At 38.8% G+C, this 72,089-nt stretch overlaps 2 protein-coding genes across 2 annotated transcripts; both read right to left on the reverse strand.

Moving 5' to 3' along the window:
• Nucleotides 1–13,766: 13,766 nt before the first annotated feature.
• LOC144284152 (uncharacterized) lies at nt 13,767–15,296 on the reverse strand. Its single transcript, XM_077848491.1, has 2 exons — nt 14,342–15,296; nt 13,767–14,101 (listed from the first exon to the last, which is right to left on the reverse strand). Exons 1-2 carry the CDS (start codon nt 14,877–14,879, stop codon nt 13,767–13,769), a joined length of 873 nt encoding a protein of 290 aa, XP_077704617.1. The 5' UTR covers nt 14,880–15,296.
• Nucleotides 15,297–15,354: 58 nt separating this feature from the next.
• On the reverse strand, nt 15,355–17,737 carry LOC144284413 (uncharacterized). The gene is made up of 3 exons (XM_077848943.1): nt 17,532–17,737; nt 16,080–16,273; nt 15,355–15,499 (listed from the first exon to the last, which is right to left on the reverse strand). Exons 1-3 carry the CDS (start codon nt 17,667–17,669, stop codon nt 15,436–15,438), a joined length of 396 nt encoding a protein of 131 aa, XP_077705069.1. The 5' UTR covers nt 17,670–17,737; the 3' UTR covers nt 15,355–15,435.
• Nucleotides 17,738–72,089: the final 54,352 nt, after the last annotated feature.

The raw sequence follows: 72,089 nt of genomic DNA on the forward strand, positions 1-72,089 counted from the left end.
ATGTATGTTAAATGATTAACTCACAAACTTTCAGAACTGGAGAGCCACATAAAGAATAGTGACAACCCTACCATTAATAAAAGTAGGGCTTATGCAACCAGACTCCTTCAATTTTTAAAAAAGATTTTATCTATTTATTTGGGAGAACATGAGCAGGGGAGGGGGCAGAGGGAGAAGGAGAACCATACTCTCCACTAAACAGGGAGCCCAAACCAGGGCTGGATCTCAGGATCCTGAGTTCATGACTTGAGCTGAAGGCAGACACTTAACTGACTTAGCCACCCAGGCACCCCAGTTTCCTTCAATTTTAAGGACAACTATGCTTATTATATCTCACTCATTAAAATATATCCATATCACAAATTAAATAGAATTAATATTTAATTAATAATTGAATTGCAGCTTACAGAATTACATAATACTATGTGAAAATTATATAATTTAAAATGTAAAGTTTTAGTTATTTTCATATTTCAAAAAATTTTTTTCTAGATCTTGTGTGTTTTTTCAGCCACTGTGAAACTGATGCCACATAGAAACAAGAGGGTCTATTGGTAAAATCATCTTGGAGGATTAAAATATCTCTGGAACATGGTCTAAAGTATTTGCTGATATCTTTTCAAACCACTTTAGCATTCTTTATTCATTTTCATATAAAATATAATTAGATTTCAGTCAAACTCTGAATTGAATATAAAGGACATATCAAGACTCCTGAGAGCCTAATCCCTTGAAGAAATGACCTCAAGACACTAAAAGCTTGAGAAATAGCTTTATTTCCAGCTCCTTGCAATTGAAGAGAAGTCATGGGGCATATGCACAGGATTACTAGTCAGTGTTATCAGAAATGTGTATATGCATTGATTAGGCCAGACTATCACATAGCACAATAGCTGTGTTTAATTATTTAAAAAATTATTAAAATTTAATTATTAAAATTATTATTATTAGACCAACTCATGGCAGGTGCACACACACACAGAGCTTTTCTCTGACCTGCTACTTTAGATCTATTGCTTTGTGTGTCTGAGGGAACATTTATCTCACCTCAACAAATGTCAGTAATGTAAGTGCAATTGTTTTATTGCTTAGTGAATCTGATGTTATTTTTTTGAGAATCCTGAAAGCTGCTTGTGGTGCAGATCAATGATTTTATAGACATTTAACTGAAGATTGTATCTTTTTTTGGTACTACTCTCTTAATTCTAAAATATTGGGCTATGCACGGAAGATGTGCTGTTACTACAGAAACAAACAGATCAATTGAAAGGACACCCTTTGCCTAAAGCATTTTTGCAGGACTGAGTGTGAAGTTGGGTGATGAATTGGGGAAGATACTTTGAAGGACAGATACACAACATCACACACACGTGTGTGTGTGCATACACTGTTATGAATGCATGTTTTGATGTTATATAGTACTTAATACTCAAGGTGATAAAATGTTTTATTATTGTTCTTGACACTGACCAACTATTCACTTCTGAATCTGATATTCCCTCTGTCATTCCAATTATTGGATGCTGGCAAAGTTATATAATGTACCACAGAAGATCCACTAAAAGTTAAAACTAGAGACTCTCTGATGGTATCAACATACAAGCAATTTGTTTTGTTTAGCTCTAACAGAAGAGGACGCAACTTTCTTTTAGCAAAGGCTGAGCTATTGAAACTTACAGGTTATTCTGTTGATGCTCTTAATGTGATGAGATAGCATTGTGACTTGGCCAACTGTGCAGGTAGGGGACAAATAGTATCAGTATCAGGGTTGACTGAGGATTCAGTAGGCTGTGACTACTGAGCAATGGACAAGGACTGGCACAATGAGCAACGCAAAACTGTGTGATACTGTATCACAGTATATACTTTTCAAAATATATATATACTTAAAATATACTTTTCAAAAATATACTTTAAATATACTTTTAAAATATACTTTTCAAAAATATATATATATACTTTTCATATCCATTAAAACAACCTTTTCACCTTTAATTTTCTTACTCAAAATTTCAGTTCATAAAAACAAAGTTTGAAGCTAGTGATTCATTTATTATGAAAAATAATCATAAACGTAAAAATGAATTTCTGGTTACTTATCCACTATGCATGTGGGAAAGGTTTTGTACTGGGGGAAAATAGTAGTATAAACCAAATTGGAAGCTTAGGATGAATAAGGGCATTTCTTTAAAATGAAACTTACTTTTCAAATATTTATGAAGACATTGAATGAAAAAGTTTGTCAAGTAAAAAGAGAAGTGAGAAAAAATATTAGCAAACAGCTACTGGGGATCAGCTCTGAGCTGAGAAAATGAAGACTAATTATTTTCTGACCATCTGCTGAGTTTTAAAGTTTTGAGTTTGGAGAACAATAGTCATCTTAGTCTTCACGATTTTGAATGTATTATTGGTTTTTAAATTTTTTTTTGGTAAATTATGTACAGTGTAGAAAATGTAGAAATGTAAAAACATTATAAAGAAAAACTATGATTTTACTTTATAGTTTTATCAATCTGGCATATATACTGGTAATATTTTAAAATATTTTTATGTGAAAACATATTTTCATGTGAAATTTAATACCCACTCATAAATTGGATCCCACTGTTACAAAAGAATGTCATAGCCTAGTTTTGTTTTTATTTAGAGTCTCTACAGAAGTTTGTCAAATTTTCTATATAAATATTAATTTTTTTGAATACTATTTTTATGATATGTCAATTATAAATATAATTTTAATTCAATACAGTTAGAATTAATTGAACATATGCTCAAAAGGTAGAATAATAGATATTAAGGTCTATCCTCAGGGGGCCTGGATGGCTCAATTGGTTAAGCATCCAACTCTTGATTTTGGCTCAGGTCATGATCTCAGGGTCATGGGATTGAACCTCAAGTGGGGCTCCATGCTCAGCAGCAAGCCTGCTTGAGATCCTCTCTACTCCCCATGCCAGCTGCATGATCCTGCATGCTCCTGTTCTCTTTCTCTCCAAAATAAATAAATAAATCTTTAAAAATAAATGAATAAAATCTATCCTGGAAATGGCATACTTCCAGGAAATAGTATCTTCTTTTTAAGAGTTAACTTTCTAAGGATCTGGTGTCTATGTCTACTTTTTTGGTAGAAATTATTTTTGATGAATAGCTTTCAAATAAATATTGCATTATTATTTTTATTGGTATGTAATATAAGTTTCAGGTATACAACAATATAATTTAACATTTGTATGCACTACACAGTTATGAAAGCTTAATTGCTACCAATCACCATATAATTGACCCTCTTCCCGTTTCATTCACACCCCCCACCCTGCCTCCTTTCCTTCTGGTAACCACCAGTCTATTCTCTGTATCTATGAGTTTGTTTTTGTTCTGTTTTGTTTCTTCATTTATTTTGTTGTTTTTTAGATTCCAGATATGAGTGAGATCATATGTATGGGATTTGTCTTTCTCCATCTGAAAGATGCTTCTCCATTATGCTTATTTCATTTAGCATAATACTTACAAATTCCATCCATGTTGTCACAAATAGGAATCTTCCATTCTTTTTTATGGCCGAGTAGTATTTCATCATATATATGTATAACATATATAATATATATTTATCCATTCATCTATTTAATGGACATTTAGGTTGTTTCTATATCTTGGCTATTGTAAATAATGCTGCAGTGAACATAGAAGTGCATATACCTTTTTCTATCAGCATTTTGTCTTCTTTGGATAAATACCCTCTTTGGATTTTTTTTATAATAATAAATTTATTTTTTATTGGTGTTCAATTTGCCAACATACAGAATAACACCCAGTGCTCATCCTGTCAAGTGCCCCCCTCAGTGCCCGTCACCCATTCCCCTCTTTGGATTATACAGTAGTTCTATTCTTAATCATTAAGAAAGCTCCATACTGTTTTCCATAGAATTGCACCAGTTTACATTCCCACCAATAGCGTCAAGTGTTCCTTTTTCTCTACATCTTCTCCAACACTTATTTCTTGTCTTTTTGACACTAGCCTTTCAAGCGAGTGTGAAGTGATATCTTGCTGTATTTTTGGCTTACATTTCCCTGATCATTAGTGATGTTTAGAATATTTTCATGTGGCTATTGGAAATCTGTATGTCTTTTTTAGATAAATGTCTATTCAGATCCTCAGCTCATTTTTAAATTGGATTACTTTTTCTTGTTGCAGAGTTGTATGAGTTCCTGATATAGTTTGAATATTAATTTTTTGTCAGATATGTGAATTGCAAGAACTATCTCCCATCCAGTTGCTTGGCCTTTTGTTCTGATGATGGTTTCCTTTGATGTGCAGAATTTTTTTTTTGCCATAGTTCTGTTTATTCTTTCTTTTGTCCCTTTGCCTTTAGAGTTAGATCCACAAAAGATCCCTAAGACTAATATCAAATACTTACCAAATGTTTTCTTCTAGCAATTTTATAATTTTGAGTCTTACATTCACAGTTTTAATCCATTTTGTCTTAATTTTTGTTTATGGTGTAAGAAAGTGGTTGTTTCATTCTTTTGCAGGTGACTGTCCAGTTTTACAGTACCATTTGTCAAAGAGACTATCCTTTCTTTATTGTACATTACTGGCTCTTTTGTCATAAATGTGGGTTTAATTCTGGGGTCTCAGCCCAGTTCCATTGCTCTGTTTTTAAGCCAATATGATACTATTTTGATTGTTATAGTTTTGTAGTATAGTTTGAAATCAGGGAGCATAATACCTCCAGCTTTGTTCTTCTGTTTCAAGGTCACTTTAGCTATTCAGTTTTCTGATGTTCCGTACAAATTTTAGTTTATTTGTCTTAGCTCTCTGAAAAGTACCACTGGCATTTTGATGGGGATTGCATTAAAGCAGTAGATTGCTTTAGGTAGGTAAAATGAGCTTTTAAAAAATATTAATTCTTTTATTCCATGAGCATTGAATATCTTTTCATTTATTTGTTCTTTGGTTTCTTTCATTGGTTTTTTATAAATTTCATCTCCTTGGTTAAACTTATTATGAGATATTTTCTTCTTTTTGATGCAATTGTAAGATTGCTTTCTTGATTTCTCTGTTACCTTGTTCCTAGAGTATTAAAACATAGTGGATTTCTGTATGATTTTGTAACCTTCTACTTTATTGAATGCATGTATTAGATCTAAAGTTCTTAAAATAGTTCTAATAAGTTTTTATAAATTGATTTTATTTATTCGTTCTAAAAGTTTTTTAAAGACTGTAGGGTTTTCTGTGTATAGTATCATGTCATCTGCAAGTAGTGACAGGTTTACTTGTTTTCTAATTTTAATGCTTTCAGTTTTTTTTCTTACTTGATGACTCTGTCTAGGACTTCAATACCATATTGAATAAATGTGAGACTGAACATTTTTATCTTGTTCCTAATCTTAGAAGAAAATTTTACAGCTTTTCATTGTGTATGATTTTATGTATGTATGTATGTATGTATATTTTTTTATTGGAGTTTGATTTGCCAACATGTAACATAACACCCAGTGCTCATCCCGTCAAATGCCCCCCTCACTGCCTGTCACCCAGTCATCCCAACCCACCACCCACCTCCCTTTCCACCACCCCTTGTTCGTTTCCCAGAGTTAGAGGAGTCTCTCATGTTCTGTCTCCCTCTCTGATATTTCCCACTCATTTTCTCTCCTTTCCCCTTTAATCCCTTTCACTATTATTTATGTTCCCCAAATGAATGAGAACATATAATGTTTGTCCTTCTCCGACTGACTTACTTCACTCAGCATAATACCCTCCAGTTCCATCCACGTTGAAGCAAATAGTGGGTATTTGTCATTTCTGATGGCTGAGGAATATTCCATTGTATACATAGACCACAGCTTCTTTATCCATTCATCTTTCGATGGGCACTGAGGCTCCTTCCACAGTTTGGCTGTTGTGGATATTGCTGCTATAAACATTGGGGTGCAGGTGTCCTGCTGTTTCACTGCATCTGTATCTTTGGGGTAAATCCCCAACAGTGCAATGCTGGGTGGTGGGGTAGTTCTAATTTTAACTCTTTGAGGAACCTCCACACAGTTTTCCAGAGTTCCCATTCCCACCAACAGTGCAAGAGGGTTCCCCTTTCTCAACATCCTCTCCAACATTTGTTGTTTCCTGTCTTGTTAATTTTCACCATTCTCACAAGTGTGAGGTGGTATCTCATTGTGGTTTTGATTTGTATTTCCCTTATGGCAAGTGATGCAGAGCATTTTCTCATGTGCTTGTTGGCCATGTGTATGTCTTTTTGGGGAAATTTCTGTTCATGTCTTTTGCCCATTTCATGATTGGATTGTTTGTTTCCTTGCTGTTGAGTTTAATAAGTTCTTCATAGATCTTGGATACTACCCTTTATCTGATATGTCATTTGCAAATATCTTCTCCCATTCTGTAGGTTGTCTTTTAGTTTTGTTGACTGTTTCTTTTGATGTGCGGAAAACTTTTATCGTGATTAAGTCCCAATAATTCATTTTTGCTTTTGTTTCCCTTGGCATCATAGATGTATCTTGCAAGAAGTTGCTGTGGCCAAGTTCAAAAAGGGTATTACCTGTGTTCTCCTCTAGGATTTTGACGGAATCTTGTCTTACATTTAGATGCTTCATCCATTTTGAGTTTCTCTTTGTGTACGGTGTAAGAGAATGGTCTAGTTTCATTCTTCTGCATGAGGCTGTCCAAATTTCCCAGCACCATTTATTGAAGAGACTGTCCTTTTTCCACTGGATAGTGTTTCTTGCTTTGTCAAAATTTGGTTGACCATAGAGTTGAGGGTCCACTTCTGGATTCTCTATTCTGTTCCATTGCTCTACGTATCTGGTTTGTGCCAGTACAACACTGTCTTGATAACCACGGATTTGTACTACAACCTGAAATCTGGCATTGTGATGCCCCTGGCTAAGGTTTTCTTTTTCAATATTCCCCTGGCTATTCGGGGTCTTTTCTGATTCCACACAAATCTTAAGACGATTTCTTCCAACTCTCTGAAGATAGTCCATGGTATTTTGATAGGGATTGCATTGCACGTGTAAATTGCCATGGGTAACATTGACATTTTCACAATATTAGTTCTTCCAATCCGTGACCATGGAATACTTTTCCATCTCCTTGTGTCTTGCTCAATTTCTTTCAGAAGTGTTCTGTAGTTTTTCAGGTATAGATCCTTTACCTCTTTGATTAGGTTGATTCCTAGGTATCTCATGCTTTTGGGTGCAATTGTAAATGGGATTGACTCCTTAATTTCTCTTTCTTCTGTCTCTTTGTTAGTGTACAGAAATGCCACTGACTTCTGGGCATTGATTTTTGTATCCTGACACACTGCCAAACTGCTGTATGAGTTCTAGCAATCTTGGGGTGGAGTCTTTTGGGTTTTCTATGTACAGTACCACGTCATCTACAAAGAGGGAGAGTTTGACTTCTTCTTTGCCAATTTGAATGCCTTTTATTTCTTTTTGTTGCCTGTTTTCTGAGGCTAGGACTTCTAGTACTATGTTGAATAGCAGTGGTGAGAGTGGACATCCCTGTCTCGTTCCTGATCTTAGGGGAAAGGCTCCCAGTGTTTCCCCATTGAGAATTATATTTGCTGTGGGCTTTTTCATAGATGGCTTTTAAGATGCTGAGGAATGTTCCCTCTATCCCTACACTCTGAAGAGTTTTGATCAGGAACAAATGCTGTATTTTGTCAAATGCTTTCTCTGCATCTCTTGAGAGGATCATATGGTTCTTGTTTTTTCTCTAGCTGATACGGTCAATCACAATGATTATTTTACGAGTGTTGAACCAGCGATCTGCACAGCTTGGGCCGCCGGGCAGCAAGAGCCACCTGGCTGTCCTGTGTCCTCTTGGCCTCTGCCTGACCCGGGGGAGCACCCAATCCTGGGCTGTGTCCCCCAGTGCCCTGAGCTCTGGGGCCTGTGACACTGTGATGGACCTAAAGTGTAGGTCCACAATGTATAATTTAAAAGCATCACCAGGGAGGAAATTGAAGCAGTCATCAAAAACCTCCCAAGACACAAGAGTCCAGGGCCAGATGGCTTCCCAGGGGAATTTTATCAAACGTTTAAAGAAGAAACCATACCTATTCTCCTAAAGCTGTTTGGAAAGATAGAAAGAGATGGAGTACTTCCACATTCGTTCTATGAGGCCAGCATCACCTTAATTCCAAAACCAGACAAAGACCCCACCAAAAAGGAGAATTACAGACCAATATCCCTGATGAACATGGATGCAAAAATTCTCAACAAGATACTGGCCAATAGGATCCAACAGTACATTAAGAAAATTATTCACCATGACCAAGTAGGATTTATCCCTGGGACACAAGCTGGTTCAACACCTGTAAAACAATCAATGTGATTCATCATATCAGCAAGAGAAAAACCAAGAACCATATGATCCTCTCATTGGATGCAGAGAAAGCATTTGACAAAATACAGCATTTGTTCCTGATCAAAACTCTTCAGAGTGTAGGGATAGAGGGAACATTCCTCGACATCTTAAAAGCCATCTATGAAAAGCCCACAGCAAATATCATTCTCAATGGGGAAGCACTGGGAGCCTTTCCCCTAGGATCAGGAACAAGACAGGGATGTCCACTCTCACCACTGCTGTTCAATATAGTACTGGAAGTCCTAGCCTCAGCAATCAGACAACAAAAAGACATTAAAGGCATTCAAATTGGCAAAGAAGAAGTCAAACTCTCCCTCTTTGCCGATGACATGATACTCTACATAGAAAACCCAAAAGTCTCCACCCCAAAATTGCTAGAACTCATACAGCAATTCGGTAGCGTGGCAGGATACAAAATCAATGCCCAGAAGTCAGTGGCATTTCTATACACTAACAATGAGACTGAAGAAAGAGAAATTAAGGAGTCAATCCCATTTACAATTGCACCCAAAAGCATAAGATACCTAGGAATAAACCTAACCAAAGATGTAAAGGATCTATACCCTCAAAACTATTGGATACTTCTGAAAGAAATTGAGGAAGACACAAAGAGATGGAAAAATATTCCATGCTCATGGATTGGCAGAATTAATATTGTGAAAATGTCAATGTTACCCAGGGCAATATACACGTTTAATGCAATCCCTATCAAAATACCATGGACTTTCTTCAGAGAGTTAGAACAAATTATTTTAAGATTTGTGTGGAATCAGAAAAGACCCCGAATAGCCAGGGGAATTTTACAAAAGAAAACCATATCTGGGGGCATCACAATGCCAGATTTCAGGTTGTACTACAAAGCTGTGGTCATCAAGACAGTGTGGTACTGGCACAAAAACAGACACATAGATCAGTGGTACAGAATAGAGAATCCAGAAGTGGACCCTGAACTTTATGGGCAACTAATATTAGATAAAGGAGGAAAGACTATCCATTGGAAGAAAGACAGTCTCTTCAATAAATGGTGCTGGGAAAATTGGACATCCACATGCAGAAGAATGAAACTAGACCACTCTCTTGCACCATACACAAAGATAAACTCAAAATGGATGAAAGATCTAAATGTGAGACAAGATTCCATCAAAAGACTAGAGAAGAACACAGGCAACACCCTTTTTGAACTCGGCCATAGTAACTTCTTGCAAGATACATCCACGAAGGCAAAAGAAACAAAAGCAAAAATGAACTATTGGGACTTCATCAAGATCAGAAGCTTTTGCACAGCAAAGGATACAGTCAACAAAACTCAAAGACAACCTACAGAATGGGAGAAGATATTTGCAAATGACATATCAGATAAAGGGCTAGTTTCCAAGATCTATAAAGAACTTATTAAACTCAACACCAAAGAAACAAACAATCCAATCATGAAATGGGCAAAAGACATGAACAGAAATCTCACAGAGGAAGACATAGACATGGCCAACATGCACATGAGAAAATGCTCTGCATCACTTGCCATCAGGGAAATACAAATCAAAACCACAATGAGATCCCACCTCACACCAGTGAGAATGGGGAAAATTAACACGGCAGGAAACAACAAATGTTGGAGAGGATGCGGAGAAAAGGGAACCCTCATACACTGTTGGTGGGAATATGAACTGGTGCAGCCACTCTGGAAAACTGTGTGGAGGTTCCTCAAACAGTTAAAAATATACCTGCCCTACGACCCAGCAATTGCACTGTTGGGGATTTACCCCAAAGATACAAATGCAATGAAACGCCGGGACACCTGCACCCCGATGTTTATAGCAGCAATGGCCACGATAGCCAAACTGTGGAAGGAGCCTCGGTGTCCAACGAAAGATGAATGGATAAAGAAGATGTGGTTTATGTATACAATGGAATATTACTCAGCTATTAGAAATGACAAATACCCACCATTTGCTTCAACGTGGATGGAACTGGAGGGTATTATGCTGAGTGAAGTAAGTCAGTCGGAGAAGGACAAACATTATATGTTCTCATTCATTTGGGGAACATAAATAATAGTGAAAGGGATTAAAGGGGAAAGGAGAGAAAATGAGTGGGAAATATCAGAGAGGGAGCCAGAACGTAAAGACTGCTAACTCTGGGAAACGAACTAGGGGTGGTAGAAGGGGAGGAGGGCGGGGGGTGGGAGTGAATGGGTGACGGGCACTGGGGGTTATTCTGTATGTTAGTAAATTGAACAGCAATAAAAAATAAAAATAACAGCAATAAAAATAAAAAAAATAAATAAAAGCATCAGAGTGAATTTTGTTTGAAGTTAACTTATACTTTATTACAATAAAACTTATAAGCCATTACACAGGTTAAAGAAAAACTCAAAATATAGAAACAGTGAAATGACAGGGGAGAGCAAGCCTCTCTTGGGCTGCAGCCATCACGAGGCCCTGTGATGGGAGCTGGGGCGGGCTCCCGAGGTGGTCAGGGTGCTGCTCAGGGGTCGAAGCCAATTGTTCCGGAGGCATGTGGTGGCTCTGGCACTCTGGGGACCCAGATTGCGGGCGCCGGGGCCTGCTCCTCCTCCAGGGTGGCCACGGGTGCAGGTGGCTCGTCCAGGGTGGAGTGGTGAACTAGAGCAGTGACCACTATCTGCAGGAGCTTTGCCTCCCCAGCTAGCTGGGGCCAAGCCCTCAGCCCCAGCAGCCAGGATTTTGAATGGTGGTGTCTTCATTCTCATTAGTTTCCATGAATCTTTTTAATTCTTCTCTAATTTCGTGGTTGACCCTTTCACCTTGTAGCAGGATGGTCCTTAACCTCCACGTATTTGAAATCCTTCCAAACTTCTTCTTGTGATTTAGTTCTAGTTTCAAAGCATTATGGTCTGAAAATACACAGGGGACGATCCCAATCTTTTGGTATCAGTTAAGACGTGATGTGTGACCCAGTTTGTGGTCTCTTCTGGAGAAAGCCCCATGTGCACTTGAGAAGAATGTGTTTCAGTTGCGTTTGCATGTAAAGTTCTGTAAATATCTGTGAAATCCATCGGGTCCAGTGTATCACTTAAAGCTCCTGTTTCTTTGGAGATGTTGTGCTTAAAAGACCTGTGGATTGCAGAAAGCGCTACATTGAAGTCACCAAGTATAAGTGTATTATTATCTAAGTATGTCTTAACTTTGGTTATTAATTGATTGATATACTTGGCGGCTCACGCATCCGGGCCATAAATATTCATGATTGTTAGGTCCTCTTGTTGGATAGATCCTTTAAGTATGATATAGTGTCCCTCTTCACCTCTCACTACAGTCTTTGGGACAAACTTTATCTGAAATAAGGATGGCTACCCCTGCATTTATTGAGGACTATTTGAATGGTACACAGTTCTCCAACCTTTTATTTTCAGGCTGTAGGTGTCCTGATGTCTAAAATGAGTCTCTTGGAGACAGCAAATGGATGGGTCTTGCTTTTTTTTATCCAGTCTGAAACCCTGCGCCTTTTGATGGGGTCATTAAGCCCATTCACGTTCAGAGTTACTATTGACAGATATGGATTTAGTGTCATCATGATACCTATTCAGTCCCTGTTTTTGTGGATTGTTTCCTTGGACTTCCCCTTTCTTTTACAGGGTCCCCCTTAATATTTCTGGCAGAGCCGGCTTGGTGGTCACATATCCTGTCAGTTTCTGCCTCTCTTGGAAGCTCTTTATCTCTCCTTCTATTCTGAATGAGAGCCTTGCTGGATAAAGTATTCTTGGCTGCAGGTTCCTCTCATTTAGGACCCTGACTGTATCCTGCCGGCCCTTTCTCACCTCCCAGGTCTCTGTGGAGAGGTCTGCTGTTGTCCTAATGCTTTCCCCATAAAAGTTAGTGATTTCTTGTCTCTTGCTGCATTAAGGATCTTCTCTTTATCTTTGGAATTTGCAAGTTCCAGTATTAAATTAAATGTTAAATGTTGAGCGGTTTTTATGGATTTAAGCGGGGGGGGGGGGGGGGGGGGGCGATCTCTCTATCTCCTGGATCTAAATGCCTGTTTCCCTTCCCAAGTTAGGAAAGTTTTCAGCTATGATTTGTTCAAATACATAATCTGGACCTCTGTCCCTTTTGGCGCCCTCGGGAACCCCAATTAAACGTAGATTTTTCCTTCTGAGGCTGTCGTTTATTTCCCTTAACCTATCCTCATGGTCTCTTAATTGTCTTTCTTTTCTTCCCTCAGTTTCCGCCCTTGCCATCAACTTGTCTTCTGTGTCACTCACTCGTTCTTCTACCTCGTTAACCCTGGTCGTTAGGACCTCCAGCTTGGATTGCATCTCATTTAACTGATTTTTAATTTCAGCCTGATTAGATCTAAATTCTGCAGTCATGAAGTCTCTTGAGTCCTTTATGCTTTTTTCTAGAGCCACCAATAGCTTTATAATTGTGCTTCTGAATTGGCTTTCTGACATTGAATTGTAATCCAAATCTTGTAACTCTGTGGGAGAGAGGACTGTTTCTGATTTCTTTCTTTTGAGGTGAGTTTTTCCTTCTAGCCATTTTAGTCAGTGCAGAGTGGCCAAAAACAAGTTGTACTGAATAAGGAGAAAAAGAGAGAGAGAGAGAAAAAGAAAAGAAATAAAAAAGAATAAAAAATGGGGGTGGGGAAACAACAGAAACAAACAGAAAAGAAAAAAACAAGGGGAGTATCCTCTGATTCTATATACTGTAAATCCCTCAGCTTCCCCTGGAACTTTCCAGTGCTGCTTGGTCAATACCTTGCCTTTCCCCTGAACTTCTAGCTGGTCTTTGGGGGAGGGGCCTACTGTGCTGATTCTCAGGTGTGTGCACCTGGGGAGCTGCCCAGGCCCCTGCCAGGTGCATGGCTCAGTGGAAGTTGTTTATCTATGAGGCCCCTGCTCAGTCCCAGGTACAGGGTGACACCAGGAGGGACAACAACAGTGGGGGCGGCCAGCTGTGCAGCTCTGGAGTCAGCTCCCGCAGTGACTACCGCAGCTCCCAGTGCGCAGGGGCCTGGATGCTCCAGGGGCGGGCCCACCGATCTGTACAGCTTGGGCCGCCCGGGGACAGGAGCCACCTGGCTGTCCTGTGTCCTCCCAGCCTCTGCCTGACCCGGGGGAGCACCCGATCCTGGGCTGTGTCCCCCGGCGCCCTGGGCTCTGGGACCTGTGACACTGTGAATGGACCTAAAGTGTAGGTCCACGATGTATAATTTAAAAGCATCAGAGTGAATTTTGTTTGAACTTAACTTATACTTTATTACAATAAAACTCATAAGCCATTATACAGGTTAAAGAAAAAGTCAAAATATAGAAACAGTGAAATGACACGGGAAGGGCAAGCCTCCGTTGGGCTGCAGGCATGATGAGCCCCGCGGTGGGAGCTGGGGCGGGCTCCCAAGGAGGTCAGGGGGCTGCGCAGAGGTTGAAGCCAGTTGTCCCGGAGGCAATTGGCGGCTCTGGCACTCTGGGGACCCCGATTGCAGGTGCCAGGGCCTGCTCCTCCTCCGGGGTGGCCGCAGGTGCACGTGGCTCATCCAGGGCGCAGCCGTGATATAGAGCAGTGACCACTATCTGCAGGGGCTTCGCCTCCCCAGCTGGCACCTCAGCTGGGGCCAAGCCCTCAGCCCCAGCAGTCAGGGCGGCCTCGAGCACTTCAGGCCCATCCGAGGCAGCAGGCCCCACAGTTGGGGCTGGGGCGGGCTCCGGAAGTGCTTCAGGGTCTTTTGCTCGGGCCGAAGCTGTGGCTGCAAGAAGACAAAGTATCACCACCAGGACGGACTTTCCACGTCCCTCCCAAATCAGGGACACTCTTCCCACCGCTCAACGTGTGGGGGGGCAAGAGCCCTGGGAGGTGTCCCCAGCCTGCAGCTCGTGGGGATGGGGTGTGAGCCGAACCCCTGCTCCCGGCCCAGCTGCACGGACGCTGGATCCGTGGGGCCCACCCTGTCCCCAGCTCGGCCACCTCCAGGCCTCCTCACCCCCAGCCTCTGGCTCCGCTGCATGGAGGCGTCTGAGTTGTTGCAGGTAACGCCGGGCACGGAGCTCCACGTCTGTGCCTGGCATGCGCTGCCTTATGAATTCCAGAATCTTCTTCAGGGAGGCAGATTGGGGGAGCCGACAAAAGTCCTCCTGATAATAGTCCATCCATGTCTCCAGGATGCAGCAGATGGCCCTGGGGAGGGACAGGTGGGCACAGGGGTCAGAAGACAGGGCTCCCTCACACCGAGGTGTCCCGGGGAAGCCCTGCAGGACCCGGGGCCTCGGCCTCCCGTGCGGGGCTGTCGGAGGCCAGTCCTGCTCCTCGTCCACCTGCCACCTGGCGGTCCTGCCTGCCACAGGCCTGCTCCCCGAGGAGGGGCTGGCACGAAGCCTCTGTGCGGGGGAGCCCACGCCCAGCGGTGTGACCATCACGGTCTTTGCTGGGAAGCGGGGCTCCCTCCTCAGCCTGGCTCCCTGCCCACTTCCCCTTGAATCCACCGGCAGGCGTCCGGGGACGGGGGGCGTCTGGCCTGTCATTGCCCTCACTGCACACACTGTCGCTCTGGGAAGGTCCAAGCCAGGAGGGCTCGGGCTCTGTGTCCTGCCAGGCCTTGCCAGGAGCCACCCGGGACCTCCACTTTCCCTCCCTGTGGCTCTGCGCTGCCTCCCTCATGAGGGGCCCCGGGGGGTGTCCTTCCACTGACTCTAATGTGCCGTCTCCCACGGGGCCAGGGCCACCGGGTCTGTGAGCCCTCAATGGCCCTCGTGGCAACCTGCTGTGCACTGGGTCCAGGTGCCACCAGATTGGGGAGTGCGATGCTCCCCACCCCCTCTGCTCTGGGTCCCAGGGTGGGGCAGACAGAGGGCTGGGAGGGGCGGGCATGGAGCAAGTCTCCCTTAGGGGTCCCAGTGCTCTCCCACCAAGCCCACACCCTATTCACGGCTCTCCTTTCCTCCTTTCCCGAGGGCCCTTAGACCTTTACCCTGTCACGGGAATTGCAGAAGTGTGGGGTGAGGGTCCAGCACCCCCGGCCCACAGCCCCCTCGCTGCCCTCCTGGAGAGGGAAGGCCCTCGGGCAGGGGCCGGAGTCACTCACAGTTTCCAGCGCTGCAGGACCGCGTCGTCGCCACCACACGCAGCTGCGATGCACCCATATCTAGGGGAGGGCGGGGGCATCCCACGAATCATCCTGTGGCCGCGACCTCTCACCGTGGGGGCTGTCACCTCTGACCCCCGACTAGGCCGGAGCCCCGGGGGCCGTCAGCTCTGTGCGGGGGGCCACGGGCAGCCCCCGGAGAAGCGCCCGCACCTGCCGGGGCCTCCTGAATGCTTGAGCATGAAAGGCTCCGGCCAGGCCCACGGCCGATATCTGAGTGGGCCTGGGCGCCCGGGGACCCCGGGGTCCCCCTGTGTGGTTGCCCCAGGACACAGCCCCCCGATGGACTCTCCAACCTCCCTTTCAATGGGAAAAGAGGCCAGCTCAGGACCCCGGTGACGGTGGGGAGGAGGCACAGGCCCCGTCCCGGGGGAGGAGGACGGCTGCGGAGCACAGGCACAGCCCCTCTGGCCGACCCGCCACAGGCCAGGCCCCGGGGCTGCCCTCCGGGACCCCACTGTGCCCTGGGGGACTCTGCTCCAGGCGGGGGAGCGGCCCGAGGCCGGGCAGCTCAGAACCATTCCCAGCCTCCCCACCAGCAGGTGGCCCACCCCTGGGCTGCAGAGGCGCAGGTGCTCACTTCGTAAACAGCAGATCCAGCACCTCGTCGGTGGTGGCAAATCCATGACAGTTGTCTAAAAAGATGAAAACGGAGATGACATCCCTGCGCAGCAAGGCGGGCAGCAGTTGTTGGAATTCCTGCTCCAGCAGCTCCGTCCGGCTGGGCTTCGTCGGGCAGATGGGAGGCGCCTTCCCGGCCGAGGCCCTTGCACCCTGAGTTGGGACAGAGGGGACGTGCATGGAGCCGCCGGGAGGCCTGGGGTGGGAGCGCAGCCCGCAGCCCGAGCTCTCGGGGGCCGTGGGGGGCAGGAGTGCCCACGGCAGGAACCCGGGCCTTGATGCCTGTGGCTCAGTCACTTAGCATCTGACTCTGGGCTGTGGCTCGGGTCGTGGCCTCAGCACCCTGGGATCCCGCCCTGGCAGGCCCTGCGCTTGGGGCCCAGTCTGCTTCAGGAGCCTGGGTCTCCCTCTCCCCTCCCTGCTCTCTGCCTGTCTCTTACACAAACAAGACAAACTATCCGATAAAGAAACAATCTTAGAGGATAAATGTTCAAAAAAGTTTGGATCAGTACAAGGACCTCAAGAGACACAGAGAGACAGAGACCGAGAGAGACAGACACACAGACAGAGGGAGAAGCAGCCCTGGTGCAGAGAGCCCGAGGCGGGACTCGATCCCGGGCCTGCGGGGTCAGGGCCTGGGCGGAAGGCAGGCGCTAAACCCCTGGGCGACCAGGCCGCCCCTGAAGGCTCTGCTCTGATATTCCTACACCTCTGTGCACAGGGACTCTGCATCTGGCCCAGGCAGGGGCAGGGCCCTGGGGCAAGTGTGGGGAGCAGGGGAATGCAGACTCATGTGGGAGCAGGAGTAGGGGGGAGCCCAGGGGAGTAGCAGGCTGGCCTCTGGGACCTGGGGCCCTTCGTGCCGCATCGGGGACCCGGGTGTCGGGGGTGCCCCGGCCCCTGCACTCATTTGAGCCCGTGCTGGCCTCTGTTAGCTGCGCAGGGCACTTCCCAGTTCCTCGAGGCGGTGGGGCAGAGCACCCCTTCCTCCCGCTCGCGCCCCCTGTCCCGGGTGGAGCTCTGTGGAGACAGTGCCCGGCAGCCAGGCAGGAGGCCTCAGCGCCCGGTCCGGCCGCCTCGGCTGGGCCGCACCCCCAGCGGCCCCCATCCAGACACACCACAGCGCAGGCGGCACCCCCTCCCCCAAGGAGAGCAAAGGGATGCGGCTGCAGGGCCTCGGGGGGACTCTTACTCGGCGGGTAAGAGGACCTCAGGAGCCCTGTTTGCACCCTGCCCACCTTGACCTCAGGGTGACCCTGAAGGGATCACCGGGGAACCTGCCGCCCTGCAAAGTCCCCCAGCCTGGATGCACCTGCCCACACATCCCTGTTTCCCTGAAGCTGAAGAGGAGGGGATGGGGCCACCCAGGATGGCTGGCACAGGGGGCCTGGCCTGGCCTGCTCTGGCTTACCTGACGGCGCCTCCTGATAAACGCCCTGAGGCGTTGGTTTTTATGCTGGAGCCAAAGCCTACAGCATTGGAACAAGCGGCACCCCCGGGGTTCCTGGGAGCCAGAGCCCCCAGAGGTGGGCCGGCAGCAGGAGAACATCTTCCAGGAGCGGATGTCTCCAGCCAAGTGAGCCTGAGGTGGGGCTGCACTAGATGCGGTTGCCTGGTCACGGGGGTTCCAAGTTCCGTTGGGCTCTGTGTCACGGGAGTGACCTCACTTCCTGGGACCCCCTCCCTGACCCACTCCTGGAGGAAGCTGCAGGGGGGGCGCTCGGGGCTGCCGACGGCTCCCCCGTCCCTGCAGGCGATGGCCTGTGCACACAGTGACACACCCGCACCCCTGTCCACAGGCCCCAGGGAAGGACTGTGTGCAGCCAGAGCCCCAGCCTGGACACACGCCTGCGTTCAGACACAACTTTCCATTCTTCCCCGGTTTTGACCCCAGAGAAGCCGTTGTGCCCGTCGGGGATGGTCTGCATCTTGCCCGTGGGACAGGGATTACCCTAGCGGGTGCTTCCTCCAGACGTCCCCAGGCCACTGTGGCATCATATCTATGACATTGGAGGCGGGTGTCACATGCGGGAAATACCTCCAACCACATGTTCTTCCTTGGTGTGTACATGTGCCCAGGCCCACGAGGTCCATGTGCACACACGTGGGCACCAGTACTCTCATACTGGAGGCCCAGAAGATGACAGTCCCACCGGGGGAGGCATGGGCAATAGCTCCCCACGATCCTAGGCTCCTGGATCCAAGGCAAACCCTACAGAAGGTGTCAGAGTCTCGGCCTAGAAGGTGTGAGGCCGTCCTTATCCTGAACCCCTGCCTGTCGTGTGTTATGGGCCCTTCCCTCCTTCCCACTGGGTGAGCTGTGGACAGCGGTGCACCCAGTGGGTCGCCCTGACCTGGGCTCTAGGGAACCTGCTGTCAGCCACAGAACTGAAAGTAGACAGGAGGCACTGACTCTCCGGCTTGACCCCCAACTGAACTGAAAGCACGTTGTGTGTCCACGTACACTGACAGAGAAACAGAGACACGGATATAAATGTAGACACAGATGCAGAACTAGGAAGTTAGCAGAGGAGAAGCAACATCACTGAAGATCATAAATAAAGAAATAAAGCTGAATCTCGAATAGAGAAAAGGGAGTAAATAAAATAGAATCATGAAAAAATAATTCATTAAACCAAAAAGCAGAAAGAGGGATAAAGAAGAAGGAGCACTTTGGTGACACAAAGAAACGGCAAGCCTCGAATGTAAGGGTGATCGTGCCTCACGGACTCCATGGAACCTAAGTTGGGCAACAAGCAGCACCTTCCAGCAAAGGCCTAAGCGAATATTTTGTTTTGTTTGTTTTTATTTAAAGATTTTTATTTATTTATTCATGAGAGTGACAGAGAGTGAGAGAGGCAGAGACATAGGCCGAGGGAGAAGCAGGCTCCATGCAGGAAGCCTGATGGGGGACTTGATCCCGGATCCCAGGATCAGGCCCTGGGCTGATGGTGGACGCTCAGCTCAGCCCCTGAGTCACCTGGGGGTCTAGACTAAGCTAATGAAAAAGTACAAGGGATTGTGTCATACTGTGTTTGTAATGGGGTAAAATCTCTCTTTGCTAAGAAAGAGAGGGCAGCCCGGGTGGCTCAGCAGTTTAGCGCCGCCTTCGGCCCAGGGCCTGATCCTGGGGACCCGAGATCGGGTCCCCCCTCGGGCTCCCTGCATGGAGCCTGCTTCTCCCTCTGCCTGTGTCTCTGCCTCTCTCCCCGTGTGTCTCTCATAAATAAATAAAAATCAGTATACACCACATTTTCTTTATCCATTTACCTTTGATGGACATCTGAGTTGCTCCCAGCCCTTGGCTATGATAAAGAACGCTTCTATGAGGATGGAGGTCTCCTGGCGACCCTGCTTTCTATTCTTTTGACTACACGTAGCCCAGAAGTAGGATTGCTGGATTCTATGGTAGCTGTATTTTTAATTTTTTTGAGGAACTCTCATACTGTTTACATAGTGGTTGCACTATGTTACATTCCTATCAGCATGTTTGATTTCACAGGTAGGGGATCCGTGTTTTACTGGCACCTAGTGGGTGGAGTTCCGGAAAGCTGTTAAAATCCCGTAATTCACAGGACAGCCCCCCAACAAAGGCTCATCCGGCCCACATGCCAGTAGTTTTGACGGACGGTGAAAACCTTTGCCCTATAATATGTTTCAGCAGGACGTGGAGGGCTCGTTGTTTTTTCCCTCTGATTGGCCAGTTGACTAGACCCCCTCTGCTTTGTGAATTCAATCCATCCTCTGCTTACTGCTGGTGAACTTTAAACTAAAAATGTGTTTGTTTGTTTGTTTTTTTTCATTTAAATGGTGGAGAAGGTCCTATTCCTTGCTATTTAGCATACAATTTTTTTTTTAAGTGAAATTAATAGTTAAGGCCCTTTACAATGAAAGAATTCATATTTTATTTTTTATTTATTAAAGATTTTCTTTATTTATTCATGAGAGAGACACAGAGGGAGAGAGAGGCACAGACACAGGCAGAGGGAGAAGCAGGTTCCACGCAGAAGCCTGATGTGGGACTCGATCTTGGGTGTCCAGGATCATACCCTGGGCCGAAGGCAGTCACCAAACCACTGAGCCACCCGGGCGGCCCAGCATACAATTTTTAAAAATCGACTTTTGCTGTCTTACAGGTTCTTTGACTCTGCACATATAGACAAATCTCTGTTCCTGGCTCATCATGGCTTCAACTTCAAGGTAAGTGCCTTTGATGAAAGCCTTTATGAAGGGCCACACCCAGGACATTTTTAGCTCTTGGTCCTCTGGCCTCACTAAGCATATGGTGTCTAGGAAAGAAAAAGGAGGAAGAGAGAGCACAAAAGGGAGATTGAGGAAAGATGAGGCAAGCAGGGTAGTGTATGTGGTATAGGTGAGGCTTTGTAGCTCCAGGGTCTGCACTGTGTCTGAAAATGTGATTTATTTCTCTCATCTTATTTTTTTTTTCAGAGAGAGGGAGAGAGAGCACAAGTGGGAGTTAGAGAGAGAGGGAGAACACGCTCCAGATTGAGCACGGAGCCCGATGTGGGACTCGACCTCATGACCCCGAGATCAGGATCCAAGCTGAAACCAACAGTTGGTCACATAACTGACTGTGCCATCCAGGCGCCCCTTCCTCATCTTTTAATGCACAAGGTGCTTGCTACTGGACTACCATGGTCCCTGCAAGCTTTACCATTCCATGAGTCTTCTTTCCTTATTTTTTTCAAGATTTTACTTAAATTCTAGTTAGTTAACATATACTGTAATATTGGTTCAAGACTAGTGTTTAGTGATTCATCACTTACCTATAACACCCAGTGCTCATCACAAGTGCCCTCCTCACTGCCAATCACCACGCCAATCCCATGCCCTTCTTCCCTCCAGCAAGCCTGTTGTTCTCTGTACTAAAGACTCTCTTATAGTATACCTCCCACTCTTTTCCTTCCTTCCCCTATATTCGTTTATTTATTTATTTTTTAATTCCACATATGAGTGAAATCACCTGGTACTTTTTCTGAATGACTGACTTTGCTTAACCTATAGAATACACTCTAGGTCCTTCTATATCATTGCAAAAGAGAATATCATCTTTTGATGACTAATATTCCATTGTCTGTCTGTCTATCTATCTATCTGTCTATGCACGACATCTTCTTTGCCTGCTCATCAGTCCATGGACATTTGGGCTCTTTTCATAGTTTGTCTAATGTTGATAATGCTGCTTAAATATTAGGGTGCATGTGCCCCTTCAGAGAATATTCTTGTATCCTCTGGGTAAATACTTAATAGTGCTGTTTCTGGATCACACATAGGGTAGTTTTATTTTTGACTTCTTGAGGAACCTCCATACTGTTTTCCAGAGTGTTTGCACAGGTTTTCATTCCCCCAAGAGTATGAGAGGGTTCCCCTTTCTCTGTAACCTTGCCAATATCTGTTGTTTTCTGTGTTGTTAATTTTAGACATTCTGACAGGTGTGAGAAGGGATTGCATCATGATTTTGGTTTGTATTTCCCTGATGATGTGTGATGTTGAGTAATCCCATGTGCCTGTTGGCCATTTGTAGGTCTTCTTGGGAAGAATTTCTATTCTGTCATCGGCCCATTTCTTAAATGGATTATTTGGTTTTTGCGTGTTGAGTTTGATAAGTTCTTTGTAGATTTTGGATAAGAGCCCTTTATCTGATAGGTCATTTGCAAACATCTTTTCCCATTCCCTAGGTTGCCTTTTAGTTTTGTTGATGGTTTCCTTTGCTGTGCAGAAGCTTTTCAACTTGATGAAGTCCTGGTAGTTCATTTTTGCTTTTGTTTCCCTTGCCTTCATACATGTATTTTGCAAGAAGTTGCTGTGGCCAAGTTCAAAAAGGGTGGTGCCTGTGTTCTCCTCTAGGATTTTGATGGATCGTGAGAACATTTAGATCTTTCATCCATTTTGAGTTTATCTTTGTTTATGGTGAAAGAGAGTGGTCTAGTTTCATTCTTCTGCATGTGGATGTCCAATTTTCCCAGCACCATTTATTGAAGAGACTGTCCTTTTTCCACTGGATAGTCTTTCCTCCTTTGTCAAATATTAGTTGACCATAGAGTTGAGGGTCCACTTCTGGATTCTCTATTCTGTTCCATTGATCTACATGTCTGGTTTGTGCCAGTACCACACTGTCTTGATGACCACAGCTTTGTAGTACAGCCTGAAATCTGGCATTGTGATGCCCCCAGCTAAGGTTTTCTTTTTCAATATTCCCCTGGCTATTCGGGGTCTTTTCTGATTCCACACAAATCTTAAGATGATTTGTTCCCACTCTCTGAAGATAGTCCATGGTATTTTGATAGGGATTGCATTGAACGTGTAAATTGCCCTGGGGAACATGGACATTTTCACAATATTAATTCTTCCAATCTGTGATCAGGGAATATTTTTCCATCTCTTTGTGTCTTGCTCAATTTCTTTCAGAAGTGTTCTATAGTTTTTAGGGTATAGACCCTTTACCTCTTTGGTTAGGTTGATTCCTAGGTATCTCATGCTTTTGGGTGCAATTGTAAATGGGATTGACTCCTTAATTTCTCTTTCTTCAATCTCGTTGTTAGTGTACAGAAATGCCACTGACTTCTAGGCATTGATTTTGTATCCTGCCACCCTGCCAAACTGCTGTATGAGTTCTAGCAATCTTGGGGTGGAGTCTTTTGGGTTTTCTACGTAGAGTATCATGTCATCGGCGAAGAGGGAGAGTTTGACTTCTTCTTTGCCAATTTGAATGCCTTTTATTTCTTTTTGTTGCCTGATTGCTGAGGCTAGGACTTCCAGTACTATGTTGAATAGCAGTGGTGAGAGTGGACATCCCTGTCTTCTTTCTGATCTTAGGGGAAAGGCTCCCTGTGCTTCCCCATTGAGAATGATATTTGCTGTGGGCTTTTTCATAGATGGCTTTTAAGATGCTGAGGAATGTTCCCTCTATCCCTACACTCTGAAGAGTTTTGATCAGGAACAAATGCTGTATTTTGTCAAATGGTTTCTCTGCATCTATTGAAAGGATCATATGGTTCTTGTTTTTTGTCTGCTGATCTGATCAATCACATTGATTGCTTTACGAGAAGCAGCCTTGCATCCTGGGGATAAATCCCACTTGGTCATGGTGAATAATCCTCTTAAAGGACTGTTAGATCCTATTGGCTAATATCTTGTTGTGATTTTTTGCATCTGCGTTCATCAGGGATATTGGTCTATAAATTCTCCTTTTTGGTGGGGTCTTTGTCTGGTTTTGGAATTAAAGTGATGCTGGCCTCATAGAACGAATTTGGAAGTACTCCATCTCTTTCTATCTTTCTGAACAGCTTTCGTAGAATAGGTATGGTTTCTTCTTTTAAATGTTTGCTAGAATTCCCCAGGGAAGCCATTTGGCCCTGGACTTCTGTGTCTTGGGAGGTTTTTGATGACTGCTTCAATTTCCTCCCTGGTTATTGGCCTGTTCAGGTTTTCTATTTCTTTCTGTTCCAGTTGTGGTAGTTTGTGGTTTTCCAGAAATGTGTCCATTTCTTCTAGATTGTCTAATTTATTGGTGTATAGCTGCTCATAATGTTTTTAAAATCGTTTGTATTTCCTTGGTGTTGGTAGTGATCTCTCCTTTCTCATTCATGATTTTATTAATTTGAGTCTTTTCTGTCTTCTTTTTAATAAGGCTGGCTAATGGTTTATCTATCTTATTAATTGTTTCAAAGAACCAACTCCTGGTTTTGTTTATCTGTTCCACAGTTCTTCTGGTCTCTATTTCGTTGAGTTCTGCTCGAGTCTTTTTTAACTCTCTTCTGCTGGGTGTAGGATCTATTTGCTGTTTTTTCTCTAGCTCCTTTAGGTGGAAGGTTAGCTTTTGTATTTGAGTTCTTTCCAGTTTTTGGATGGATGCTTGTATTGCGATGTATTTATGCCTCAGGACTGCTTTTGCTGTATCCCAAAGAGTTTGAACGGTTGGTTGTATCTTCATTCTCATTATATTCCAAGAATCTTTTTAATTCTTCTCTAATTTCCTGGTTGACCCTTTCGTCTTTTTGCAGGATGGTCCTTAACCCCCATGTGTTTGAAATCCTTCCAAACTTCTTCTTGTGATTTAGTTCTAGTTTCAAAGCATTATGGTCTGAAAATACACAGGGGACGATCCCAATCTTTTGGTATCAGTTAAGACCTGATGTGTGACCCAGTTTGTGGTCTCTTCTGGAGAAAGTTCCATGTGCACTTGAGAAGAATGTGTATTCAGTTGCTTTTGGATATAAAGTTCTGTAAATATCTGTGAAATCCATCTGGTCCAGTGTATCATTTAAAGCTCTTGTTTCTTTGGAGATGTTGTGCTTAAAAGACCTGTGGATTGCAGAAAGCGCTACATTGAAGTCACCAAGTATAAGTGTATTATTATCTAAATATGTCTTAACTTTGGTTATTAATCGATTGATATACTTGGTGGCTCCCACATTTGGGGCATAAATATTCATGGTTATTAGGTCCTCTTGTTGGATAGATCCTTGAAGCATGATATACTGTCCCTCTTCACCTCTCACTACAGTCTTCGGGATAAGCTTTAGTTTATCTGATATTAGGATGGTTACCCCTGTTTTCTTTTGAGGACCATTTGAATGGTAAATGGTTCTCCAACCTTTTATTTTCAGGCTGTAGGTGTCCTTATGTCTAAAATGAGTCTCTTGTAGACAGCAAATAGATGGGTCTTGCTTTTTTATCCAGTCCAAAACCCTGTGCCTTTTGATGGGGTCATTAAGCCTATTCATGTTCAGAGTTACTATTGAAAGATAGGAATTTAGTGTCATCATGATACCTATTCAGTCCGTTATTGTGGATTGTTTCCTTGGAGAATTCACATGTCCTCATTTTGATACATTGCCCAGCTAAAGAAGTCAAAATAGCATGGCCCTGGTATAAAGGTAGATCTACACAGACCAGTGAAGTGTAACAGAACCAGAAATAAAGCTTCATGTATGTGGTCCTTCTAGTCATTTTTCTCAGTGCAGAGTGGCTGTATGAGCAGGCTGCATCAAGAATATCAACCACTACCTAAGCAAATTTCACCTTAGATGATTCTGCAGAGGTCAGAGACCAGAAATTGAAAACAAAGATCAGAACAAAATAATACAAAAGGACCACTAAAGTGAAAAATAAATTTTAAAACACGGTAGTAAAAAATAAAAGGCTAGGAATACTAAAGGATGAGAGAGAAAAAAAGTGAGGAAACAGAAAAAAGAAAAAAAAAGGAGAAGAAAAAGAAGGAGGGGGACTGGGAGATGGTGGTGGTGACGAAGTTGTAGTGGAAGGAGAATGTAGTCTACCTGAGGAGTTCTAGAGAGTGAACCTGTTGTTTCTGAGTATATTCAGTTCTGTATGTTAGGAGATGCTGAGTCCCAAATTTATATAAACCAGAAATACTTATAGAAAGCCCCAACATTAACCACCAAAGATAAATGAGATAAAAGAGCGGGGGGGGGGGGGGGGGAGAATGGGAATGAGGAATCTCACAGAATGAACCAGCATGATATACCACTTGGTTCTGGGTGATGTGGGTCATGTTTTAGAAGGTAGTAACTTCTGCCATTGTGGAACAAAATGAGGCAGAGAAAAGAAAAAACACAAAACAAAACAAAACAAAGCCAAAAACCGTATATTGTATATCTCCCAAAATTGAGTATTTTGAAGGGAATCTAGAAGTTGAAAATTTATCTAGGACCTGAATTGTAGAAGTATGAAAGTCAAAAAGGAAGAATCTTAACAGTGAAGAGGTGGTAAAATATTGTAGTTAATCAAGGTGGGAAAAGTGAAAAAAAATTGTAAATTTACAGTGTAATATAAAAACGAGTTGTACTGGGAAAAGGAAGAAAAAAAAAGGAGGGGTACCCTCCGGTTCTGTATACTGTGAATCCCTCGACTTCCCTTGGAGCTTTCCAGCGCTTCTCCGCCAAGAACTTGCTCTCCCCCTGTCCTTCCAGCTGGTCTTCTTCAGGAGGGGCCTGCTGTGCTGATTGATCCTCAGGTGCGTGCACCTGTGCACCTGGGGGGTGCCCCGCCCCCTGCCAGGTGCCGGGCTCAGTGGGAGCTATTGACCCCGTGAGGTCCCTGTCCCCTGGCGGCCCCGCTCCCTCCCAGGCACAGGGTGACACCAGGAGGAACACCCCCACTGGCAGCAGCCAGCTCGCCAGCCCTGGAGTCAGCTCCCCAGTAACTACCGCAGCTCCCAGTCCGGGGGGCCTGGGTGCTCCGGGGCGGGGCGCTGACCTGCACAGCTGGGGGCACCCCAAGCAGGAGCGTCCTCGCTGTCCCGGGCCCTCCCCGCCCGCCTGTCCCGGGGGAGCGCAGGATGGGGCCGTGTCCCCCGGCGCCCCGGGCTCCACCCGCCCCGCTGGCATCGCGCTCCCGGCCGCGGCCCCGAAGGCAGCAGGTGCAGCCCCCTCCGCGGAGCCCCCGACCCCGGCTCCCCCGAGGCCCCCAGGGCTGGAGGCCCCGCCCGCCGCGGTCCTGCGCGGGTCCCTGCGAGCACTTCCCCCGGGGAGGGTCCGGGGCGGATTCCTAGAGTCCCCGCTTCTGGGGAGGCCCTCGCCGCCCTCTTAGCCCGGCTCCTCGCTGGGCCCTCCCCCCGGGTTCGTTTTTATTTATTTATTTATTTATTTATTTATTTATTTATTTATTTATTTATTTATTTTCGGCCTTACTACCTTGTGAGAAGGGGAAACCCTTCTCTCTGCAGCTTTCCGGCTGTTCTCCCCCGCCCCTTTTTTAAAATAAATTTATTTTTTATTAGTGTTCAATTTGCCAACATACAGAATAACACCCAGTGCTCATCCCGTCAGGTGCCCCCCTCCGTGCCCATCACCCAGTCACCCCCAACCCCCGGCCAACTCCCCTTCCACCACCCCTAGTTCGTTTCCCAGAGTTAGGAGTCTCTCATGTTCTGTCTGTTCTCGAACCTTTAAATCTCAGGTTGACTTCGCAGGTATTCAAGATGGTTTGAAAGTTACCCGGGTCGGTTGGTGGGGCCGGGGCAGGTGAGGACCCTGCTCCTCCGCCAGCTTGCCCTCCCCCCTGGGTATGATTTTAGCTATAGGTTTTATAATATGGCCTTTAATATGTTTTAGGCACATTCCCTCTCTATTTTATCAAGAATTTTTTTTTATCATAAATGGATGTTGAATTTTGTCAAATGTTTTTTTAGATCTATTAAGATGATCATATGATTTTTATCCTTTATTTGTTAGTGTGGTATTTCACATTGATTAATTTGCAGATGTTGAAGCACCTTTATATTCTGGACTAATTCCCACTTAATCATGGTTATATAATCCTTTGAATGTAATATGGTTTACCAATATTTTGTTGAGGATTTTTGCATCAATGTTTATCAATGATAATGGCCTGTAATTAACTTTTTTACCACCACCAGATAGTGGTATCTGTGTGGTTTTGATGTCAGGGTAATTCTGGACTCATAAAGTGAATTTGGAAACATTTTCTCCTCTTCAATTTTTTGGAAGAGATTCAGAAGGCGAGGTTCCAATGTTTGGTAGACTTTACCAGTGAAAACTTCTGGTCCTAGACTTTTGTTTGTTAGAAGGTTTTTGATTACAGATTCAACCTCCTTACTAGTAATCTGTCTATTTGTATTTTCCATTTCTTCATGTATGCCTTGGAAAATTGTTTCTAGGAATCTCTCCATTTCTGCTAGATTGTCCAATATGTTGGTATATAATTCTTCATAGTTGTTATTTATAATCCTTTGTATTTCTGTGATGTTAGTTGTAACACACTTTCATTTCTGATTTTATTAGAACCCTCTCTCTTTTTTTCTTAATTTAGCTAAAATTTTGTTAAATTTCTTTATCTTTCAAAGAACTAGCTCTTAGTTTCATTGATCTGTTCTATTGTCTTTTTAATATTCTCATTTATTTCCATTCTGATATTTATTTCCTTCCTTCTACTAGCTTTCAGCTTTGTTTGTTCTTTTTTTCTAGATCCTTAGATGTAAAGTTAGATTGTTTTAGATTTTTCTTGTTTCATAGGTAAGCCTGTTTTGCTATGATATTCCTTCTTAGAATAGCTTTTGCTACATCCCAATAATTTTGGTGTGTCATATTTCTGTTTTCATTTGTCTCTAGGTATTTTTTTTCTCCTTTGATAATCTTGGTACTCATTGTTTTTGCAGTAGCATGTCATCTAATCTCCCCATTTTTGTTTTTTTTTCCAGTTTTATTCTTGTAATTGATTTCTAGTTTTATACTGTGGGTTGAGAAGATGCTTTATATAATTTCAGTCTTTGATTTATTGAGACTTGCTTTGTGGTCTAACGTGATCTATCCTGGATTTGTGCCATATGCACTTGAGAGGAATGTGTTTTCTGTTGTTTTGGGATGGAATGTTTGGTATATATCTAGTAAGTCCATCTGGTCTAATTTGTCATTTAAGGGTGTTTTCTTATTAATTTTGTTTGGATGATTTATCAATTGATGGATTAAGGTGCTAAAGTGAGTTTCTTCCCTTAAATCCATTAATACTTGTTTTATATATTTTGATGCTTTTATATTATTTTAGTGCATATGAATTTATAAATTTTCTGTCTCTGTGTTTGGAACGACCCCTTTATCATTACATAATTCCCTTCTATGTCTATTATTATAGTCTTTGTTTTCGTGTTTATGTTGTCTGCTATGATTTTAGCCATACCAGTTTTCTTTTTGTTTCCATTTGCATGGGATATGTTTTTCCATCCCTTCATTCTCCATCTGTGTATGTCCTTACCTCTGAAGTGAGTCTCTTGTAAACAGCATATAGATGTGTCTTGTTGTTTTAAACTTTAAGCCACTCTGTGTCTTTTGATTGGAGAACATAGTCCATTTACATTTAAAGCAAGATTAGGTATGTACTTATTGCCATTTTGTTAATTGTTTTCTGGCTATTTTTATAGTTCTCTGATTTTTTTCCTCTCTCTTTTCCCTTTTGGTTTGATGACTTTCTTCAGTGTTATGTTTAAATTCTTTTCTCATTTTCTTTTGTATATATAGTGCAAATTTGTGCATTACATTGTGGTTACTGTGAGGTTTGCATATAAATTTTTGTGCATATAATAGTCTGAATTGATATCAACCTGATTTTGAACATATTCCAAACCTTTACATTTTCTCCCCTGACTTAGGTTTTGTATTTTTGATGTCACAGTTTATATCCCTTCTATTTCATACATCCTTTAGCTAATTATTGGAGTTTTAGTTAATTTGCTATTTTTGTCTTTTAACCTTCATACTTGCTTTACAAGTGATTAGTCTACTACTTTATATTTACCCTTTCCAGGGAAATTTTTACTTCCTTATGTTTTCTTGTTGTTAATTAGTGTCATTTCTTTTTAGTTTGGAAATATCCCTTTAACATTTCTTATAGGGCCAATTTTGTGGTGATGAAATCCATTAGCCCTTGCTTGTTTGGCACACTCTTTATCTTTTTTTCAGTTGTGAATGATAACCTAGCTGGATAGAGAATTCTTGGATGGAAGTATTTTTCTTTCAGCACTTTGAAAATGTCATGACACTCTCCTGGTATTCAAAGTTTCTACTGAAAAATCCGCTGACAGCCTTATGAGGTTTCCCTAGTATGGAATAAGTTGTTTTTCTCTTGCTGCTTTTAAGAATTTCTCTTTAACTTTTATTATTTTAATTATGTGTCATGGTTTGCATCTATTTGGGTTCATCTTATTTGGAATTCTCTGGGGTTCCTGGACCTGTATGTCTATTTTCTGCTCCAGATTAGGTAAGTTTTCACCCATTACCTCTTCACCTAAGTTTTCTGGCCTTTTCTCTATTTCTTCTCTTCCTAGGATCCGTATAATGTGAATTTTATTCTGGTTGATGTTGTCTCAAAGGTCCCTTTTTTTTTTTTTTTCCTTGCTCTGTCTGGAAGAGTTTTTTTTTTTTTTTTTTTTTATTGGTGTTCAATTTACTAACATACAGAATAACACCCAGTGCCCGTCACCCATTCACTCCCACCCCCCGCCCTCCTCCCCTTCTACCACCCCTAGTTCGTTTCCCAGAGTTAGCAGTTTTTACGTTCTGTCTCCCTTTCTGATATTTCCCACACATTTCTTCTCCCTTCCCTTATATTCCCTTTGACTATTATTTATATTCCCCAAATGAATGAGAACATATAATGTTTGTCCTTCTCCGACTGACTTACTTCACTCAGCATAATACCCTCCAGTTCCATCCACGTTGAAGCAAATGGTGGATATTTGTCATTTCTAATAGCTGAGTAATATTCCATTGTATACATAAACCACATCTTCTTTATCCATTCATCTTTCGTTGGACACCGAGGCTCCTTCCACAGTTTGGCTATCGTGGCCATTGCTGCTAGAAACATCGGGGTGCAGGTGTCTTGGCGTTTCATTGCATTTGTATCTTTGGGGTAAATCCCCAATAGTGCAATTGCTGGGTCGTAGGGCAGGTATATTTTTAACTGTTTGAGGAACCTCCACACAGTTTTCCAGAGTGGCTGCACCAGTTCACATTCCCACCAACAGTGTAAGAGGGTTCCCTTTTCTCCACATCCTCTCCAACATTCGTTGTTTCCTGCCTTGTTAATGTTCCCCATTCTCACTGGTGTGAGGTGGTATCTCATTGTAGTTTTGATTTGTATTTCCCTGATGGCAAGTGATGCAGAGCATTTTCTCATATGCATGTTGGCCATGTCTATGTCTTCCTCTGTGAGATTTCTGTTCATGTCTTTTGCCCATTTCATGATTGGATTGTTTGTTTCTTTGGTGTTGAGTTTAATAAGTTCTTTATAGATCTTGGAAACTAGCCCTTTATCTGATATGTCATTTGCAAATATCTTCTCCCATTCTGTAGGTTGTCTTTGAGTTTTGTTGACTGTATCCTTTGCTGTGCAAAAGCTTCTTATCTTGATGAAGTCCCAATAGTTCATTTTTGCTTTTGTTTCTTTTGCCTTCGTGGATGTATCTTGCAAGAAGTTACTATGGCCGAGTTCAAAAAGGGTGTTGCCTGTGTTCTTCTCTAGGATTTTGATGGAATCTTGGAAGAGTTCTATTGCTTTATCTTCCAGCTCACTGATCCAGTCTTTGGCTCCATCCAGTCTGCCTTTGAAACCCCCTAGTGTATTTTTACAGTTAAGTTGTATTTCTCAACTCTGTAACTTCTGTTTTCAACTTTAATTTTCTTTCTCTTTGTTGAGAATCTCAAGTATTCATCTAGTCTTCTCCCAAGTTTAGTGAGCATCTTTACGACTTCATCACTTTGAACACTTTTTCAAACAGAATGCTTATCTCCATGTCATTAATGTCTTTTTTCTGATATTTTGTCTTGTTCTATTCTTTGGAATATATTCCTTTGTCTCCCCACTTTGTCTGACTCTCTGTGTTTATTTCTATTTATTAAGCAAGGAACAACCTCTCCTAGTCTTTAAGGAGTGGTTTTGTATAGGAGATGTCATATGGAGCCCAGAAGTAGAGTCACCTCTGACCACCAGAGGTAGGAGCTCAAGGGGCATACCCTATGTGAGCTGCGTTCTTGTCTAACATGACAGGGCCATATCTGTAGCATGGAGGTTGACAGGGCTAGTCCCTGAACTAGCTGTGTCACATAGTTATACTGTGGTGGTAGCTGAGTTCTCACCTGAGCATGCTGACTACCTCTAGCATGTAGAGGGATAGTTCCAAAATGGTGCTGGGGCTGACATTAGCAAGATTTGACAAGGTCATAGAAATGGCACCCACCAGTGTCTTCATCTGTGGAAAAAAGTCCCAACAGTTTCCTATATATCCAGCAGCCATTTTGAAGTTAGTAAATGGATTTCCTTTACATCTTGTCTGGGTACTTTTCAAATTGGTGTTTTTTTTGCTGGGTCTCAGGCAGAATGAGTCTGCATGCAAGACCTATAAAAGTGGGTTCTTTGTTCCCTACAGTTCTGTAATGTTCCTGTACATAATCTTCATTAGTTCTCAAAGCCAAGTATTTAAGGGGCTTCTCTTTCTCATGCAGGATCTAACTAACTGTTAGAGTGCCTGATGTGACACAGATCCCTTACTCCTCAAGGAAATGTTTCATATTTATGTTATCCCTCCTGTTTGTAAATTGCTGTGTCTGGGATGGGTTTCACTTTGTTTTGTTTTTTGGTGAGATGGTCTTTCTATCTCTCCTACATGTCTCAGTGCTGTCCTTTCTGACCTTTTTGTGGAGGCTCTTTCATCCAATATTTTTGCTTCTTTATGAAGAAAGTATTTCTTTTTTTTTAATTTAAATTTTTATTTATTTATGATAGTCACAGAGAGAGAGAGAGAGAGAGAGAGGCAGAGACACAGGCAGAGGGAGAAGCAGGCTCCATGCACCGGGAGCCCAACGTGGGATTCAATCCCGGGACTCCAGGATCATGCCCTGGGCCAAAGGCAGGCGCCAAACCGCTGCGCCACCCAGGGTTCCCAAGAAAGTATTTCTTAAAGTAGTTGTATAATTGTTGTGTCCATAAGAAGGAGTGAGTTCAGCATCTTCCTATGCTGTTATCTTAAATCCAACTTCTTCATAGTGGAGTTACAATCAATTAAATGATTACTGTTCCAATATTTGTCTCTTTCATAATTATTTATATCATTTCTCTTGTTGGACATTTGGATTTTAAAGTTTTTGCTATTGTAAATAAAATTGCAGAGAGCATTCTCTTATGAAAATCTTTTACCTCATTTATTATTGTTACCTTAAGGTAAATTTCTAGAAATGGAAGTACTGCAACAAAAACAGTATATGCTAATATTCTAGAGATACAGGACTAACTTGTTTTTCTAAGGTTGATTTAAGTTTATACTCTTCCCCACAGTTTATTGGAATGCACATCTCACTGAAGTCATGATGATAGCAGGTCTGATAATGTTTTAGAATATTTTTAATTTGATAGAAATATGTATATTTTTATTATTGAATGTTTTGTCCCCCTAAAACTTATATGTTGAAATCTAATCCTCATGTGATAGTATTTGGAGGTAGGATCTTTGGGGAGTTATTAGGTCATGAGGGCTTTATCGGATTAGTGCCCTCATGAAAGGAAGCCAGAGAGCTAGTTTGTTCTCTTTCCCCTATGTAAAGATGGGAAGTTGGCCACAATCCTGATGAAGGTTCTCACCAAGACCTACACATGCTGGCACCCTAATCTCAGATTTTCAGCGTCCTGAACTGTGAGAAATGTATTTCTGTTGATGATAAGACACCCAGTCTAAGATAGATTGTTATAGCATTCTGAACTAAGATATATATGATTACTTTCAATTTGCAGTTCTTTTTTTTAAGATTTTGTTTATTTAGCATGAAATTTAGAGATTCCGTGCTGAGCACAGAATCCCATGCAGGCTCAATCTCATGACTCTGAGATCATAACCTGAGCTGAAATAAAGAGTTTGTTGCTTAACTGACTGAGCCATCCTGGCACCCTTCAATTTGCATTTCTTACATTACTAAGTAGATTTAATTTTAAAATACTTTTGATGACTTTTCTTTCTTCTTTCTAGAAATTTTTGCTTATGTCTGCCCATTTTTCTTTTGTGGCATTCATCAGTTTTATTACTTGTCTATATACCTTATATAGGTCATGTAAATTACAAGTTTTCTCTCAATATCCACTGAACCCTATTCTCCAATAATAGACTTTTGGACCCACTGCAACTAAAACATATCTCTTAGCCTCTATGTAGCTAGATATGTCCATGAAACTAAATTATAACCGATGAGATCTGGATGAAATTGTGCTATGAAGCTTCAGGCTATGCTTTAAAGGAGAGTAACATGGCCTTTTCTTCCTTTCCCAGAGTGGAAACTCTTATTCATATGACTTTTATTTTCAGTTGATTCTCTTGCTTTTTAGTTAAAAAAAATACATTTATAGATAAGAACAATATTCACTTTTGCTTCTGAAATTAATGGAATTTAAAACAATGGTTTCTGGATTGCCTTAGTGAGCATAGTGGCAACTCAAGGCCTGCATTGAGAAAAAAATAATAATGTTTTTATTTGTTAATGTTAAATCACTAATTGGATTTTCAAATAAAGTGGTTGATATGAAAGAACAAAAAAAATTGTCTATCTATCTTCTTCACTAATCTAGAAAATCCAGGCAGTGTTAAATAGAGATTTTAATAATAGAATAATAGAAAAATTGTCCCTGAAAATATGCCTCTTCAGTATGGCTTTGCTCATGATTTCTTAAGAAAACATTTTGTGTCATGTCATGGTTGTGTCTTTGTATTGTATTTCAATTTTGGTGTACATCACTTAATAATTAGGAATATTTGTTGAATTATAATAAATGTCTCCAGCATCTATTAAGATGATTCTATGCCTTTTTTTAAGGAATTGGTATATCAATACATTAATAATATTTGTATTGTTGAATGATCTTTACAATACTAGAATTTATCTGGGAATTATTATTCCAATGTATTGGAGGATTAGATTTGGTGATATTTTACTAACCTTTTTGTATATGCTCTCTTAAGAGAAATCGACAAGTAATTTTTCCATTTTGTGCCCATGTTTTTGGGTTTTTATTTTTAGAATATTTTTTATGCAAAAATTGATTTTTTTATATTTCTAAGATCTGGGAAGAATATTTGTACCTAAAACTATCTATACCTGGTGCATTTCCTGGAATTAATATTTTTTTTGTCTATATAATTCTGTTTCACACTTACTGGTTTATTGTTGAACCATTTTGCTTATAAAATTCAGTTATATATACTTCTTAATTTTTTAGAGTTTCATAAAATATTACTTTAAACCTTATACCATCTCTGTATTCAGTTTATCACTTTTCTTACTCATTTTTTTTTCCTCTTGCTTTACTTGATGAAAGATTCTCTGTCTGATATACTTTGTTGCAACTACCCAGGAAAGCAGGAAGCCCTAAATAACACCATGGTTATTTTTAATTTGCTGATTATAAATTCCTTTTCCAATTTTCTGAAACAGAAGGTCCTGGACTCTTCTGTTAGGATTTCCTATTATGTGGGATTGAGTAGGAGTTCCTGCTTGTAGCTGTCTTGGACTTATTGCCTCTTTCATTCTGATCCCATATGTGCTTTCTGAAGGAATAATTTTTCAAAATTTGTAAGAGTGCATGAGAACCCTGCTAATTTTCAGTGCTGAACAAGGCTTTACTTATTTTTATATTTACTTGTTGCTTTTATTAAACATCTATGGTGGTGGTGGTGGTGGTGGTGAGTTAGTATTGTAGCAGGGGTTTGGTGAAGAGTATCAAATGCTTTTCTTACCTAGCCTTTTTATCAGGATTGCCACAGTTAATTTTTCAAAACAACTGAAATCAATTTTGGAGTACAGAGTCAAGCTCAATTTTTTTTTTTAACGATTTACTTAAGCATGCAGAGAGAGGGACAGGGGGAGAGGGAAGGAGAGTCTTAAGCAGATTCCATGGAGAGTGCAGAGCCCCACAGAGCTCAATCTTATGATCCTGAGATCACAACCCAAGGTGAAACCAAGAGTCAAATGCCTAACTGACTGTGCCTCCCAGGTGCCCTAAACTCAATTTTTTCCTAACTATCCAATTTTTCCAGTACAATTTCCTCCGTAATCTTATCCATTTTGGATTGGGTGGTGATGCTTCTTCCCTCATGTACTAATTTAGGTTCCATTCAGAATTTTCTTCTATTTGCATTATTTTTGGACAAGGTATGTGATAGTTTTATAATATGAATTACATTCAACCTAATTTTAAAAGACAGACTCATCTGCATTTTTATAATACATTTTATTCTGTCCTGTTCTAAACACGGTTCTCTCCATTAGATTTTAAGTCCTTGGAGGGTTCATTTAATCTAGACTCCCCTATGCTAGCACAGCGTCTTTCAAATCATAAGCACATCATGGTCAGTTTAGGTGTCATTTTGGCTAGAATATAGTACTCAACTATTCCAGCAAACACTTGTTGCTGTGAAGGTATTTTATAGATGTGGTTAACATCTACCAGAAGCTGACTTTTAGAAAAGGAGATTATCCTCGACAAGCTGGGTTCACTTCATCCAATCAATTGAAAGGCCTTAAGAGCAAAACTGATGTTTCCCTGAGGAAGAAGAAATTCCAGTGGTGTGGACTGCAGTGTTAGTTCCTGCCAGAGTGTCCAGTCAGCCCTACGGATTCTGACTTGCCAGTCCCATGATTGAATAAGCCAATTCCTTGATTTCTTCCTTTCTCCATCCCTCTCTCCCTCTTTCCCTTTCTTCTTTCTTTCCTCCTGTCCTCCCCACCTCCCTCTCATTATCTCCCACTTTTTTTCTTTATTTCTTTCTCTCTGGAGGTTCGCTAACTGAAACAGGCCTATAAATGTTTCTTCAGTGACAAAGAGTATTTTATCTCTAAATCTTTTAAACTTCACTGATGTAATCTACTGCATAAAAACCCAGATACTATTCTCTCATCTTACAAATTGTGAAAATTTATAGTACTGGCCTTAGGATTTAAGCAGGGGAAAAAAGGTATTTTTCCCACTCACTATGACACTAAGTTAACATATGCCAACACCTTCTGTCTATACCAGCCAACACCATGATGAAAAGTATATTATGACCTTCCAAGGTGAGATGACAATCATTCATAAGTAAATGAAAGTAAAGAGTCTATTTTATTTAACTTCTATTGAAATGTATTTATTGTGCCACTAGCACAAATTCCTTATTATGGTAGTGGATTGCTGAATAAGAGAATGAGAATATTCACTTTAGAATAAATTTCTCTCCACCAGTGTCTTCTCTCAATAGCCTGGAAACTCATAGAAAAGTGTTGTTTACATCTTTTATGATAAGAAGATAAAGCATGTGTTTTACTGATTCACAGGAATAGATTCCCAAAAATGACTTTCATTATTTTCTAGGGGATACAATTTTATGTGAGAAACAATTCTGCGAATTGAGATACCATTTGCTTCTCTTTTTAGATTAAACACCAGACTCCTGTGGATATGCTGTGTTTTCTCTTCCAGTATAGATTCACATTAACGCATATCCATTCTGAAACTCATTGGTATGGCCTCTTGTAACTAAAAAACGATTCCAGCAATGCTGAAAACCCAAATGACTGCTCTGTAAATGTAGGCACATTATCAGAAATTGTTACCACTAGTGCTACACAAATGGGTATACAGAGCATTAAACTTGTTCTTGCTCTCTTTTCCTGCAGTTGTAATGACATTCTGAAATACTGCTTAAGGGATGATTATTGGAGGATAAAATCAATATCTCTACACTTTTACCAATCTTCAAAAGAAATCAACTAATGAATAGTAACAGAGTTATCTTTACTCTGAATTTTTCTTCAAGCTTGACAATAAACTATTCTTGCTTCAGAAAAAAGGCATTAGCATCAGCCCAGTTACTGAGTACAGAAGGACACATTTCTTTTACTACATTTATGTGTTTTATTGTTTGTTTTTGTAATGAATCTGTTTTACCTTATGCTCACATTTCTTTTGTGTGTGTGTGTAAAACTTTCTGTATGCTGAATGTCCTGTTAATTGGATATTGAATATAAAAATTGTGCATTACTCCTTAATTTGAAGAGAGGGTTCTTCCCTCTGCAGGTTATTTTCTGAACTATAAATCTGTTCGCTCTATAATTCCTATATAGGTTAATTAGAGCTGATAAAGATAAAAGAACTTAAGGATATATGTGTATGTATGGTGTGTGTGTGCGTGTGTGTGTGTTATGTGTTTGGTGGGAAATTTGTGAAACACACAAAGCATTAACTATATTGAAAGTGTTATTTGTGGCTATTTTATTGATCATATGCTTCACAATTTTTATGTCATTTTGAAAATGCTGCAAGGATAAAAGTGTTCTTTTATTTTAGATAGGAATACAAAATGAGATAATTTCTGAAAGATAAATAGGCAGCCCAAAGTACCGAGTTTACATTTGGCCTAAAATGCTCACACTCCAGAAAAATGTTTATGTGTGTATACACATATACCATACTATTTCGTCCAGATTAGAAAATTTATTCATTTGTTAATTTTGGTAACCCTTCTTGTTTTTATTTCCCATGAGCTTCACTTCTAGATTTGTCCACAAACCTTTTTCTTGAATTATACTATAATTCCAGAATTTCTTCTTTAGTAAATCCAATAATCAACATTCAGGTCTCATTGTCTTGCATTTTCAGTAGCATTTGGCACCATTAATTATTCTTCCATCTTTAATTATTTGGCTTCCAGAAGAACTCCTGCTCCTAATTTTTCCCTCTTCACTGATTACTTCCTGTATTATTTTCCCTTTGCTACATAACAAATTATCAGAAAATTAGTGGTTTAAAATAACATCTATTTATTATCTCATGGTTTCTATAGGTCAGAAATGTAGCTCATAGTCTCATAAGGCTAAAACTAAAGTGTTGGTGAGGATGCACTATCATCTGGAGGTTTGTCTGGGGAAGAACCCACTTCTTTACTCTTTTATGTCAAACCGCTCATTTTAGGTAGTTATGTATGATTGAGGTCCCTATTCTCTTCTGGCTGTCCAGTTGGGGTTATTGCCATTCCTAGGGTTGTTCTCTGGTCCTTGGTATGTAGCCCTCTCACAAACCTGTCTCAAAACATGGCTGTGGGATTTCTGAGATTCACAGGGGACTTTCTTACACTTTGAGTACCATTCTTAATAGCTCCCCATATTAAAGTGTTTGCTTGGTGAGGTTGGGCCTACACAGGGTTATCTTCCTTTGATTAACTTTTAGTCTACTGATCAGAGACCGTGATTATTTTTTAAAAGATTTTATTTATTTATTCATGAGAGAGAGAGAGAGAGGAACAGACATAGGCAGAGGGAGAAGCAGGCTTCCATGCAGGGAGCCCGACATGGGACTCGATCCTGGGTCTCCAGGATCACACCCTAGGCTGAAAGCAGCGCTAAACTGCTGAGCGGCCCGGGCTGCCCAGAGACTGTAATTATATCTGCAAGCTTCCTTTACCTTTGCCATTCAGTGTAACCCAATAATGGGAGTGAAACTGTATCGCAGTCAAGGGGAATGGATTATGCAAGCCTGGTGCACCACAGAGTAGAAATCTTGGAGCCTTTCTTAGAAATCCATCTATCATGTTCCTTCTAAGTCAGGCTTTCTGACCCTTTCTTATCTCTCCAAATCCTTGGTGCTTCAGGGTTCAGCCTTTGGTATTATCTCTTTAACTTTGCTCACATCCTAGATAATTATATCATTCTGATCTGTTTAATGCTGATGAATCCAAATTTATACCCCAGCCCTCATTTCTTCTGTTAAGTCAAATTCATGTATCCAACTATATATTGGACTTGGATGTGTAATAGACATATCAGTATATTAACAAATCCCAAACTGGCCTTTTTTCTCCTTTTCAAAACTGCTTGTTTTATGGCTTTCTCTATAACTCTTCATTTTCAACAAATCCCATCAAATTACATTACTAGCCCTCTTTCCATCTTTATAAAAGCAGGATGCTTTACCTCTCCTCCTTCTCAGATCCCTCTTCTACATCTGCTTTATAGACTTTCAACCCAAGATTAATCATTTTATCTCTTTGTACTACCTTCTACCTAGAAGACTGAATAGTGAGAAAAAGCATATTTAGGTATGCACTTCTGTGCCATTTTGTGCTATTACAACTAAATCATCTCCAACTTCACAGGGGGGCTTCAATGCTTTTGAGGAATGAGTTTACTTATAGATTCTAAGTCCTCTCTTTCTGATATAAATTCCTTTATACCCCTGTCATTCTTTTAAAATTCTGTGTACCAATGAAAGTCCCCTACAAACAGGAGATGCCTTTGCCTCTTACCTAATATCGCATGCCCCCTACATGTTTGTATATATTCATGAATATTCATTCAACTCTTTTCTCAGGGCTCAGATAAGTAATCTTTCAATTATCCAGTATTTCCTCTATATTTTCAATGTTTTCTTTGCCAGTGGCTCTTTCCCTTCACTGATAAACATGCACAAATCTATTGCATCTAAAAACAAGCAAAAAAAAAAAAAAAAAAAAACACCTTTTTGTCCTTGAGTACCTTTCTGCTTGCTGCCTTGATTTTCTTATTCATTGCACAATCAATCATCTTGAAAGAGTGGTTTTATTTACCCTCTTTATTTCCTGACCTTCCCTTTATTGCAAGACTCTAAAAATCAGGCTTCTACTCCCACAATGCCGTTAAACTATTCACACTCTAAAGTCACTAACAATGGCTAAATTGTAAAATCCAATAGCCATTTTTCAGATCTCTCCTACTCCCATCTGACTGTATCAGTTTCTTCTTTCTTTTTGAAACTATGTAATTCCTTGGCTCTTGTTCTACTTTTACTTCTTTGATTACTTTTCATAATTCCTTAGAAATTTATTTCCTAATTTTGTGTCTTCTAGTTTTTTGTTTCTTTATTATTATATCCTGTTATTTCCTCATCTCTTCCCATAGCTTTAACTATGTTGAATAAGCTGATGAACCTGACATCTGACTTTACTTTTTAGATATGTCTGATAAATTCTAGATCCTTATTTCAAAACTAGATGTCAGACAAACTGAAAAAACTTAATTAGATCCCTGCTAATGCTTTGGGTCCCCCCCCCCCCATATTTGTCCTTCTGTAATGCTGATCTTGGCTATTTACAGAGTCACAAAGCCAAAAAAATTGCTGGCAATCTTCATTTTTAAGTTTATTAATTCATCAAACATGGATCTCTGAGTATCTATTATGTGCTATGTATCAACTGTGGTCAGTGTTGGCAGTATGTTAATGAGCCAAAGAGATATAGTTTTTCTGCCATCTCGGAACTTATATTCTGTTGGGAGAGATAAAAATAGGTAAACATGAAAATCAAATTACAGCTTTGGTAATTATTCTAAAAGAAATCACACTCAGTTATTACATACTAGAGAAAAGGCAACTCTGGTTAGAGCAATGAGGAATAGACTTTCTAGGATAATGAATGTACAAGATGTGGTAAGATGCTTCTTAGTGGACAGGATGCCATGTACTTAGGCTCAGAGTCATACGACTACTTGGCCTGTTTCAGGGCCTGACCAGTCTCAAGAAGAGACTATCATTAGTCTACTAAGAGACTACCCAGACTAACTCTGGCCTGCCTTTCATGCTTATGTAAAATAAATCTTAAAGGAAGCTTGACTCCTCCTGTCCCCCAGTCCCACATCACCCAGAAGTTCATGCCTCTTTGGCTCTGATACAATCTCCCTGTGCTCTAATCTCTCCAATTCTTTCCTACACTTTCTGGAACCCATGATTAATAATTAGCCCATGCCATGTATCTTAAACCTCCTCTCCAAAGTTCCTCATAACTTCTTGCTCTAATTGCAACTCAATTGTATTCTGATTCTACCATTTACCCTAAATTCCTGAAAGTGATGGTTCATTTCTTTATATCTTGAGTACAATGGAAGATGGAGGCAGTATAGCTCACTGCTACTTCTGACCTCATACTTCTCTTCTTTCCTCATCACTCCATCTCTCTAGCCCCTTTGAAATTCATGTTATGAAACTGCATAGAACTTGATTCTTCTTTGCTTGAGTAGTTTCCAAACTATTGGAACAATATTTCTCAAATTACTGGTTTCTTGACCATCTCATCTCCAATTAGCATCCACTCCAGGTCATATTTTAGCCATGTTGGTTGTGTGGTAGAGCTAGGTTGAACTAGCCTGCAAGAGTTCATTGTTACCTTTTCATGAATTTTACAAACTGATTACTAAAAGAGCCATTATTAAAATTTTAATTATATAAGCTTACAATTAGGTTACATTAAAAACAAGTGAAATAGATAGTTGAAAGTAATAAAAACTCATTATGTCTTATCATTTTTACTATGACTATGCTTTTGATGTTATTTGTGTTATTGTGCCTATGTGTTGAAATTACTACGTAAAATTGGTAGGCATTTCTTATTAGTATTTCTTCGTAGCACTGCATTTGGTGAGGACATATTGTCAGCTTGACACTGACCATAGAGTATTCACATAATTGGAAATTGGAAAACTCTACAAATCAGGGCTTGAATTGTGGTTTTGCTGATTGCTTAGATATAAAAAAGTAATAGAGCAAATGTTAATGATGTAGCTTAAACTTTAAAGTGTGTTGTGTCTGCAGGTGTTGCATTTTGAATAGTACTAAAAATGAGGAAATACTTTCAGAATTCAAAAACTCATCTGATTCAGCTGTGAGGTTGCTTGCATCACTTATTAACAAGTAAAGTGCCAACGTTACTTTGCTTCCATCTTGCATATTAACAAACAAAAATAACAACTGAAATTCATGTGAAGAAAAAGGACATTTATTTGTCAATTGTAATCACAGTTTGGCTTTGGATACAAGAGTTTGGCAAAAATCAACAAAAGTGTTCCATGAGAATCACTTATATATAATGAATTCATAATGAATAGTATTATACATTGTGTTATTATTTGATAACCGTTTATTACACATCTTTTATATGAGCAAAATTTGTGACAAAATTACATTGGCATATATATATATATATATATATATATATATATATATATATATGTATATTATGGAGAGCCCTTTGTTAAATATAAACTAGCACACCATTGGTCATTTCCTTACCATTTTTACTACTCCATGCATTGAATTAATTTCAAGCTTTTCTTTCTCTAGAAATTATCTGTCTTTGACCTCATTCCCTCATCCATTTAACTCCAGTATTTTTAGGATCCTACCTGTACCTCCTCCTATGGATTAATCCTACCAACTTCTCATTTTCTACCACATTTCTCAAATTCCTATTTAACTTATTATCCAGTTTATTTTCCTGTTCTGTCATTGTAATTATTCCCTTCCATATGCTCTCTATTCCCTAGTGCATCTCTCAGTTCACTATATTTGCCATAAAAACTCTTTTTCTGTTGCAGGTCAACTCTTCACATACTTGATGCCACTACCTAAGCAGCTGCAAAATATAGAAAAGCCCATCATTTTGCTGACGGTTTGTGTTAAAACTGATGACTCTAGTTAAAAAATGCATCTAAATTTCTTTTTTTTAATTTATTTTTTATTGGTGTTCAATTTACCAACATACAGAGTAACCCCCAGTGCCCGTCACCCATTCACTCCCACCCCCCGCCCTCCTCCTCTTCTACCACCCCTAGTTCGTTTCCCAGAGTTAGCAGTCTTTACGTTCTGTCTCCCTTTCTGATATTTCCCACACATTTCTTCTCCCTTCCCTTATATTCCCTTTCACTATTATTTATATTCCCCAAATGAATGAGAACATATAATGTTTGTCCTTCTCCGACTGACTTACTTCACTCAGCATAATACCCTCCAGTTCCATCCACGTTGAAGCAAATGGTGGGTATTTGTCATTTCTAATAGCTGAGTAATATTCCATTGTATACATAAACCACATCTTCTTTATCCATTCACCTTTCGATGGACACTGGGGCTCCTTCCACAGTTTGGCTATTGTGGCCATTGCTGCTATAAACATCGGGGTGCAGGTGTCCCTGCGTTTCATTGCATCTGTATCTTTGGGGTAAATCCCCAACAGTGCAATTGCTGGGTCGTAGGGCAGGTCTATTTTTAACTCTTTGAGGCATCTAAATTTCTGCTAGGCAATCCTGCAATATGAAAATTGCAGTCCTCCATGACTCTTTCCAATTCTCCTCACTCTTAGCTGGTTAAATTGTGTTTATTTCAGTTAAAGAAAAAATGGAAGCAACCAGGAGAAGAGATTCACTGGTCCCAAGAACAAATCAACCACAGTGCCTCTTTATGCACATGTTTCTTCTTCCCTTCAATTAAAGTGGCCTCATGAAAGGAGTTGGGAAGTGGCCCTACTTATTTTTCTTGAAAGAATTTGTGTAGGATTAATTTTTTAAAAATACTTGATAGGGTTACCTCGGTGGCTCAGTGGTGGAACAGCTGCCTTTGGCTCAGGTCGTGATCCTGGGGTCCTGGGATCAAGTCCTTTATGGGGCTCTCCTCAGGGAACCTGCTTCTCCCTCTGCCTATGTCTCTGTCTCTCTATGTCTCTCATGAAGAAATAAAAAATATTTTTTAAAAAGTACTTGATAAATGCATTTGTGAAAAAAAATCATTGCTCCTGAGGTTTTTTTTTTTTTTTTTTTTGGAAGTTTTGAAATTGCAAATTGTATTTCTTTAATAATATGACTCATCAGATGACCTATTTTTCCTTTTTTCAGTTTTGACAATTTTTCAATTCATCTAGGATTGTGAATTGATTGGCATTAAATTTTTCATTATGTACTTTTATTATGTTTTTGATGTTTATAAGATCTACAGTGATAATCCTTTCACTTGACATTAGAAATCTGTGTCACCTTTGTCTCTCTCCTTTATTTTCCTTTATCAATCTGGCCAGAGGTTTATTTCATTTCAAAATATCATATTTTTGTTTCATTGATTTTACCCTGGTTTTTTGTCTATTGATTTCTGCTCTCATCTTTACTCTTTTCTTCTTAAATTGCTCTTTTTACTTTTATTTTCTTAGGATAGAAACTTGGATCATTGCTGTTAGACATTTGTTCTCTTCTAATATTAGCACATAAACAAAATCTCTCTAGTAACTATTCTAATTATACTGCCCATTTTTTATATGTTTTCATTTTCAAAATATTTTCAAAATTTTCTTGTGATTTCTTATTTGACTCACACATTATTTAGATGCGTGTTATCAAATTTCTAATTTGGGGGAATTAAATTTGAAATTTAATTTCAAAAATTTACAGATTTTTGTTGTTATTCCTATATGATTGAATTCCATTTTTGTTCAGGAATCTTATTTTATATGATATCAATCTTTTTTAATTTATTGAGACTTTACGACTCAGTATACAGATTATCCTAATGAATATTCCATATATAGTTTGTTGCTGTTTATTCTACAAATGGCCATTTGGTCTACTTATTTAGTAGTGTCTGCAACAGACATGAAAAAGCACAGTTTAGATTGTTTTTTCAGAGAAGATGCTGCCAGGTAACAAATGATTAGCTGTGAGCTTCTAGCTATGAGCACCTTGTGGGATCATCTTAGTTTTTGAGTAGAGGTGATTTTCTTCTTGCCAGTAACTGAGTGAGACAGTTGTACAAGGAGCTAGGCATATGTATCTGACACAAAACTCTTCTCAGGGTCTTTGTTCCAGGGCTTCACATTGGGTTGGCCAACACTTGGTCCTTACATCATGGCCTGATGCTTTCCTTCTTTGCAAGCCTTTCTCCTTGTTTTTGTCAGGTGTTACCTCCTCACCCCTACCAAAAAGTAAAACAAAACAAAACAAAACAAAACAGAAACAAAAAACTTATAAATTTGACCTCACCTTAGTATCTGCTTGCTGGAGAATCCAACAGCCAGAGTTGTTGTGAGGAACGGGGCTTGATAATGAAGAACTGAATGGAGAAAACAAGTAATTGAAAACTAAGTATGAGAACCAGAGTAACTTGGGCAGCTTACAAAGAAGCTCTCATTGCCAGGCATAAGAAATATATTATAAGAAATTGAAGACCAAACACTTACTTAATAGAACAATTGAATTTCCAAGACAGTTCAATGCCCAAACTACATAGCTCTGTGATGTAAATCAGGGCCCTAAATTGCTGCAGGGATAATGTCACCTGAAGGTACTCCCTCCTCCTGCAATTTTACTTCTCTGACTTTTTTGAACCTTTTGAGCTTTCAAAATTACCTTCCCTCCTATTACGGCAAGAGCCAGCACTAACCTCATGCAGGAAGAAAATAGAGAGGTGTGTTTCTTCCATGAAGGTCAGAGAGGAGGGAAAGTATGAGTACCAGTTGTTTTGACTGTGGAAGAATAGCTAGTGTGGTACCAATGACACTGTCATGGCTAAAAATAAAATTCTGCATCCTTTAATAGTTCTTTAATAGATTATTTTTTACAGCAATTTTAGATTTTCAGCAAAATGAAGTAGAAAGTACATAGATTTCCCATATGTGCTTGCCCCCCATATATGCATAGCTTCCCAACTGTCAAATTTCATACCAGAGTGATAATTGTTACAGTTGATGAATCTACATTGACACACCATTGTCACCGAAAGTTCACAGTTCGCAGTAGGGTTCAGTCTGGGTGAAGCACATTCTTTGGGTTTTGACAACAGTATAATGGCATATACCCACCAGTATAGTGTCATAAAGAGTATTTTTCACTACCCTAAAAAATTCTGTGTGCTTCACCTGTTCATCCCTCCCTTCCCTTTAACTCCTGGCAACCATTAATTTTTATACTGTCTTCATAGTTTCATTGTTTCTAGGATGTCATTAGTTGGAATCATAAAATATGTAGCCTTTTATAGATTGGCTTCTTTCTTTTAATAATATGCATTTAAGTTTCCTCCATGACTTTTCATGGCTCACTATTTGATTTCTCTTTTAGTGCTAAGTAATGTTTCATTGTCTAGATGTACCAGTTTATCTGTTCACCTACTGAAGTATATCTTCATGATTTCCCAAGTTTTGGCAATTACGAATAAAACTGCTATAAATATGTATGTGCAGTTTCTTTTTTGTGTGTGGACATAAGTTTCAAACTCATTTGAGCAAATACCAAAGAGGGTAATGGTTGGATCATATGGTAAGAATATGTTTAGTTTTATTAGAAACCGGCCAGCTGTCCTCCAAAGTAGCTGTGCCATTTTGCACTCTCACCAGCAATGAATGAAACTTCTGTTGCTCCACATCTGCTCAGCAGTCAGTAATGTTAGAGTTTTGGATTTTGGACATCCTAATAGGTATGTGCTGGCATCTCATTGCTTTAATTTGCATTTCCCTGACAATATCCCATGTGAAGCATCTTTTCATATGCTTATTTGCCATCTATATATCTTCTTTGGTGAGATATCTGTTCTGACAGATAAAAATCTGACAATTTTTTAATTGGGTTGTTTATTTAAATTCAATTTGACAAAAAATAAATAAATAAATTCAATTTGTCAACACATAGTATAACACCCAGTGCTCATCCCATCAAGTGCCCTCCTCAGTGCCCGTCTCCCATTGTTTGTTTTCTTATTGTTGAGTTTTAAGATCCTGTATATTCTATATAGCAATTTTTAATCCATTGTATCTTTCGATCATATTTTCTTCCAGTCTGTGGTTTGTCCACTGATGGTCTAGTAGTGTATTTTAAAAAGCATATATTTTTACACTTTAATGAATTCTGCTTTTCAATTCTTTCTTTCATGGATCATGCCTTTGATGTTATATCTAAAAAGTTATCACCACACCCAAGTTCATCTTGATTTTTTTCTATGTTATCTTCTAGGAATTTTATAATTTCACTTTTTCCACTTAGGTTTAGACCTTTTTTTTGAGCTTATTTTTTCTAAAAGATATAAGATTTGTGTGTGGATTTTTCTTTTCATGTGGATATACAGTTGTTCCAGCAGCATTTATTGAACAGACTGTCTGTTCTCCTTTATATTGCCTTGTCTTCTTTGTCAAAATTCAGTTGAATTTATGTATGTAGCCTATTTCTGGGTCTTCTGTCTCTCTCTATAGACTTTAGAATTAGCTTCTCAGTATCCACAAAATACTTGCTGAGATGTTGATTGGGATTACATTGAATCTACAAACTCAAGTTGAAAAGTACTGACACGTTGACAATATTGTGTCTTCCTGTCAATGAACATGGAATATCTCTCTGTTTATTTATTTATTTACAAATTTTTTTTAGATTTTATTTATTAATTTATTCATGAGACTCACAGAGAGAATGGCAGAGACACAGGCAGAGGGAGAAGCAGTCTCCCTGCAGGGAGTCTGATGTGGGACTTGATCCCGGGTCTCCAGGATCATGCCCTGGGCTGAAGGCAGTGCTAAACCACTGAGCCACCCAGGCTGCCCCTCTCCATTTATTTAGAGTTCTTTGATTTTATTCATTAGAGTCTTATAGTTTTTTTTCCTCATATTGACCTTGTACAGATATTTGAAGATTAATACAGAAGTATTTCATATTTGAGGGGAGCTAATATAGGTGGTATTATGTTTTTAATTCTAAGCTACACTGGTTAATTACACTTGGTTAATCATATAGGAAAGCAAATGTCTTTCATATATTAATCTTGCATCCTGAAACTTTGCTATATAGTCACTTACTAGTTTTAGTAGTTTTTTGTTGATGCTTTTGGCTTCTTTGTGTAGATTACATGTCACCTGTGGACAGAAACAGTTTTATTTTTTCTCCCCAATTTGTATAATTTTATTTCTTTTTCTTAGTGCATTATCTAGGACTACCAGTGGTGAGAGGGTACATAATTGCCTTGTTCTTAGTGAAAAAACTCCAAGCTTCTCACCATTTAAATCTGATATTATCTGTAGGTTATACTTAGATATTCTTTATCAAGAGAAAGTAGTTCCTCTCTATTCCTAGTTTACTGAGAATTTTTATCTTAAATTGGTCAATTTTGTTAAATGTGTTTCTGCATCTGTTAATTGATCATGTGATTTTTCTTCTTCAGCCTGTTGATGGATGTGATTGATGACTTAAACTGATTTTCAAATGTTCAACCAGCATTGCATATCTGGGATAAATCCCACTTAGTTATGGTGTATAATTTTTTAAAATATATTGTCAGATTTGATTTGCTAATATTTTGTTGAGGGTTTTGTATCTATATTTATGAGAGATATTTGTAGTTTTATTTTCCTGTGAAGTCTTTGCTTTTGGTATCTGGGTAATGCTGGTTTCATAGAATAAGTTAGAAATTATTTTTTCTGCATTTATCTTTTGAAAGAGATTATAGCAAGTAGATATAATTTCTTCCCTAAATGTTTGGTAGAATTCACCAGTGAACCATTTGGGCCTAGTGCTTTCCTTCTGAAGGGTTATTCATTATTGATTCAATTTCTTTAATAACTATAGATTTACACAAATTGTTTATTTCTTCTTCAGTAAGTTTAGACAAGTTTTATTTTTCAAAAGATTGGTCCATTTGATTTAGGTTATCAGATTTGTAAGCATAAATTTTGTCTTGGTCAGCGTGGACTGCTATAACAAATACCATAAACTAGGGCAGCTTACAAACAATACATACCATCACCTTAGAAAGTAGAGTTTCAACAAATAAATTTAGGAAGAGACAAAAACATTCAGTCCATAACATTTCACCCCTGGCCCACAAAGTTCATGTCCTTCTTACATGCAAAATTCATTCATTCTATCACAATAGCCACAAATGTCTTAATTTGTTCCAACAATTTCTCTAAAGTCTAAAGTCCAAAGTTCCATCTAAATACTACATGAATCAGGTATGAGTGAGACTCAAGATAAGATTCATCCTGAGGGAAAATTCTTTTCCCACTGTAAATCTGTGAAGCCAAACAAGTTATGTGATCCCACAATACAATAGTAGGACAGGTGTAAAGTGGACATTTCCAAATCAAAAGGGAGAAATGAGAAAAAAAGGAGGCATGATGGGTCCCAAGCAAGTCCAAAATCTAGCAGGGCAAACCACATTAGACTCTGAAGATTGAAAAATAATCCTCCTTGGTTTGATGCTCTGCCTTCTGGACCCACTGGCATGGTAGTCCTGTTTTCCAGATGCACTGGGGCATCAGTCCAACCCTATGACTTTGGGTGGAGACTATCTAGCCTACTGAATGCAAGACAGTGGTCTTGCCTTTTGAAATTGAGGAGGCAGCCTTGATGATCTCCAAATAACCATGGTGATCTTCTTCCCTGGTCTTAAAGAATAGCACACAAATGTGGCTGAATAGCTCCATGGTTCTATTTTGTAAAATCCAAAAAGTCCAACAGCCTTCTTTCATACCTCCCTGTCTCCTTCCTCTTTAGTTTAAGCTATTAGTTTTCCTGTAGGAATGGCTGATTAAATCCATGGTTCATATCCATGCCAGTCTCCTTATGGAACTGATTGCTTGGTCATATTTTTAGTGTTCTCATTTCCTGCAACATGCATAGGCTCAGATTTTTCCAAATCCCTGTTTCTTTTTGATTGAAGATCTTATTTTTATGTCATTTTCATCTTCCTGTTGCATTTTATAATGAGCAGTCAGAAGGAGCCAAGGCACACCTTCAACACTTGGCTTGAAAATAGCTCCAGCCACATATTCAGTTTCATTTTCTACAAAACACTAACCTGTACAATTCAGCCAAGTTCTTTACCACTTTACAACAAGGATAACCTTTCCTCCAGGTTCCAATATGTTCTTCATTTTTGTCTCAGAAAACAACCTCCTCAGAAAATCATTTACCGTCTTTATTTCTACCAAAATTCTCTTCAGGATTACTTAGATAGTCTCTAAGACGATTGAGACTTTCTGTAGCTCTCCTCTTTTCTTTCTGAACTATCTTCTTCAGTAGTAGTTCTTTCTGAACTACTTAGAATTATCATTTAAGATCTATTTAAACAATGTAGGTTTTTTTTTTTTTTCTAGCATGCACCTCAAAACTCTTCTAGCTCCTACCCATTACCTAGTACCAAAGCTGCTTCCACATGCTTAGGTATTTGTTACAACAGCAACTCAATTCTTGGCCCTAATTTCTATTTTAGTCAGATTACGCTGGTATAACAAAAATACCATAAACTGGGTGGCTTACAAACAACAGAAATTTTATTTTTCACAGTTCTGGAGGCTGGATATCCAGGATCAGGGTGGCAGCATGGTTGAATTTTAGTGAAAGTTCTCTTAAGGGCTGTTTACTGCTGCCTTTTATTGTATCCTCACACAACAGAAAACAGAACGGAGCAGACAGAGCAAGTTCTTTCATGACCCTTATAAGGGTATTAATTTCATTCATGAAGAATTTCCCCGTATTACTTTTTTTAAAAGATTTTATTTATTCATGAAAAAGATACAGAGAGAGATGCAGAGACATAGGCAGAGGGAGAAGCAGGCTCCATGCAGGAAACCTAATGTAAGACTTGATCCTGGGACTCTGGGACCATGCCCTGAGCCAAAGGCAGATGCTCAACTGCTGAGCCACCCAGGCGTCCCTCCCCTTATTACTTTATCAGTTCGAAACTTTTTCCCAAAGGCCTGCCTTCTAATACCATCATCTTGAGCAATAGGGTTTCAAATTATGAATTTTGGGGCAATGCAAATATTTAGTCCATAACAGAGTTATTAAAATTATTTTTTTATTATTGGCATGATGCCTAGGAGATCTGTAATGAAAACCTCTCTTTCATTTCTGATATTGGTAATTTGTGTCTTCCTTCATTCTTCATTAGCCTGGCTAGATAGAGGCTTAAGGATTTTATTGGCCTTTCCAAAGAACCAGCTTTCAATTTTGTAGATTTTCTCTACTGATTTCCTATTTGCAGTTTCATTGGTTTCTGCACTAATTTGTATTATTTCTTTCATCTGTTTACTTTGGAATTTGCTTTTCTTTTACTTAGTTTACTATGGTGCAAACTGAGAGTATTGATTTTACATCTTTTTTTTTTTTAATTTTTATTTATTTATGATAGTCACAGAGAGAGAGAGAGAGAGAGAGAGAGAGAGAGAGGCAGAGACACAGGCAGAGGGAGAAGCAGGCTCCATGCACCGGGAGCCCGACGTGGGATTCCATCCCGGGTCTTCAGGATCGCGCCCTGGGCCAAAGGCAGGCGCCAAACCGCTGCGCCACCCAGGGATCCCCGATTTTACATCTTTTAAAAAAAGACTTATTTATTTATTTTAGAGACAGTGTGTGTGCATATGGGGGGAGCAGAAGAGAGGGAGGGAAAGAGAGATCCCTCCGTGCTGAGCATGGAGCCTGATGTGGGGCTTCATCCCAGGATCCCAAGACCATGACCTGAGCCAAAATCAAGAGTTGAACACTTGACTGACTGAGGCCCCCAGGTGCCTTACATTTATTTTTTTTAATCTTCTTTTCTTATATATCCACTCAAAACTATATATTTCCATTAAAACACTGCTTTGGCTGTATCCTACCAATTTTGATAAGTTGCATTTTCATTTTTATTCAATTCTAAATATTTTAAAGTTTCTCTTGAGATTCCTTCTTTGGCCCATTATTATTTAGAAGTATGTTGTTTAAACTGCAAATATTAGGGGATTTTCCAGCTTTTTTTCTGTTTCTGATTTCTAGTTTAAAATTCTACTGAGGTCTGAAAGCAGTCACTGTATGACTTCGATTTTAAAAAATTCATTAAGATGTGTTTTATGGTCCAGAATATGGTCTACCTTGGTGAATGTTCAATGTGAGCATGAGAAAAGTGTGTATTCTGGAGTTGTTGGATGAAATAGTAGACATATGCTAATTATATCCAGTTGATTGGTGGTGCTATTGAGGTCAACTCTGTCATTACTGACTTTCTGCCTGATTAATCTATTTCTGACAGATGCACGTGGGAGTCTCCAACTATTAACAGTGGACAGTAGACATATCTATTTCTCTTTGTAGTTCCATTAGTTTTTTTCCCCTCTTTTGTTTGATGCTCTGTTGTTAGATGCATACACATTAAGGATTATTAAGTCTTCTTGGAGAATTGATCCCCTTACCCATCTGTATTGCCTCTCATTTTTCCTGATCATTTTTCTTGCTTTGATATTAATATAGCTATCCCTGATTTCTTTCAATCAGTGTTAGCATGTAGTATCTTTCTCCATATACTTACTTTTAATTTTACATGTGTCTTTATATTTAAAGCAGGCTTTCTTGTAAACAGCATGTAGTTGGGACTTGTTCTTTTGATTTACTCTGACAATCTCTGTCTTTTAATTGTTATATTTAAAACATTAATGTTCAAAGTCGTTATTTATATCATTGGATTAATATCTATCATATTTGTTATCATTTTCTATGTATTGCCCTTTTTCTTTGTTCCTATTGTCTTCTACTCTTTTCCTACAGTTTGTGGTTTTTATATGATTCCATTTTTTCTTCTTTCTTAATACATCAGTTTGTACTACTTTTGTTACTTTTTAATGGTTGCCCTAGAGTTTGCAATATATATATTTACAACTAGTCTGAGTCCCCTTTCAAATAACACTATACCACTTTACTAGTACAAGTACTTTATACTAACAAAATAATCTTAATTTCTCTCTCCCATCCCTTGTATCATTGCTGTCATTTATTTCATTTATATACAAGCACATGTAACACACACACACACACACATATATATATATATACACATGATTGAATATACAGTTGCTTTAATTATTTTGGACAAATCATTACCTATTAGATCAATTAAGAATAAGAAAAATACAAGTTTTCATTTTATCTTAATTTATTCCCTCTCTAGTATTCTTCCTTTCTCTCTGTAAACCTGAATTTTGACCTGTATCATTTTCCTTCCCTCCAAAGAGTTTTAAAATAATTTCTTACAAGACAAGTCTATTGGCAAAACACTCCTTCAAAAATCTTTTTTTTTTTTTTTTTTTTTTTGGTCTAAGGAAGTCTTTATTTCTCCTTCACTTTTCAAGCATAATTTCACAGGTACATAATTCTAGGTGGATGGGTTTCCTTTAAATATTTCACTCCACTCTTTTGCTTACGTGGTTTCTGAGAAGTTGGATGTTATTTTTGCTCCTCTGTATGAAGGTGTTTCTTTCCCTGACCTCTGGCTTCCTTCAAGATTTTTATTGCTTTTTGATATTCTGCATTTTGAGTATTATATGCCTATGTTTAGTTTTGTTGTTTGTTTGTTTCTGTCATTTATCCTGTTTGGTGTTCTATGGACTTCCTTGGTCTGTAATTTGATGTCTGACATTGATTGAGAGGAAATTATCAGTCAGATTGTTTCAAATATCTGTTCTATACATTCTCTTTTTCTTCTTCTAATATTCCCATTATACATATGTTACACCTTTTTAATTGTTCCAAAATCTTTGGATACTCTGTTCTTTTTTTTTTTTTTCAATCTTTTCTTTTTCTTTTTTCTTTATTTTTCAGTTTTAGAAGTTTCTATTGAGATATCTTCAAGCTTAGATATTTGTTCTTCTGACAAGTTCAGTCCACTAATGAACTTTTCAAAAGTGTAGCATTCCTTATTTCTGTTACAGTGTTTTCAATCTCTTGTGCTTGTTTTGATTCTTTCTGAGAATTCCCATCTTTCTGATCATATTGCTCTTCTACTTGTGTGCTCTCTACCTTATCCATTATAATATCTAGTGTAGAAATCATAATTTAAATTCCCAGTCTGATATTTTCAACATTCTTGCTATACTTGGATCTGGTTCTTATGTTTTATCTGTCTCATCAAACTGTGTTTTTCACGTTTTAGTGTGCCTTTTAATTTATTCTTGATAGCAAACATCATGTACTGGGAGAAAGTACTGCAGTAAAGAGGTCTTTAACAATGTGATGGTAATTTGTTGGAGGAAAAAGTGTAGGTCTCAATTTTTTTTTTTAAACGATCCTATGTCTCTAGACAGTGAATTTCACAAATGCTTCTCAGTTCTCCCTGATTAAGGTGGGATAGGGTGGATAAAGTGAGCTGGAGTTGGGTATTTCCTTTCTGCCCATCAAACACCAGAGGAACCCAGAGTTGGATATTTCTCTTCCTCACATGGAAGGCTAAAGCTGGCTAGAGTAAGCTATTTTCCTTCCTCCAAGCGAGTTAGGCTCTGATACAACTGTTGTAGGTTGTGCTCTGTTTAGTTAGTTTTTTCTGAGTGCAGACTTTGTTAAGAATAGAATGTTCTAGGGATCCCTGGGTGGTGCAGGGGTTTAGCGCCTGCCTTTGGCCCAGGACGCGATCCTGGGGACCCAGGATCGAATCCCACGTCGGGCTCCTGGTGCATGGAGCCTGCTTCTCCCTCTGCCTGTGTCTCTGCCTCTCTCTCTCTCTCTCTCTCTCTCTCTCTGTGACTATCATAAATAAATTTTAAAAAATTAAAAAAGAATAGAATGTTCTAAAGATGTGGTTTATGTATACAATGGAATATCACTCAGCCATTAGAAATGACAAATACCCACCATTTGCTTCAACGTGGATGGAACTGGAGGGTATTATGCTGAGTGAAATGAGTCAATCGGAGAAGGACAAACATTATATGTTCTCATTAATTTTGGGGAATATAAATAATAGTGAAAGGGAATAGAAGGGAAGGGAGAAGAAATGGGTAGGAAATATCAGAAAGGGAGACAGAACATAAAGACTCCTAACTCTAACGAACTAGGGGTGGTGGAAGGGGAGGAGGGTGTGGGGTGGGAGTGAATGGGTGACGGGCACTGAGGGGGGCATTTCACGGGATGAGCACTGGGTGTTATTCTGTATGTTGGCAAATTGAACACCAATAAAAAATAAATTTATTATTAAAAAAAAGAATAGAATAGAATGTTCTGACATATTTCAAGAGGTTTACTTTCCTCCTTCCCCTCCCAGAAGATGAAGGGATTTTCTCCAATATTCACTGTGAAAACCTAGTTCTCACCTAGTATTACTTCTCCGGAAGTAATACTCACAAAAGTATACGGACCCTCTATGACTGGGTCCCCCTGGAGTTTTTAACTCTCAGACTTGTCCGCATTGAGTCACCGGCAATCTTTTGATTATATTTTAGGTTTTATGACCTTGACGCTGGTTCCTGTGGAGGTTTCTACTAATGGGTTTCTCTTGTAGTAAGTTGTGATTCTCTGTATTTATCTATTGGTATCTCCAATTTTGCAAGCATTGGTTTGCTCAGTGACCTCATTTCTTTGACTGATATAAAGAGTTGATAATTTTTCAGTTTGTTCACCTTTTTACTTGTTAAGATGCAGTGATGTTGATTTCCAATCTCTTTACATGTTGGAATGGATACCAGATGTCCGTCCCCACCCCACCCTTAAATTTTAATTCAAGTTTTTTAAATTATTGCTACTATAATTTAAAATCTGTCTTCCAGTTCATTAGTTAAGCTATATGTGATTTGTTATTTAACCTATATTTTAAGTATTAAATTTGAAATATTCTTTATTTATAGGAGTTTATTCTTTCACAAATCTATTTAGTTGTTTTCCATAATTTCCTGCTCCCAATTTCTTTTCTTTTTTTAGACATGCAAAATAGTCTGATAATTCTGATATTTACATTCTTTGTTCAAATTTTGTCATGTATTTTCTTCCTGGTTCTCACTTGGAATGCTTTATCCCTTTTATGATTTTATGATTTTTAACTGTAAACTGCTCATTTCCCTTGGAACTTTATATGTGGGAAGTTTTTGATTCCTGGGTTGATGCCACACTTCTCAGGAGGTGGTATTATTTTCTTCTGACATTCATCAGGGAGCATTACAAACCTAAGTATACTTTAAATGAAATTTTCTAGCTGAAGTTTTATTTCTGAAAATGTGAGTAGCATAAATTCAAGCAAAAATCTGTGCAATATCATTTATGATTAAAAATTCTTGCAGAAGAATTTATTTCCATTCAGTTCCAAATTTAAAATAGGAAAGTATTTTTACTCTCCCTTCTGTATAATGGGTTTATCTTTAATTCTTTCTCCAAATTATAGACTTTAGGGGTGCCATATTCATTAGGCCTGTTATATGTGTCATTGTGTCACTTACGAATCTTTTGATTTTTCTAACTCAGACCAAAGGGAAAAGGAAACTTCAAAGACTCTTAAAATTTGACAGAACTCTTCAAGAATAAAAGCTGGATTTGACACACTCACTTTGCTTCCTTGTTCCTATTTGCACATAATTTTAGTCCTCTGCAGTTTCCTCACCATGTCTCTAGCTTGGTAATGCATTTAAATATATTTAAATTTTTCTAGCATATGGAAATAAATATATAATTCATCCTATAATAGAGTTATTTTGTCATTTGTTTCAACTGACAAAATTTGTGTTGGGTATTTATTTTTTCTACTTATCTTTATTTACAGATGATTAAATTATGCTTGAATTTCATTTTGTTAAATCCATGCATTCAATCATGTAAATCAGAACGCTATAGAACTTTAATGAAATTGTTCTGCAAATAAATTTAATTAATGACTTATCACTTGTTAATCAATTTCATTACATTATTTATGACATCTTTATTCTGTAAATGTGTTTTAATTAAAAATCTTTACATCCATGTTAGAACAGAATTATTCTCAAAAAGCAACTTTCCTGAGAACTGCAACAGATTTTCCTGATAGCAGGATGGTTTTACGCTCATGAAAGAAACTTTGGCTATAAGTCCCTATCAGGATTCTAGAAAGTCATTTTTATACATTGCTGTAAAAATGTCATCTAATGTGCTGTGTTGTGATGGTGTTTATTTAGTTTGCTGTTATTCTCTTCTTTCCTACCACTAAATAGGGTTTATTGCTGAAGTTATTTCTTTATGGTAAATTATGGTGCACTTCCAGTGTTTTGTTCTGTCAGGACACTGGAGTGTAATTCAGTAAGTAATATAACTATGAGTACTCTCAAGGCCTCATCAGAGCAATGCTATATCTGAAGGAATCTGATTTACAACCAAAGAGGCTTCCAGGCCAAATTTTGCTGGGTGAAAAATTTAAACTCTAAATAGTATATAAAAAGAAAAATAAAAGAGAATGTATTTCATTGCAAACGATTATTAATGGGACTTTAAAAAAATTAAAATTTGCAAGAGTAAGGATATTTGAATTATTTGAGAAAAGGCACAAAATAAATCTAAGCAGTTGTGAAAAATTTGAAAGATACAATATATTTCTCAGAAAAAAATGGAACAAATGTACTTGGATACATAAAAAATAACATTTCACAAGAATTTGAAATAAATATCTGGAGAAGTATTTTGAAGATTTCTTATTTTACTAGTGCTTTCCTCATTAAGTACATATTCAAAATGGAGATAATCCTACAATTAAGGGATAATCTTGAAATAAAATTATATTTAAACTTCCTATAGATACAAAAGAAACTATAATCTCACATCTGTGGAAGATGAGTTCCCTGTACTCTTCCTTAGCCTACATTGTAGAAAATAAAATTTTCTACTAGCACATTTGAAAGACATTTCCTTTTAATATGATAGCAAGAAATATTTTTTAAAAAATATTTTATGTATTTATTTATTTACAGAGAGCAAGAGCAGGGGGAGAGGGAGAGGGAGATTCCCTCACATCTCCCGATGTGCAGCTCGATCCCACAACCCTGAGATCATACTTTAGCTGAAATCAAGAGTGGGCAGGCTCCCCATGGGCAATAAGAATTTTATACAATGATAATCTTAGAGTAGTAGGAGTAAATATATTTTTGTCACTAAAATCAGTTTATCATATTTTGATTTATAACATGATGATAAATTAGTATGTGCCAATATTTTTCTTCCCTGAACCTGAAACCAACCATGTATGTGTCTCAAATGAGAGAGGGGCAGGTGACTAGTTTTCTTAAGGTAACATTAAAATAACACAACACACACACACACACACATACACACCTACACATATGAACCTAGATATACAAAAAGTGTAAGAGTCATTGTTTTGGGAAAAAATAGCAGTCCAGAGAGGAAGAGTGATGAGGAACATGCAGGTAGAGTGGAGAGAATTTTTTTTAAATTACATGAAATGAATAGCTCAGTGATACTCTATGGTTACCCTAAGGTAGGAGAAAACAAACCCAAGTCCCACATACTAATTAAAAAGGGAGGTTTTTGCAGAGAGAATCCTGATATACTTCAAGTGGTCACTACCTGAATATTATCTGTGTAAGCATGACAGAAGAGACCCAAAGCCTACCACCCCCCACCGCCAAAAAAAAAAAAAAAAAAAAAAAAAAACCAACAAAAAAAACTATGTAAAATAATTAGAAGGAGCCATCCCTGGCAATCTCACCAAGCCAGTAATAGTACCTGTTTATATCAGTTAGATTGGAAAGTTCATATCTCATAGGCCATTGGGTAGAGTACTCACGAGGGTCTTTTCTCAATAAGTAGTGAGGAATAATTGACCCTTGACTGAGCACAGGTCCAGGCCCACCAAGAAATAAAAATAATGCCTAAAGAGGTAAAATTATTCCTTTAAAAAAACCATTTTATTCATTCATGAGAGACACAGAGAGAGGCAGAGGGAGAAGCAGGGCTCCCCATGGGGAGCCCAATGTGAGGCTCAATACCAGGACCCCTGGATCATGACCTGAGCCCAAGGCAGACGCTCAACCACTGAGCCACCAGATGCCCGTAAAATGACTCTTACATAACTTAAAATACATTTCAAAAATACCTCAAGAAATTATATAAGAATTTTAAAAATCCAGTAACTGAAAAGATGCAATTCATGTCTGGTATCCATTCAAAGATTAGCAGTCATGAAAAAAAATAACAAACAGAAAACCCATACTAGGAGATAAATCAATTAAGTCATAACCACTAGAGTTGCTGGAATTATCAGAGAAATATATTCATTGTTATATGGATTTCAATGTTCTAAAGTTAAATGGAGACATTGAGATACCACTTCAAACTGTCTAGAATACCTATAAATAAAAAACTGATAATGCCAAATATAGCCAATAATGTGGAGTAAACGTGATTCTAATAATTTCTTATTGAGAATATAAAGCATCACAAATCTTAAATATTTTTGTGATTTTTTAAAATTGAGGTATAATGGACATACAATATTAGTTTTATGTTTATAATATAGTTATTATTTGTGTATGTTGTAAAATGGTCACCACAGTTAGTCTAGTTTGTATCTATTACCCTATAAATGTAATAAAATATTATTGCTTATATTATCCATGCTGTACATTATATCCCCATGAGTTATTTATTTTATAACTGGAAGTTTCTACTTCTTAATACCCTTCACCCATTTTGCCCTGCCTCCTCTAAACCCCCTCCCCTCTGGCAATTACCAATATGTTCTCTGTATTTATTAGTCTAGATTTTCTTTTGTTTGTTTGGTCTTTAGGGTATACATATAAATGAAATCATGTGATATTTGTCTTTCTCTGTCTGACTTATCTCACTTAGCATTATACTCTCAAAGTCCATTCATGTTGTCACAAATAGCAAGATCTCATTCTTTTTTATGGTTGAGTATTCTTTTGTACATACCACATCTTTGTTATCCATTGATAGACAAATTGTTTTCATATCTTAGCTATTGTAAATAATGCTGCAATAAACGTAGGAGTACAGGGACGCATGGGTGGCTCAGTGATTGAGCGTCTGCCTTTGGCTAGGGGCATGATCCTGGGGGCATGATCCTGGGGTCCCGGGATCCAGTCCCACATAGGGGTCCTTGTGGGGAGCCTGCTTCTCCCTCTGCCTATGTCTCTGTCTCTGTCTGTCTGTTTCTCTCTGTGTCTCTCATGAATAAATAAATAAAATCTCTAAAAAAGCATAGGAGTGCATATTTCTTTTTGAATTGATGTTTTAGTTTTATTTCAATAGATACTCAGAAGTGAAATTATTAGATAATATGACAGCTCTATTTTTAATTTTTTGAGGAACCACCATACTCTTTTCCATAGTGACTACCCCAATTTACAGTACCACCAAGAGTATACAAGGGTTTTCTTTATTCCACATTATCACCAACACTTGTTTTTCATCTTTTTTTTTTTTTTTTGAGATTTTATTTACTTATCCATGAGAGACAGAGAGAGAGAGAGAGAGAGAGAGAGAGAGGCAGAGATGCAGACAGAGGAAGAAGCAGGCTCCACGCAGAGAGCCCAATTTGGGACTCGATCCTGGGACTCCAGGATCACACCCTGCGCCGAAGGCAGGCACTAAACCACTGAGCCATCCAGGGATCCCATGTTTTTTGTCTTTTTGATTTTAGTCATTCTGACAGGTGTAAGATGATATTTCAGTGTGGTTTTGATTTGCATTTCCCTGATGATTAGTGGTGTTAAGCATATTTTCACATGCCTATTGGCCATCTCTGTTTCTTTGGGAAAAAAAAAACTATATTTAGATTCTCTGCCCCTTTTTAATCACTGTTTTTGTTCTGTTTTGTTTTTATAGAATTGCATGAGTCCTTATATATTTTGGATGCTAACTCCGTATCAAATGTATGATATTTAAGTATCTTATTCACTAGGATGCCACCTTTTTTTTTTTTTTATGGTTTCTTTGCTGTGCAGAAGTTTCTTGGTTTGATGTATTCTCATTTACTTATTTTCACTTTTGTTTCTCTTGCCTTTGGAGTCAGATCCAAGAAAATATTGTTAAGACTGATGTCAAGGAGTTTACCATTTATGTTTTCTTTTAGGAGTTATATGGTTCTAGGTCTTACATTTAAGTCTTAATCTATTTTGAGTTAACTTTTGCATACAAAGTAAGTTTCATTCTTTTGCACATAGCTCTCCTGTTTTCTCAGCACTATTTATTGAAGATATTGTCCTTTTCCCATTGTTTTTTATTTTCTCATTTGTTGTAAATTAATTGATCATATTTGTATGGGTTTATTTGTATGATATCTCATCTGTTCCATTGATCTATGTGTCCGTTTTTGTGCCAGTACCATACTGTTTTGATTGCTATAGCTTTATAGTACAATATAGTATTTAAAATCTGGAATTGTGAAACTCCAGCCGTGTTCTTTCTCAATTTGGCTTTGACTACTCAGGGTCTTTTTTGGTTACATACAAAAATGTAAAATTATATATTCTCATTCTGTAAAAATGCCATAGGAATTTTGGTAAAGATTGCATTGAATCTGTAAATTGCTTCAGGTAATGTGGGCATTCAAAAATATTAATTTTTCCAATCCAAGAGCATGGAATATGTTTCCATGTATTTGTGCCTTCTTCAGTTTCTTTCAGCAATGTCATTTTGTAGATCTTTCACCTCCTCGGTTAAATTTATTCCCAGGTATTTTATTCTTCTTTGCTAGTGTAAATGGGATTCTTTTCTTGACTCCTTCTGATAGTTGATTATTAGTGTATTGATATGCAACAGATTTTTGTATATTGATTTTGTATCCTGCAACTTTACTGAATTCATTTATCTAAAAATTTGTTATTATTATTATTATTATTATTATTAGTAGTAGTAGTAGTAGTAGTATAATTTTTGGAGTCTTTAGGATTTTTATATACAGTATCATATCATCTGCAAATAATGGCAGTTTTAATTTTTCTTTTCCATTTTGTATGACTTTATTTCTTTTTCCTACCTAATTCCTTTGGCTAGAATTCCAAAACTACATTGAATAAAAGTGGCAAGAGTAAGCATACTTGCCTTTTAAGTTTTCAGTTTTTCACTACTGAGCATGATATTAGTTGTGGGTTTTTGATTTATGGCCTTCATTATGTTGAGGTACATTCCCTCTATATCCACCTTGTTGAGGGTTTTTATCACAAATGAAAGTTCAATTTTGTCAAAAGTTTTTTCAGTATCTTAATATTAAGAAGATATAATAGCTAATGTGGTGCATCATATTGATTGATTTATGGATGTTGAACAATTTTGCCCTCTGGAATAAATCCTACTTGATCACAAAGTATGATCCTTTCAATGTATTTTCCAATTTGGTTTACTAATATTTTGCTGGTGAGTTTTCCTCTATATTCATCTGGGATTTAGTTATTATTATTATTTCTTGTGTGTGGTGTTCTTGTCTAGTTTTGGTATCAGAGTAATGCTGGTCTTGTAAAGTGAGTTTGGAAGCACTACTTGCTCTTCAACTTTTGGAAGAGTTTGAGAAGGATAGGCGTTAAATTTTCTCTGAGTGGTAAAATTCATAATTGAAGCTATCTGATCCTGAACTTTTATTTGTTGGGAGGTTTTTTTAATTACTGATTCAGTTTCACTGTTGGTAACTGGTCCGTTCAGATTTTCTATTTCTTCATGATTCAGTCTTGGAAAATTGTTTCTAGGAATTTATCCATTTCTTCTAGATTATCCAATTTGTTGGTATATAATTGTTCATAGTCTTATGATCCTTTGTATTTCTGTGATATCAATTGTAAACTTCTCTTTCATTACTCATTTTACTTATTTATTTGATCCCTCTGTCTGTTTTCTTGGTGATTATAGCTAAGGATTTGTCAATTTGATTTATCTTTTTATAAAACCAGCTCTTAGTTTCATTGATCTTTTATACTGTTTTTTATTCTCTATTTTATTTATTTATTTCCACTCTAATATTTATTATTTTCTTCTTTCTGTAACTTTGGCTTGTTTTTCCCCCACCCCACAGTTCCTGTTGGAAAAAAGTTAAATTGTCTATTTGATATTTCTCTTGTTCTTTGAGTTAGGCCTGTATTGCTCTGAACTTTCCACTTAAAACTGCATTTGCTGTGTTCTGTAGATTTTGGTATGTTATATCTTGTTTTTATTTTTCTCTAAGTATTTTTAAAATTTATCTTTTGATTTAGTTTATGAGATGGTAGTTGTTTAGTAATGTGTTGTTTAATATCCACATATTTGAATTTTTTCTACTTTTCCTCTTGTAATTGATTTCTAATTTCAAGCTATTGTGGTCACAAAAGGTGTCCAATATGTTTTTGATCTTCTTAAACATTGAAACTTATTTTGCACCCTCACATGTGATCTATCCTAGAGAATGTTCCATATGTATTTGAGAAGAATGTCTATTCTGCTTTGGGATGGAATGTTCTGTGTATGTCTATTATATCCATCTAGTCTAATGTGTCATGTAAGGCTCATGTTTCCTTACTGATTTGCTGTCTGGATGATGTTTGCATTGGTGTAGGTATGGTATTAAAATCCCCTACTATTACTGTCTTGCTGTAAATATCTCCCTTTAAGTCTCTTATATTTGCTTTGTCTGTAACAACTTATTCTTCTCTTGCTGCTTTTAATATTCTTTATTATTTTATTATTATTATTATTATTATTATTATTTTTATTTATTTATTTATTTATGATCGTCACACAGAGAGAGAGAGAGAGAGGCAGAGACACAGGAGGAGGGAGAAGCAGGCTCCATGCCAGGAGCCTGACACAGGACTCAATCCCGGGACTCCAGGATCACGCCCTGGGCCAAAGGCAGGTGCTAAACTGCTGAGCCACCCAGGGATCCCCAATATTCTTTATTTTTATTTAACTTGGTAGTTTAATTATAATGTGTCTTGGCATGGCTCTCTTTAGGTTCATTTCCTGAACCTGAATATCTATTTCCTTCCCTAGGTTAGGGAAGTTTCAGCTATTATTCCTTCAAATAATTTTGTCCCTTTCTCTTTTTCCCTACCTTAGGACCCCTGTGATGAAAATGTAATTTTTGCTGATGTTTTCTCAGAGGTCCCTGATGTTATCTTTATTTTTTACAATTATTTTTTGTTTTTCTGTTTGTTTGTTTGTTTTGCTGCTGTAAGTCCATTGCTTTATCTTCCAGCTCAATGATTAGCTTTTCTGCATTGTCCAGTTCATTCTTGAACCAATCTAGGTTATTTTTCAGTTTTCCTATTTAATTGTCCAGCTTTGTGAATTCTGTTTGATACTTTCTTATTCTGTCTTCTTTATTGAAGTCCTTCCTATGTTCATCTATATATTTCCTGAGTTCAGTGAGTATCTTTATAGTGATTACTTTGAATTTTTTATCAGGTAGATTTCTAGTCTCTTTATCATTAGGTTATTTTTCTGAGTTTTTTCTTGTTATTTCATTTGGATTATATTTCTCTATTTTCTAAATTTTTTTTAATTTTTTAATTTATTTATGATAGTAACACAGAGAGAGAGAGAGAGAGAGAGAGAGAGGCAGAGACACAGGCAGAGGGAGAAGCAGGCTCCATGCCCCGGGAGCCTGACGTGGGATTCGATCCCGGGTCTCCAGGATCGCGCCCTGGGCCAAAGGCAGGCGCTAAACCACTGCGCCACCCAGGGTTCCCTATTTCTCTCTTTTCCTAATTTTTCCTTACTATGTGTTTGTTTCTATGTATTAGATGGAACACTTCCCTCTCTCGTCTTGAAGGAGTGGCTTTGTGTTGTTGATAATTCTTTTCATTTAACCTTGCCCTAGTTCTTGCTTATCTCTTGAACCTTTGCCATTGTCTAAACTTCCTGATTTATTCTTGATATGCCCTCATTGTTGAGCATGTGCCAATATCTGTCAGTGATCAAATGGGAGGAATTTCATTAGCACCTAGTTTCAGGCTGATTGGAAGCCAGTCCTTCAGACAACTTTTAAAGTATGCAAATGTATCCAGCCCTGTGGGGCTGCAATTGTAATCCCTGCTGACCTCCAGACCAGGAGATCTGGAGGTGTCCCTTGGGTGACACTTGCAAAAATTGGGACTCCAGATGAGTGTATAAGCTCTTTTTTGAAAAATCTCACTGAGCTGCAGTGAGGCTAAGGAGATGAACAAGGATGGTGACCCTCTGATTATGTACACTGGGTGCACTTCCTTGTCCTCTAGATGTGTGAGAACCCTGAAGCCTATCCCTCAGGCTGAAGCTCCAGGCTAAGTAAATAGACCTTTTTTTATAGAAATGATTGTGTTTCAGTTTGCCATCTGTGAATTGCCTGGAGTTGGTGGTTTGCCAAGAACTATTTTTCCAATTGTTACAGTCCCTTGAAGCTATGGAATACCCAGTCCTTTTGGTTATTACAACTAGGCAGTCAAGGGGTGTCCCCTGTGATTTCCCATGCCCACTGGCTATACCAACGCAGCTGGAGAGTGTTGGGTAAAGCACACACTTCCTAGCTTTAGAAATGTCATGGGAAAATGTCTTAGCTGCACACAGCTGTGCTGTGGTTTTTAGCAATGCAGTGGGATAGTGTCTTGCATGTATGTGCATGATAGCTTTAGTCTGAAAGTGGGAGAATGCTATGATGACTCATGCTTGCCAGCTCCAGCCAGTGGACAGAGACTTTAGCTAGAGAGTGGGACAGCTCTGAGATCACTTGTTTTCACCTGCCCAAGCCAGGAAGCTGAAGAGTTCTGCATGGTTAGACCTCACGAGGCACCACATCCACTCACCCCTAACCCATACCATGAAGATGGTGGGAGCATGCCATGTCTGAACTCACTTATTTGTTTTGGCAAACTATATGGAGACTGCATCAATGTCTTCCTCTAGGATCTCTGTCTGTGGGGAGTGTCTCAACTATCTTCTGTCCCTGCAGCTGATAACCTATCAGCAAATAAATTTCCATCACATATAATCTAGGCACTTTTTTTCCTTTCTTCTTTCTTTCCTTTCTTTTCTTTTTTTTTAAAGGGCTCAATGCCCAATTTGGAGTCCTAGGCACTATTTACTTATTTATTTATTTGAGAGAGAGAGAGAGAAAGAGAGAGAGAGAGGCAGGAAGAGAGAGAGAGAGAAAACACAAGCGGGGGAGGGGCAAAGAAAGAAGGAAAAGCAGACTCCCTGCTGAGCAGGGAACCCGATGTTATGATGTGATGGGGCTGGCTGGATCCCAGGACCACAGGATCATGACGTGCGCCAAAGGCAGACAACCAACTGAGCCACTCAGGCAACCCCCCAGGCACTTTTTAAGTTGCTGGGGTTTTTTTGCAAGGTTTCAGGGACGTTGAGACCACACTTGACTCCTTAAGAGGGAAATATCAGTTTCCTATAGCACTTTGGAACCTCTAGATGTATGTCTCTTGGTTTTCTAAGCAGATATTCTGGGGTTCATTTTTCTGGTGCAGATCCTGAGGTTGGAATGCCCAATGTGGGGCATTAAACCATCCATCCTCCAGAAGGGCCTGTTTGGAAAGATCCCTTCTTATTGTGTCACCACCTTATTGTTTGTCTTTACCAAAATGCCAGTGGTGTATTTTTACCAAAATAGAAAAAATAATAATTATATACTTCCTATGAAGCCACAAAAGACCATGAATAGAAAAATCAATTTTGAGAAAGAGCAAAACTAGAGGCATTACACTTCGTGATTTCAAAATATATTCAAATCTATAGTAATTAAAACAATATGATACTGATGTGAAGCTAGACATATAGATCATTAGAACTGGATAGAGAATAGAGAGCCCAGAAATAAATCCATGTATATGGACTGATCAACTGATCAACAGAGTGTCAAGAACACACATGAGGAAATTGTAATGTCTTTAATAAATGCTGTTAGGAAAATGGATATCCACTTGCAAAAGAATGAAATTTGATCCTTATGCTATATACAAAAATCAACTCAAAATGGATTAAATGCTGAAAAGATCTGAAAATGTAAAATTTCTAGAAGAAAAAGTAAAGCTTTATGACACTGATTTTGGCAATAATTTTATTAAAAAGAGACCAAAGCACAAATAAAAACAAAAACATGTGGAACTACCTCAAACTAAAAATCTTCTTCACAATAAAGGAAACAATTGATAGAGTGAAAAGGCAATCTATGGAATGGAAGAAAATATTTGCAGACTTTATATCTGACAAGGGATTAATCTCCAAAGTATATAAATATCTCTAATTGAATAGCAAAAAATCCAAACCAAACCAAACACCTAATAATCCAACTAAAAAAAAAAATGATCAAAGGACCTGAATAGATATTTCTCAGAAAATACATAAAATAACCAACAAGTATATGAAAAGATGCTTCAAGTCAGTAATAATCAGGGAATAAAAATCAAAACCATAATGAGATATCACCTCACACCTACTAAAATGGCTATTACCAAAAAACCAAACCAAAACAAAACAAAATGAAAACCTTGAAGACAAAAGTGTTGATGAGGTTATGGAGAAATGGAAAATCTTCACATTGCTGGTAAAAATGCAAAATGGTATAGCTACTATTGAAAACAGTATGGTGGTTCCTCAAAAAATAAAAATTAGATTAAAAGTATGATCCAGCAATCTCAAATCAAAGATTTAAATCTGGATCTTGAAGAGATATAGCACTCTTGTTCATTGACATGTTGTACAGATAGGCAAGATGTGGAAACAACTGAAGTGTTCACTGACAGATGAATGAATAAATAAAATGTGCATTCATACCATGGAATACTATTCATTCTTTAAAAAGAAAGATAATCTCTAATATTGACAAAGAACCTTGAGAACATTGTACTTAGAATGAGTGAGTAGAATGGTGGTTGCCAGTGGCTGGGAGGTGGGGACGTGAGGAGTTACTAATCAACTCTCATAAAGTTCAGTTAAGAAAGATAAATTAGCTCTAGAAAGATAGGTACAACACTTATCTAAAGTCAACTGTAGTGTACTATTCACTTAAAAGTTTGTTAAGCAGGTAGACCTCATGTTGTGTTCTTACCGTGTATAGTTTTAAAAAGAGGAACTACTGATATACTCAAAACACAGATGAATGCCACAGACATTTTACTGACTGACAGAGACCAGAAGCAAAAAAATTTGTAATTTATGATTTCATTTATGTATAGTTCTAAAACAGATGAAAGATGGAAATCAGAATAGCAGTTGATTTTGTGATATGTGTGGTATTGCCTTAAAATGGGCATGATTTAACTTTCCAGCATGATTGAGATATTCTATATCTTGATAAGGGTATGTCCACAAAACAACCATATACATTTTGGAAGAATATATATAAACAAAAACATTCATCTAAATACTTTACAATGGATGTTATGAGAAAATGGAATTGGAGTATAGGGATAAAACATAATAAATAATTATGTAAAGTAAGATGTTTGGCCTTCCCCAGACAAATGATCATAATGTGACCAGGATGATGGCTCTGACCAGTTTAACTCTTTGTATAAATCAATAAAGGAGGGGCACCTGAGTGGCACATTGGTTAAAGAGCTGACTTGATTTCAGCTCAGGTCATGATCTCAGGGTCATTAGATTAAGCCCAGCATTGGGCTCCATGCTCAGCAGAGAGTCAGCTTGAGATTCTTTCTCTCCCTTTCCCTATTCCCTTCCCTCCACTCACATTTTCTCTCTCTAAAATAAATAAATAAATATATTTTAGAATCAATAAAGGAAAAAAATAATTTCTCCAAAGAACTTTATTTCACCCCATGCAAATTTCTATAAGTTGATTAGGTACCTAAACAGAGTGGCATGTGAATAATACCTGTTTTACTTCAGGTAAGTAGAGCACAGTCACCAATGTGTCTGTGCACACACACACACACACACACACACACAAACATTTTTTATTCATATTGGCACATAAGTTAATAAATAATTTTATTTGATAAAGTTGATTATCATTTCAATATTTTTAAAATGGTAGTAATAATTTTTTAAAAGATCAAATTTTTTAGAGCAGATTTAGGTTCACAGAAAAATTAAGAGGAAACTAGATATTTCTCACATACCCACTGATACCACACATGCATAGCATTCCCCATTATCAACATCCTCCAACAGAGTGTAAACTTGTCCCAATTGATGAGCCTGCATTGACACATCATAACCACCCATTCATTACTCATAGTTTACATTAGGGTCATTGTTGGCACTGAACATTCTATGTTTTGAATAAATGTATAATGACATGTACCCATCACAGGATAAGCATACAGAATACAGAATATTTTCTTAGATCTAAAAAGCCTCTGTGCTCCACCTATTTGTCTCTACCATCTCCCCCCAATCCCTGTCAACCACTGGTTTATTTACCGTCTCCATAGTTTTGACTTTTCCAGAAAGTATATCATACAGTATGCAGCCTTTTCAGGTTAGCTTCTTTCATTGGCAATATGCATTTAAGTTTCCTCCATGTCTTTTCATGGCTTGACAGTTCACTTCTTTTATTTTTAATGCAAATTCTAATATTATTTTTAGCTTAATTATTTTATTTGAGTATAGTTTACACACAATATTACATTAGCTTCAGATGTACAACATGGTGTGCTGTGGATACAGGGTAGTCAGAGACAACAATATGAAGAAAGATTTGGAGTCTCACTGAATTTTAATCTGGGGGACAGGGGGATGGAGACTTGGACTAGGACTCAAACCAGACTCCAAGTCATACCCTAAAGCTTTGTCTCCTCCAGTTTTTATTAAGAGAACTAACAGGGGGATGCTTGGGTGGCTCAGCGGTTTAGTGCCTGCCTTTGGCCCAGGGCATGATCCTGGAGTCCTGGGATCGAGTCCCACATTGGGCTCCCTGCATGGAGCCTGCTTCTCCCTCTGCCTGTCTCTGCCTCTCTGTCTGTGTCTCTCATGAATAAATGAATAAAATCTTAAAAAAAAAAAAAAAAAAAGAGCTAACAGGTTGGCTATAGGAATGATTAACTTTGGGAAACAGAAAAAAAACATGTTTACTTCAAAAGGTAAAAGAATAGGCATTGACTCCAGGAGGGGGGAGCAAAGGAGCTGTATCTGGAGAGCATTGTGGTCAAGAGTCAGTGTGCTGACTCAGGACCTCCCGTATCCTAGTGTGTTGAGGAGTAGATTCAGTTCTCAGATAAGCTCTGCAACTGGTTTCCCACAATAGTGATTTGATAAGTTTATACATTATGCTATGTTAACAAGTGTAGCTACCATCTTTTCCTTTACATTTATAATATTATTGACTGTGTTCCTTATGCTGTGTCTTTTATTCCTGTGACTTACTCATTCCATAATTAAAAGCCTGTATCTCCCACTACCCTTCACCCATTTTGTCCAGCCTTTCAACTCCTCCCCGCTGGCAACTAGTTTGTTTTCTGTTCTTATAGGTCTGATTCTGCTTTTAACTTGTTCATTCTTTATTTTTTTAAGATTCCACTTTTGAGTGGAATCATATGGTATTTGTCTTCGCCTGATTTATTTCACTTAGCACAATACCCTCTAGGTCCGTCTATGTTGTCCATCTTTTCTTTCCCCAGGTGTATACTTTCTTCTTCCCTAACTCATGTTAAAAGAAACAAGCAGTGAGAAAAGATGTTAAAAGAAATAAGAATTCTATAGTTCATTCAGATAGTCTGTCATTAGCATAATTATTCAGCTTTTCTCAATAGTGGCTTGCTTGTTTTTGCCAACCTGTTGGCTTCTTCCCAGTGATTTAATAGCTTTATTCTCTCTACTAGCCTGTTCCCAGATACTTGTTCTGAGACTAACTACTCTACGTGGCTCTTAATTGATCTTTGCTTAAACCATTTATCTTCCTGATAGAATTTCTAAGCCTCTACTTACTTTCACTTCATTCCTAATTGTATCAAGTAGATCTGGATTATCTTTTAAAAGGGATGAATGTAATATCATTGCATTTCCTGATAGCTATTCCCATTGCACTTATTCTGCATCATTACTTCTGGATGAATGAGCTCTATTTTAACACAAGAATTTTAAAGAGCCACGTTTTCCTCTTCTAGTAATGAACCAAACAGTAAGATATAGACCAACAGTTAAATATTTAATAAATTAATAAAACAAAATACATTTTTTATCTTTATTTTGTAAAGTCTGCATTAGACACTGAAAATTGCAATGTTGACAGCCGAGCTATTACTACTGCATTTTCCCCCTATAGTATTTCCTCTAAGTCTGTTGTTGTATTAGAAACACAGACTCCATTTATATGGAGTTTGGTAGTTACATTTCACTTTACTTTTTTTTCCATAAAAATATGTGACTGTAAGAATACCCTTTCAGATACATGGTCTAGAAACACTGAAGGTTTATATTGATCTCCTTTGCTCTCTCCTTCTGCATAGTAATAACCGATAAATTTGAAAAATTTAAGAAATAAAAGCTAAAAACTAAAATTAATATCTATTAAGGTGAATAGAAATGCACAGCAGTAAATAATATATTGGAGCTCAAAACCAAATGGGTTCTATATGACCAAAGATAAGCAAAGTTGGCCTAGAATTCTATAAAAAAATTGGAACTGAAGTGTATGATCCTTGCCAGAAAATGGAGACAATCTTATCTATGAAAATAGTCATGGTCACAGCTCCCACCAAAAAAAAAAGGAAACTTAGAAAGAATGAAAAAAAAAGCTGGAATCTATTTCTCATGGATAAGGAAAATTTTGCATTGAGTTGCTTGAGATAGTGGGAAAAAAGTGAGACAGCTGTATAACCATAGCAGGTATCTCAGGAACTGGATTGTAGGCCTCACTGAAAATAGAGATTTGAGTTGTTCTACTTAAGTCATAAATTTTGGCTATCAATAGCCAGCAAAGAAAACCCAAAGAAAGTAGAAGGAAGGACCTTATAAGTATTAGAGGTAAAAATCAA

Source organism: Canis aureus, chromosome 15 (genome assembly GCF_053574225.1).
Source record: "Canis aureus isolate CA01 chromosome 15, VMU_Caureus_v.1.0, whole genome shotgun sequence".
Taxonomy (NCBI): domain Eukaryota; kingdom Metazoa; phylum Chordata; class Mammalia; order Carnivora; family Canidae; genus Canis; species Canis aureus.

What these genes read in the sequence shown, in the direction of transcription:
- LOC144284413 (XM_077848943.1), bottom strand. Translation starts at nt 17,669, where the DNA reads ATGTTCTCCTGCTGCCGGCCCACCTCTGGGGGCTCTGGCTCCCAGGAA. An exon ending in TTATCAGGAGGCGCCGTCAG is followed by an intron (nt 16,274 to 17,531) that starts GTAAGCCAGAGC and finishes GTCCCAACTCAG; the next exon opens with GGTGCAAGGGCCTCGGCCGG. An exon ending in CTGGATCTGCTGTTTACGAA is followed by an intron (nt 15,500 to 16,079) that starts GTGAGCACCTGC and finishes GCCCTCCCCTAG; the next exon opens with ATATGGGTGCATCGCAGCTG.
- LOC144284152 (XM_077848491.1), bottom strand. Translation starts at nt 14,879, where the DNA reads ATGACAGGCCAGACGCCCCCCGTCCCCGGACGCCTGCCGGTGGATTCA. An exon ending in AGCGGAGCCAGAGGCTGGGG is followed by an intron (nt 14,102 to 14,341) that starts GTGAGGAGGCCT and finishes TTGCAGCCACAG; the next exon opens with CTTCGGCCCGAGCAAAAGAC.